The sequence below is a fragment of the Malaclemys terrapin genome, chromosome 4 (genome assembly GCF_027887155.1).
Source record: "Malaclemys terrapin pileata isolate rMalTer1 chromosome 4, rMalTer1.hap1, whole genome shotgun sequence".
NCBI classification, from domain to species: Eukaryota; Metazoa; Chordata; order Testudines; family Emydidae; genus Malaclemys; species Malaclemys terrapin.
In genome coordinates, this window is record NC_071508.1 from 21,577,744 (window position 1) to 21,646,797 (window position 69,054).

The 69,054-nt window shown below is 55.3% G+C and overlaps 3 protein-coding genes across 3 annotated transcripts; 1 reads left to right on the forward strand and 2 right to left on the reverse strand.

Moving 5' to 3' along the window:
• The first annotated feature begins 1,099 nt into the window (after positions 1–1,099).
• LOC128835702 (maestro heat-like repeat-containing protein family member 7) lies at positions 1,100–16,631 on the forward strand. Its single transcript, XM_054025288.1, has 10 exons — positions 1,100–1,433; positions 1,541–1,678; positions 3,097–3,211; positions 5,183–5,323; positions 7,534–7,710; positions 13,429–13,584; positions 14,466–14,567; positions 14,836–14,938; positions 15,384–15,443; positions 16,447–16,631. Exons 1-10 carry the CDS (start codon positions 1,375–1,377, stop codon positions 16,629–16,631), a joined length of 1,236 nt encoding a protein of 411 aa, XP_053881263.1. The 5' UTR covers positions 1,100–1,374.
• Positions 16,632–26,579: 9,948 nt separating this feature from the next.
• Positions 26,580–32,203, reverse strand: LOC128836924 (kinesin-like protein KIF21B). The gene is made up of 4 exons (XM_054027658.1): positions 32,106–32,203; positions 30,870–31,040; positions 29,156–29,355; positions 26,580–27,758 (listed from the first exon to the last, which is right to left on the reverse strand). The coding sequence occupies exons 1-4, from the start codon at positions 32,178–32,180 to the stop codon at positions 27,704–27,706; spliced, it is 501 nt and encodes a 166-aa protein (XP_053883633.1). The 5' UTR covers positions 32,181–32,203; the 3' UTR covers positions 26,580–27,703.
• Positions 32,204–39,151: 6,948 nt separating this feature from the next.
• Positions 39,152–56,095, reverse strand: LOC128835704 (voltage-dependent L-type calcium channel subunit alpha-1S-like). The gene is made up of 10 exons (XM_054025291.1): positions 56,040–56,095; positions 55,166–55,253; positions 54,612–54,719; positions 53,695–53,747; positions 51,323–51,436; positions 50,815–51,016; positions 45,934–46,092; positions 45,236–45,346; positions 43,313–43,396; positions 39,152–39,721 (listed from the first exon to the last, which is right to left on the reverse strand). Exons 1-10 carry the CDS (start codon positions 56,093–56,095, stop codon positions 39,668–39,670), a joined length of 1,029 nt encoding a protein of 342 aa, XP_053881266.1. The 3' UTR covers positions 39,152–39,667.
• Positions 56,096–69,054: the final 12,959 nt, after the last annotated feature.

Genomic DNA, 69,054 nt, shown 5'->3' on the forward strand with positions numbered 1-69,054 from the left:
TTTTTCACACTTGCTGTCTGGTCACCCTGTCACTATAAGACATGGTTTCTAATCCTTTAATCATTCTCACGACTCTTCTCTGAACCCTCTGCAATTTATCAACAATCTTCTTGCATTGTGGGCACTGGAACAGGACCCAGGATCCCAGCAGTGGGTCACACCAGTGCCAGATACTCCCACTCGAGATTCTTCTGTTTATTTATCCCAGGATCACATGAGCTCTTTTGGCCACAGCGCCACACTGGGAGCTCCTGTTCAGCTGATTATCCACCAGGACTCCCAGGTCCTTTTCAGAGTCTCTGCTTCCCAGGAGAGAATTCCCCGTCCTGTTCCTAGATGTATTCATTTACAATGAGCCATAGTAAAACACATACTGTTTGATTGCCCCCCAGTTTACCAAGCGATTCAGATCGCTCTGTATCAGTGACTTGTCCTCTTCATTATTTACCACTCACCCAATTCTTGTGTCATCTGCAAATTTTATCAGTGATGATTTTATGTTTTCTTCCAGGTCATTGATAAAAATGTTAAATCGTGTAGGGCCAAGACCCGATCCCTGCGGGGACCACACTGGAAACACACCAGTGCAATGCTGATTCCCAGTTTACAATTACATTTTGAGACCTGTCAGCCAGTTTATAACCAATTCATGTGTGCCACGTTACTTTTGTATCCTTCTAGGATTCCGATCAAACTGGAGTGTGGCGCCAACTCAAGCGCCTTACAGAAGTCTACATACATTATGCCAATGCTATTTCCTTTCTCTACCAAACTTGTAATCTCATCAAAAAACAGATCGCAATTCTCTTGGCCGGAAATATTTTCCATACACCCATGTTGATTTGCATTAATTAAATTATCTTCTTTAATTCTTTATTAATTTAATCTTGTACCAGCCGCTCCATTATCTTGCCTGGGATCGATGTCAGGCTGACAGGCCTGAAATTACCCAGGCCATCCCGTTTACCCTCTTTAACAATTGGCCCAACTGACTCTCCCTCTGGAGCGTATATGGAGCCTGGGCACTTAACTCAGGGCTGTGAGTCCACTGGGCAGCAGGGCACATGAAGCTAGGCATGGCAACGCTGAGCCGAAGTCCCTTCTGTGGTTCTAGCCAAGATCACACAGGCTAGGAATTGAATCCAGCATCCCAGGCCTTAGCCCCCAGCCCACCCCTCCTCTCTAGGTGCCTCGGGGGAGCGTGGAAAGGGCGAAGGCCCTGCAGTGACATCTGTCTCCTGTTCTTGGCTGCAGGCCACCAGAGCCCTGTACGAGATCTTCAAGGAGCAGGCCTGCAGACAGCAGGTGAAGGAGCTCTTCCCTCAGCTCTCCATCGCCCTGCTATTCCAGATCACATATACGGTGGAGCTGTCCATGCATAACGAGAGGGTGAATAACCAGGGGGACACGCCTGCATCCTTCAGCCCTGTCAGGTACCACCAGCCCGACATCCCGCCTTGGTTCTGAACTGTCGCCCGCAGGCACACGGCAGAGCCTGGCCTGGGCTCGCTCAGTAACAAGAGGCTCGCTCTGCATGCAGGTATGCGGTGGATGCCATGCAAGCCTTGCTCCAATGTGCTGGCTACAGGGACCAGACCACGTTCATCCACAAGCAGGGTGGCTGGGGCATGCTCGTGAACGCCGACATGCACCACGAAGGCGTCTTGGTGCTTGCCCGGTGAGTGTCTTGTCCCTGGGGCTGCTGCCCAGAACTGACCGCAGTAGCATCTCCCGTCCCTGGGCCCAGGACACGGCCACATCGCCTTCCCCGCTGGGTGAGACGCGGCTCCCAATCGCCTGCGTGGAAGAGGCCACAGCCTCTGTGCCGTTGGCCGAGGGGTCAGTCGGCTACTTCTCCACCCTGCGCTGCCTGGCGTAAACCGCTTCCTGCGTGGCTCTGGCAGGCGTGGCTGGGCAAAGACAGCCTCCGTCATGTCTGTCTGCAGCGTTGGTGTAGCCCTGTCAGGCCCAGCACATGAGAGAGACAAGGCGGGGGAGGGAATGTCTTTGGCTGGCCCAGCATCTGTGTGTGAGAGAGAGACGCTAACACAGAAAGCTCTAACACTTGTCTTAGACCAATCTAAGATATTCCCTAACCCACCTTCTGTCTCTCATCACCCAATATCTGGGCACATGAGAAAGGCCACCGAGCCCACCGACGCCCTTCTTTATCTGCAGTTCTCTTGCAGCCTATCACGGAGTCCCCGGGCAATGCTCTGGAACTGCTCCCCACAAAGCCAGTCAGGACTTTGGGGAGCCTCCTCTCCCTCGGAGCAGACTGTCTTCAGGGCAAGAAGCTCACACGGCTTCACCTTCCTGGGTCTCTCCTTGGAGCATTCAGCATATGCCCCTCCGTGCGCTTCCCACAGCGAGTCCCCCCAGGTGGGGTCCTGAGGAAGCCAGAGGATCCTGCACGCACCCCCACTTCGCAGTCAGACGTGACTCTTAGCCAGCCAGTAAAACAGAGGTTTATTCGATGACAGGAACACAGTCTAAAACAGAGCTTGTAGGTACAGCAAACGGGACCCCTCAGCCGGGTCCATTCTGGGGCCCAGCGAGGCAGACAACTCCGTCCGCACTCACTTCCCGTCCCCAGCCAGCTCCCAACTGAAACCCCCCTCCAGCCCCTCCTTTCTGGCCTTTGTCTCTTTCCTGGGCCAGGAGGTCACCTGATCTTTGTTCACCTTTAGCTATCCCCTTGCAAGGGGGGAAGGGCCCTGGCCATTTGTTGCTAGGAGACAGATTGTCAGCCATTTATGCACACTGGAGACTTAAGAAATGCATAGGGGAAACTGAGGCAACCACACAGTATTCAGAGGAGACATTAAGAACGTCCCTCCCACTTGGTCACACAGCCCAGCGCTGCGTGCTCGGAGCTGGCCTCGTGGAAGGGCTCCCTGTAGAGTGATTAAGGGTCTGGGTCTCTAGCAGTTAGGCTGCTGGGCATTTTAAGCCAGCAGGAACTAGTCCATGCCAGCTGCACGTGACTAGTCACCCGGGATCCCCTGTCCTGTGGCACTGGTCTGGTTAGATTTGTAAATGGAGAACCAGTCCTTGCCCACCTCAATGATGTGGTGTTTGTGTTTCCCATGCCAGGGCCATGGTTTCGGTCAGTTTCCAGGAGCGTTGCTGGATTTTCCAGGAGCTGATGGCCATCCTCAACTGCAGGGATGATAGGCGGTACATCCCGGCCATGGCGTTCTTCATTCAGGTGAGCCTCACTGGCGGGTGAGGGTCGTGAGAACAGCCCTAGCCCAGCGGTGACTGTGGCATGGGACTGACCTATGGCCAGGGGCGGCAGGTTTGTAGAAATTTTGGTGGTGACCAGCAGAGCCCGCCCCTCCAAACTGCCTCCCACCTGTCTAAGTCTCTGGGAGGGAGTTTGGGCGGGGGGAGGAGGTCTGGGGTACAGGCACTGGGCTGGGGTAGGGGATTGGGGTGCAGGAGGGGTGAGAGGTTGGGCCCTGGGAGGGAGTTTGGGTGGGGGAAGGGGCCTGCGGTGCAGGCTCTGGGATGGAGTTTGGGTGCTGGGTGCAGGCTCCAGGCTGGGGCAGAAGGTGGGGGTGCAGGAAGGGGTGAGGGGTGCAGGCTCTGGGAGGAGTTTGGGGGCAGGAGGGGGTGTGGAGGGAGGGGGTACAGGCTCTGGGAGGGAGTTTGGGGGCCGGAGTGGGGTGTGGGAAAGGGGTGGGGGTGCAGGCTCTGGGAGGAGTTTGGGGGCAGGAGGGGGTGTGGAGGGAGGGAGTACAGGTTCTGGGAGGAGTTTGGGGGCCGGAGTGGGGTGTGGGAAAGGGGTGGGGGTGCAGGCTCTGGGAGGAGTTGGGAGGGTGCGGCGCTTACCTGGGGCTCCTAGGCAGGGCGGGCCTGGGGGCCTCCGTGTGCTGCTACCCCCAGGCACTGCCCGCGCAGCTTCCTACTGGCTGCAGGGGCGCTTGGGGTGGGTGTGACGCAGTAGGGAGCGGGGTGGATTGACCTGGGTATGTCGGTTAGTTTTACTGGACTGTCTGCATGGGGGATGGGAGAGCAGGGGATGACTTTAGGTGAGGGACAGTACCTGAGCCTGTTAACCTGAGCCAGGAAGGGGGGTGGGGCAAGTTGACACCTTTGCCCTGGAAACTGGACAAAGGGAGAGGGGGAGAGAAGGAGGAGGAGAGAGCCTGCAGGAGGGGTTTTGGTTTCAGTTTTGGGCTGGGTGGGAAGAGGCAGGGAACCCCAAGTCTGGGGTCTAAGATCCTTGCCCCCCAGAGGGACCTGGCTAAAGGGGTCCTGGTTGTACTTACAAGCCCTGCTTGGGACTGTGTTCCTGTCATCTAATAAACCTTCTGTTTTACTGGCTGGTGAGAGTCACGGTGAATCACAGGAAGTGGGGGGTGCGGGGCCCTGACTCCCCCACACTCCGTGACAGTGGGACACAGACCCACCCCACTCAGGGGCCGCAGGGAGGGGCCGGCAGCCATGTGGAGCAAGCAGGCAGGAAGCCGCTCAGCTCCGCTGCACTGCGGGTGGTGAGTGGGGGCCCCGGGCTCTTTTAAATGGCCCGGGAGACGTGGGGGCAGAAGGCGGGGCCGAGGCCCATGGTGCCCAGGCACCGAGGGCCCATAGAACTCGCCGCCCATGCCTATGGCCAGGAGAGGAGTAGGTGGCTCTGGGGGTGGGTGGGTGACCAGGGGCAGGGAAAGCTCCTAAAGCCCTATGGGTGGAGTCACTGACTCTGGACATTGTTACCGGCCCCAGCTGGTGTTGCGGGGCTGGAGCAAAGCCCAGGGTCGGGTGTCTCTTGTTCCCCAAGGCTCAGCTCCATAGAATGGTCCCTTGTGTGACCTCGGCCCTGAAGCCCCCTCTGACGTCCGTATGCCATGCGCAGGCCGGGCCCATCCACGGCCAATTCACCTGCCCCCCGTAGACCGGGCGGCCCTTTGGAACACAAGGCTGCAGCCCCCTCCCTCCCTGCTCCGCATGCAGCTGAGCCTTAGTGAGGGAGCAGGGTAGGCCTTGATCTCGGCTGGAGCCTCGAGGGCCCGTTGCGCTAGCAGCGTTTCAGTGGGGCACACACAGTGACCAATCGCGGTGCCCGGTGTACAGCGCATGCTGTGCCCGTGGCAGGTGGAGCTAAGGGCCCCTTGGCAGAGATGAGTCGTGAGGGTCCAGCCCCGTTCTCTAGCTTGTTTCGCTGTTGATGTGTTAGCTCCTCCAGTGCCCTGACCTTGGCAATAAGCAGGAAGACGCCATCCTGGACCACTTGAGTGGGCAGCTGAGAGACCCCAACACTGTGGTGCGCTGGCTGGCGCTCAAAGGCCTCCTGAACCTGTCCCTGTGCCCAGAGAAGGTGAGAGGGGAGGAGGGCTGGGGGATAAACCCAGAACCGCAGGGAGCTGCTGCAGGGCTGGGGTCATTGAAACCTTCCATGGGGACATGGCCCTGGCCTCGAGTCAGGAGCCCTGGCTTCTATTCCTGGCTCTGTCACTGACCTGCTTGGTGACCTTGGGCAAGTCTCCAAGCCTGGCTCCTGCGGGGTGTGTCTCTGGGTGTGTGCAGTACCTGGCACTGCCGGGCCTGATTGTGTCTGGGGTCTCTGTGATCCAAAGAACCCTAGCACTAGATTAGCAGCAGAGCTGTGGACTCTAGACCCCAGGGAATGCTGGTGACACCAGTGATCAGGGATGCCCAGACAGAGCCATTTCGCTTCAATTAGGAACCATTTTTTCCTACAAATCCCCTTTTAAAGCCTCATAGGTTTTAACTGTTGATGTCACAGCTCTGTCCCGCAGCACTTGCTCCTCTGAAGAGCTCTACAGGGGCCTTTTGCTGCTAAGATCTCATAACAAGTTTGATACACACAGTATAGTGAAGGCAGAGAAAACCCTTGGGGCTTTAATACACAGATCTGGCAGCCTGGTAAAGAGGAGACAATCTGAAGGCAACTCTCACTAATGATAATTTACTTACCTTGAGAATAGCGGGTCAGTCCGGTTTATTAAACCCGGACTACGATTCTATCAGACATGGAGAGGGCGTGACTATAATTCTTTGTCATACACCATTCCCATCGTTCCATGCGCCTCAGCCTGGTTTTCACTTGCTTGTGGTTCATTTTTTCTTCCGGAACCGGTTAGCCTGTATTTGACACATTTTTTTCCCTGATGCCGGTTGAGATTTTCATAGATTCATAGATTCTAGGACTGGAAGAGACCTCGAGAGGTCATCGAGTCCAGTTCCCTGCCCTCATGGCAGGACCAAATATTGCCTAGACCATCCTTGATAGACAGTTATCTAACCTACTCTTAAATACCTCCAGAGATGGAGATTCCACAACCTCCCTAGGCAATTTATTCCAGTGTTTAACCACCCTAACAGTTAGGAATTTTTTCCTAATGTCCAACCTAAACCTCCCTTGCTGCAGTTTAAGCCCATTGCTTCTTGTTCTATCCTTAGAGACTAAGGTGAACAAGTTTTCTCCCTCCTCCTTATGACACCCTTTTAGATACCTGAAAACTGCTATCATGTCCCCTCTCAGTCTTCTCTTTTTCAAACTAAACAAACACAATTCTTTCAGCCTTCCTTCATAGGTCATGTTCTCAAGCTCTTCTCTGGACCCTCTCCAAAAATGTTTTGTGGGGCTGTCTTTGAAAGGTTCAAAAACCAAATACAGAAATGATTGAATCTGGCTTTTAGTAACAGACCAACCCTAGAACTCGTGTGCAAAATTGGCTCCCTCCTCTAGGCTGGGCTGTAAGGACAGGGACTCGGGAGAACCCAGGTTCGGTTCCTGGCTCTTCCAGACTCCCTGGGTGACCATGGGCGAGTCACGTAGCCTCTCTGTGCCTGAGTTCCATGTCTGTACAATGGGGATAGAAATCCTTCCTTTGTGTGCCTAGCCTGTAAGCTCTAGGGCAGGGGACGTCTCTTACTGTGCCTGGAAATCCCCCAGCACAAGCCCTGATTGCAGATAGGCCCTCGAGGTGCTATTTGAACCCCTATAACAATAATAGACTTGATTTATTTGGGGTCAATGTGTTGTGCAGAGAACTTTCCACAGATGATACCCGCTAATAAATACCATCCCCTGAGATCTGGGGTACAAGGAAGCAGATGCTTATGTTTCAGGTAGCCGGCCCTGCTGCCCGTGATCCTAGCTGGCTGTGCAAAGGCTTTGAGGTTCTAACATGTCACCTGGAGGCAGGGGCGCTGGAAGACTTTTTATAGTGGAGGTGCTGCACCCCACCTTACCCCTGCCCACACCCCCTGCCACCCCTAGAGCTGGGCTCAGGAGCAGGGCCATGGCTCCAGGAGCCGGGGGCGGGGGAGGTGGATGGAGCAAGGGAACCGAGGCTGGGGCCACAGATGGGGGTTGGCGCAGGGCTGACAGCTGGGACCCTGTGAGCGGGGCCAGGAGCAGAGCCCCGTGTAAAACCTGGGAGTGCTGCAGCACCCCCTTAGTTCCCATGCCTCTGTCTGCAGGGGAGGTGGATGTTGTTTTGGAAATGGCTTGTGGGTCACTGGAGGGTGTTTTGTAAAGCAGCTCCTCATTTCACGCAGGTGGGGAAACTCCAGCGTCTGCTGCCAGAGGTCCTGGAGCAACTACAGGAGGTAGACAGGGACATCATCGCCGAGGCCATCACCGTGCTGAAAAACATCCTTGCCGGCATGGACAGGCAGAGCGCCAGCCGCGCGGCTGTGCAAGTGGCTGAGAAACTCCTGCCTTTCATTGATGATGTAAGGCCTGGTGGCCCATGGGAGACCGTTCAAACTGCGGACCTGTGAATGGGGACTGGCGGGTGGGCTAGCAGGGCCTGTGTATGGTCCTAGCCAGAAAAAGGATTGTTGTAAATGACGTGAGCCCATTCCCACCTTCCTCTGCTACCTCACTCTCCATCAGAGCGTATGGCAGAAAGGATGGGAACCCTTGTGTCCTGCAGGCCTGCTGACAAGGATCAGGGCAGCCTGGGGACAAGGCTCCCCTTGTGGAAGGACATGCATTCCTGAGTCTGCATGCAGTGAGGGGGCCTCTGCAGCACAGGGTGCTGCAATGCTCTTGCTGGCTTCCAGGGTGACAAGTGATGGTACCCTGGTGAAAATCCTGCCCCTCCTCTCCCTGGCCAGGAATCCCACAGCTGGCCTGGGAGCTCCATAAGGAAACGGCTCCGTTTGTAGGTTCTGCAGCTACCACCCTTTCCTCTCCCCTTTGTTCTCATGGCAGCGCAGCGTCAAAGGAGGGCCTAGTTCTCCCCAGGTCTTTCATAACCACAAACTAGCCCCCGCCGGCACGTTCACCAGACTGATGTCCAGTCCCCCACTGGATGATGAGATCCAGCAAGTGGGCAGGAGAAAGGGGCCCATCCATTACTGCCTTCTAGGGGTAACCCCCAGTGGGGGCTCCTGGAGCGTCCACCCACCTCCCCAGCTTTCACAACACTAAATACTACCCTCAGCCCTGCCGAACTCTGCTGGGACCCTGCCGCTCTTTATTTAGTAGTGGCACAGGCCCGGCTCAAGCTGTTCCCAGGGTCTCCTGGACCCCAGCTGCAGGATCTCGCCCTGGGGCGAGCCCTTTAAACCAAACCTCTCTCGGGCCCGAGGGGAACAGAACAGGTTCTTTATGGGGGGGGTGTTAAATCCAAATAGCGTTAATGAACACAACGCCCATCACCAGGGAAAGGCAAATAGGCCTCAACAACTGGAGGGAAGACCAGCGAGGTGCCAATTCAACATCTGCCTATGCCCATTGCAGTGCAGCTCTGATGCCCCCAGACCGCTCCCATAAGTTTTGTGCAGAGCCTGCCCGGCTGCTCTGAGCTGACACCGGGGGCAGGAGCAGCTGGCTAGTAAGATTAACATGGGATGGAGTCTAGCAAACAAGCCAGGCTACCTGTGTAATGGCATGTTACCCTGTATGATACTGTTCGACTACTAGGTGATGCTCTGTAAAATACCTTATTTAAATGAACCTCAGCTGTATCCAGCAGAGCATTAACGGTTCTTATGATGAACCCATCTGCAGTGCTCAACTTGTGCCAGGGCTTGCCAGGGCTTAGCCCTGGCATCTCTGGGCTTGCTGCATCAGTTATGATTGTAAAAAAATTGCTTGAGCCCCAGCACCTCTTTCATTACAAATTAAGCACTGTCCATCTGGTGTGTGTAAACAAGCTCTGTAGGCAGTACATATCTGGTACAGAACATGATATGGTGTCAGGAGTAAACTAAGAACAGAAACCAAAGGAAAACAGCAACACAGGTTGCAGACGGAAGGAACAGCAACGAAGTTTGCAGGACCTCATCAACATGTCCCACTCTGATTCCCCAGAGAACGTCACCTTTCATAACCCTTCACAATGGACAGACTGGAAACAATGTTTGGCACGATTTTGCATTGCAAACAAGCTGCACAAAGGAACTGGGGATATACAGGTATTGACTTTAATTTAGGCTATGGAGAAGCACGCAGAGCATATCTTTACCTCCTTTGACTTTACTGAAGACCATCACAAAGACAACTATGCAAGGGTTGTGGTTAGGATTGATGCACACTTTATAACCAAGGGAAATGTGGTTTATTAAAGAGCATGTTTTCAGCAAAGAATTCAAGAACCAGGGGAAAATGTTGAAAGTTTTAGAAGACCTCTGCATCCCCTGGGTGAAAACTGTGATTTGGGGAATGTAAAACATGAAAATTTCAGAAACAGGCTGGTTATTGGGTTAAAAGATAAAAACCTTTCATAGAGACAAGCCAGGTGAGGTCTAAATGATATTCCCTCACCTACCTCTAATATCCTGGGACTGTCACAGCTATAACAACACTGCTAAAAACCTTTCACAGTAGCTACCGCCGAAGAGAGATTTAACTCTACCCACAGCTATACAGCTAGCAAGAGTCAGAATTAGTCAAACAACAGGCAAAAGCAAATTGAAAAACCTGCAACTAGCTTAAAAGCTACAAACAGACACTTAAGTGTTAAAAGTCTTTCTCATAAAATCCCTGAGGTAAGGAGAGAGAATTCGCAGGCTAAGAGGGACAAATGCCAGTCTACATGCACAAGGTGTGGAAAAGTCATATCCCAAGGGATGATACATGTCCAGACAGAGGCGCATGCTGTAATAAATGCCTGAAATATGGACATTTTGCAGCTGTTCGTTGCACTGAAGCAGTCAGGGAGTTGACTCATATTGCAGACAATCAAGACCCATTGATTCTGGGATCTATCACTTGTGATGACATGGCGCCCGCCTGGAGAGTGACATTGAATATTCAAAGCAAGACTATTGACTTTAAAGTTGACTCGAGAGCTGATGTCACACAGCTCTGACCCTCCCTGAAGGGATTTTGAACTGCATGGGCACCGAACCAATTTACAAAGACAAAAGCTTTGCGTTCCGTGTGTATGAGATCAAAGACCAACAACCTTCTCAGCTGCAGTGTAGCAGCCATGATGGGCCTAGTGAGAAAGATGGAAGAACTTGAGGATCTGATGCTATTGGGCTTTTGAAAGGTGATCTAGTCCAAATCAACTTAAGAGGCAATGCTGAACCAGTGAACAACCACTTCTACAAGAGAGAGAACTGGGAAAGACTAGCTGCAGATTTTTGTGAATTCAGAGGACATCATTGCCAGGTCATTGTGGACTACTTTTCCAGCTATATAGAAATAATGTACTTGAAAGACATAACATGTTGCAGTGTTATTGAGAAACTGAAGTGTACGTTTGCTCATTTCTGTATCCAGAACAACTAGTGATGGACAATGTCCCACAATTCACTGCAGCAGAATTTAAGTCAGTCTGAATGAAATATGATTTTGCTCATATCACTGGCAGCCCAAATTACTCACAAGCGAATGGAGAGGCTGAGAGAGCTGCGCAGACAGCCAAAAACATCTGACAGCAGGAAGATCCATTCCTTGCTCCTCTGAATTACAGATCAACACCAACAGCAGCTCCTGCATCTAGTCTAGCACAACTCCTGATGGAAAGACAACTCAGAACTACTGTTCCAAGAACCTACTACGAAGTGGCCAGACAGGAAGAGCGCAGCCAAATCAGATAAACAGGCTAAAAGAATCATAGAATCATAGAATATCAGGGTTGGAAGGGACCTCAGGAGGTCATCTAGTCCAACCCTCTGCTCAAAGCAGGACCAATTCCCAACTAAATCATCCCAGCCAGGGCTTTGTCAACCCGGGCCTTAAAAACCTCCAAGGAAGGAGATTCCACCACATCCCTAGGTAAAGCATTCCAGTGCTTCACCACCCTCCTAGTGAAATAGTGTTTCCTAATATCCAACCTAGACCTCCCCCACTGCAACTTGAGACCATTGCTCCTTGTTCTGTCAACTGCCACCACTGAGAACAGCCGAGCTCCATCCTCTTTGGAACCCCCCTTCAGGTAGTTGAAAGCAGCTATCAAATCCCCCCCCCCTCATTCTTCTCTTCTGGAGAATAAACAATCCCAGTTCCCTCAGCCTCTCCTCATAAGTCATGTGCTCCAGACCCCTAATCATTTTTGTTGCCCTCCGCTGGACTCTTTCCAATATTTCCACATCCTTCTTGTAGTGTGGGGCCCAAAACTGGACACAGTACTCCAGATGAGGCCTCACCAATGTCGCATAAAGGGGAACGATCACATCCCTTGATCTGCTGGCAATGCCCCTACTTATACAACCCAAAATGCCATTAGCCTTCTTGGCAACAAGAGCACACTGTTGACTCATATCCAGCTTCTCGTCCACTGTGACCCCTAGGTCCTTTTCTGCAGAACTGCTACCTAGCCATTCGGTCCCTAGTCTGTAGCAGTGCATAGGATTCTTCCATCCTAAGTGCAGGACTCTGCACTTGTCCTTGTTGAACCTCATCAGGTTTCTTTTGGCCCAATCCTCAAATCTGTCTAGGTCCCTCTGTATCTGATCCCTACCCTCCAGCGTATCTACCACGCCTCCCAGTTTAGTGTCATCTGCAAACTTGCTGAGAGTGCAGTCCACACCATCCTCCAGATCATTAATAAAGATATTAAACAAAACTGGCCCCAGGACCGACCCTTAGGGCACTCCGCTTGAAACCGGCTGCCAACTAGACATGGAACCATTGATCACTATCCCTTGAGCCCGACGATCTAGCCAGCTTTCTATCCACCTTACAGTCCGTTCATCCAGCCCATACTTCTTTAACTTGGCGGCAAGAATACTGTGGGAGACTGTATCAAAAGCTTTGCTAAAGTCAAGGAATAACACATCCACTGCTTTCCCCTCATCCACAGAGCCAGTTATCTCCTCATAGAAGGCAATTAGGTTAGTCAGGCACGACTTCCCCTTGGTGAATCCATGCTGACTGTTCCTGATCACTTTCCTCTCCTCTAAGTGTTTCATAATTGATTCCTTGAGGACCTGCTCCATGATTTTTCCAGGGACTGAGGTGAGGTGAACTTATGAACACTTTTACAACAGATGTCACGCAGAGAACTGCCTTGTCTAGAACCTGGTGCCCGGAGGTGACATGTAACTGCTGATTGGGGTCACCGTTTAAAGGTTCAGCCACTCCCAGAACAGCTCAAGTCACCCCGTCCCCAGGCTGCCCCCTCAGCCTCACCTCCCAGAAAGCAGTGGCCCCTCCCTACAGCATCCAGCTATTGCTCCTGGTTCTCCCTGCTTGGCACAGCTCGCCCAGCCTCCCTGGTCACTGGACTGGTTCAGCTCTGCCAGCAGCCATGCAGGGCGGGGGCCCAGCAGCACCATGTGACCAAGCGGGGCTGGCTCTGAGTTAACAAGAAACCCATGCACAGGAGTGGGGCAACCCTCAGCCCACTCCGAGCCCCTGGAGGCTGGGTGGCTTCCAGTCATGGCTTCCAAGGCCCCCTATCTGGGAACTCCTGCACATTTACCACTCCTTGGCCCTGGGTTAAATCCACCCCAGGTCCCTGTGCGTGGCTTGAACAAACACCAGTGTAGGAATTTGCCCCCCACGCTTGGCCCCCTTGGCCTGGCTAGAGGGCCGCTGTGGGTCAAGAGCAGTGTGAGCTGGGCCCGCAAAGCGGGAGGACAAACTACACCCCCTCCTTCGCTCTTTGAATCTTTCCTCATCACTCCCTCTCTGCCGCCCCTGTCCTGGCGCTGCTCTGCCCTGAGCATTCCCCCTTGGCTGACACAGGTGTGTGCTGATGTCAGTGTGCCCAGAGCTGGCTGTGAGAGCCCAGGGGCAGTCTCACCCCACCTTACTGCTCTCCCTGGCCAAGAAGTTACCAGGCCAGCCCCTCAACTGGTGGAAATCTGCATCTCGATTGCCTTCAATGGCGCTATGCCCATGAGACTCTGGCCCCAGCTGTGGCTGTATGGCTGGGGGGTGAGTTACCAATACCCCCTGCAGGGCAGACATCTCTGGCACAGTGAGCGCTCGCCCCGCTGGGTGAGAATGACTGTCACAGCGTCTCCTCCCCACGTCGTCTCTTGCAGGTGACCAGCAGGCTCCGGGTGCTCTCCATCACCCTCTTTAAACACCTGCTGGAGCTTGTAAGGGGGCTCGACAGGAGGCGGATGAAGGCGCATGTGCTCCAGAGCCTGGTCCCGCTGCTCCTCCTTGTGCATGATGAGCGTCCCAACGTGTCCCAGGTGAGGCCACGAGCTGGAGCCTGCAGCGGATACCGTTACAGAGTGACCAGTAATTTGTTTTGAGGGGGCAGCATGTGACACCCCCTCTTTAAAGGGTCTCGCTGACAGAGGGCAGGTGCTCAGTGCTGTGACAGTCAGGCGCTCAAAATCACTTGAACGTTGAGTGCAGTAGCGCCATGACCATGGCACCCCACCCAACTGCTGAGTCTTCCCTGCATCCTCTGAGCCCAACACTCCCCCCCTGCAGCCAGGCTGAGAGATTGGGTGGGGGGAGGGGTCGCCTCACCACTCCTACAGCCACTGGCCTCCGCACATTCCCTGGCTGTGCTGGTGGGAAGAGCACAACCCTGGCCATGGCCCCTACCAGGAGCAGAGCTACCCAGTCTCCAGATGGTGCGCAGGACCCAGTGTGCCCTTGGCCAAGCGGCCCGGACAGCCCGTACTAGACATGAGATGCCCAAGCCGCCCCCCCACTCCCCGCCCCAGGTGTCTCTGCACATGCTAGCGCTCATGGCCACCATCACTTGGGAGCCAAATGCCACCAGCACTAATGAATTCTCCCTCCTACCCACCATGAGGAGGGGAACTGAGGCACAGCATGAGGCCTAGCGCCTCAAAAGTATTGATCACCCATAGGCATTAGGCACCTAAATCCCTTTGCAGCCCTGGGCCTAAGCAACTTGCCTGAGTTCCTGCAGGGAGAGCTGGGAATTGAGTCAGGTCTCCAGCTATTGCCTTAGCCACACCACCGCCCTTCCGCAAGCAACCTGGGGCCGGGAAGCGTTCAGCATGCACGGTCTCCCCGCCTCCGGGTAACGAGGCTAGTGGCTTCCAGCTCCCGTAACCGTGGCCGGCTCGCCCTGGCCCCACTTGTTTTGCAGGTGTGTTGGGACACCCTCAGCAGTGCGGCAGAATTCCTGAAGTGGCACCAGCTTGGTGGCTTCATCCAGCGCAAGGATATCTGGCAAAGCTGTGACTGCCTGGTGAGGGAGCCCTCAGGTCATTCACTGCGCAGCCCTCGTGGTAGGAGCGGGGGAATCGGTGGATAGGGCACCCCCCATTGCCCGGCTCTGTGCCCACACTGAGCCCCAGCCCTGGGACCACTCCTGGCCCTGGGTGTAGTCCCTCTGCGTGATCCCCCCGGCACAGGAAAGAGGGGTGAAAACAGGACGTGCGCTCCACACACCTGGAACCCGGCCTGCGGGACGGAAAGGCCTTTAATAACCTTGTGCTCCCTTGTTCTGGTCCTAGCTGACGCGCTACAAGGGGAGAGCCAACAACTTTCTGTGCCAGACCATGGCCTTTCTGGAGAACCCACAGACTCCACTTAGACAAGCGGCCATCAGGTTCATAGGTAACCACAGAGCAGGGGTCCCTTTAACAGGGGGGCTGGATCCGGTCCCAGGCTCTCCTCAGTCCCTGCCAGCAGCGAGAAGTAACCCTTGGGCTCCTGATTGTCCAATGCAGGATCAAGGGTGTCAGAAGTCCGCAGGAGCAAGCTCACCCCAAACTGCCCTGATCGGCTGATGGGCCCCCTCTAACCCCACTGCTCCCCATGCAGTCCCCATTCCCCCCCCCCATACCCCACCATGGGCTCTTGGTAGTGAACCCTCAAGGTGCTGTGCTCTCCTTTGGCAACCAGCCCTGTAACCATCCCTGGGGACTCACCCTTTCCCCTGGGGACTCGGGAGCACCGTCCTGGCCAGCGAGGGGCGGGGGAAGCGAGGGGTTGCTTGGAGGGTGACATTTGACACCCTCGCTGGGGCTGCGGGGATGTGACGAGCTGTTTGTATGTGTAGGGCTCGCTGCCCGGCAGCTGGACCAGAGGAGCCAGGACAAGCTGGATGCCATCTGCAACGGTGGGTGGTACCTGCTTTGAGCACTGAGCGCTAGGGGGATGAACGGCCCAGGGCCATGGGCTGGGTTCAATCTCCGACGCCAGCAGGATCTCGGGCGAGAGCCACAAAGGGATGCAAAATGTAGATCCCCAAACCCCTGATCAGCTGCCTCCTCACCCTGTCGTGTCTGCTGGTTGGCATGTGCCAGGCACTTAGCCCTGACCTCAGAGCTGCGGCCTGGCAGATCCCCAAACTGGGCCTGAGCTGGCTGGCCTTCAGAGACGATTGCCCCCCCCCCCAAACACAGCCGAGGTGGGGTGCTGCCTCCCCCCTTGCACTCACTAGCCCAGTGTTTAGAGCAGTCACCTCCACGTGGGGTGCCTGGGGTGAAGCCACTGCTCCAAATGAGGCAGAGGTGACGTCCGGTCACCTACCTCCTTGCTGCGTGCCCGGACCCCTGGGCAGCGCAGGGCAGAGCAGCATCTCCACATTGTTGGCGAATGGTGGAGGGGGGGAGTGATATAGCTCAGGCTTCTCACTCCCAGAGCAGGTTCACAGCTGGGCCTCCCAACCAGAGCTAGAGAATGGCTGAGCTCCCTCCTCGGCATTTCCTGGATGGCAGCAGGGCACCTAAAGTTAGGCATAGCCTAACAATGTCCAAGCCCCCTTTATGACTCTCCCCCTCTCTGGACCTAAGTGCCCATCTGTGCATTGGGGGGAAGGCGGAGGGTAAATACAGGCAGGGATGAGGTGCTCAGATACTGCAGGGATGGGGCAGTCCTAGAAATAGTGAGTAAATGGGGTTCATTGGGACTTCTTGCCTGTGTCTGGAGGCTCCCTCATTTGTGGAGGGCAGCAGGGATGTTTAGTGAAGGTTGCTGGTTGTTCCTGCTAGTCCCCTGCCTCCCGCCTCCCAGCCTGCTGCCTCCTTGTCACAGGCCGAGAGGTACAGCACTGGCTTGGTTTGCTGGGGCTCTCCAGAGCTCTGTGGCTCTGACCTCCATTTCCTTCCTTTCAATCTTAGACCTCAAAGGCTTGCAGCAGGACAGCAACTCCTCGGTCCAAAGCCTGGCTTCTCAGACCATCTTCATCCTGGAGGCGTTCAAGAACCACCCGCCAGCCCACAGCAGCCTATGGACATGCTTTCATAGGATAAGAACAATGTGCACTAAGGAGAGCCCGGTCATTGAAGCTGCCCAGCTGCCCTAGCTCTGGGAAAAGCCAGCCTCCCTTCCCTGGGAGCTTTGTGCCAGACCATGGCTTCTTCCCCATTGGCCGCCTGCTCTGCGCAGCCATGTGAGTAGTTAACTGCTCGATAGCTTTCATCACCATGTACTTTTTGATAGGTTTCCATGCACTGTGTAGCATTTACGTCCCGCCCTCCCTCCCCATTTCCAGTCGTGTATGTTTTTGGTGCCGTCTGCCATTTTGAAAATTTATTTTGTATTATTTTTCTGTGTTTGGCCGGGGGAAGGTTGTGTGCCTGTGTTTTGACATATTTAGAGAAAAAGTATGAATGAGTAGAAAGAGAGACTGTAAGGGATTCACGGCTCCCTCCCCGTCCGTCTGGGCGGGAGACCACGCCCTTTGCTATGATACTTCCGGGTACCTTGGTTCAGGGGAAAAGTAGCTCAGTGTTAATGGTTCTAGCCTGCAGTCAGGCCAAGTAATGGTAGAGAGTCTGTTTGCCCAGGGCCCTCAATCAGGGCAGGGCAGCAATCGAGAAGGGGCTGTGGCCTACAGGCAGGCAGGCAGAGCAACAGAAGGTCCATTTGCCTGGCCACTGATCAGGGTGGGGCAGCAAGCAAGTAGGGGGGCTCTGGCCTACAGTCCGGCAGAGCTGTGGCAGTCTAGGGGAGGTTACCTCTCTGGTGGGAGAGTCAGCACAACCGTCTGGCATCCGGATTCAGGTGGGAGCCAGACCAATGCAGGCCTCCTGACAACCATGTGGGGAGGCTACCACTTCTGACGTTGGGTTGCCGGGGGTAGGGGAACCCAGGCCCTCCCACTCACTTACGTCCCATCCCAGGGCCCTAATAGAAGCGGAGTGGCCTGCCACTGGGTCAGCGGGGAAAATCCAACTGCAACACACTGGCCGGCTTGTAGTCAATGACACAGCTGAATCTGATTTGGCTTCCCTGGGCTCCTTCCTACACGACCATTCTCTGTGTACATGGGTTCCAGGGTTGTTGTTTGCTTTGGACCACGAAAAAGTTCAAGGAGCTGAGATTACAGAAAAGTCCCATAAAATGTAAAAGGGCTTAAAGCCAATGGAGTTCTCTCTCTCCCTTTTTCTCTCTCCACATACACCACATCTATCTATCTACCCCCATACACCCCCACATCTATCTATCCCCATACACCCCCTCTATCTATTTATCTATCCCCATACACATATCTAGCGACATCATCCCCCTCTATCTATCTAGCTACATACTCCCCCTCTATCTATCCCCATACACCCCATCTATCTATCTATCTACATACTCCCCCTCTATCTATCTATGTATCTATCTATCCGCATACACCCCATCTATCTATCTACATACTCCCCCTCTAGATAGATAGATAGATAGATAGATAGAGGGAGTATGTAGATAGATAAATAGATAGATGTGGTGTATGGGGATAGATAGATAGATAGATGGGGTGTATGCGGATAGATACATAGATAGAGGGGGAGTGTGTAGATAGATAGATGTGGTGTATGGGGATAGATAGATAGATAGATGGGGTGTATGCGGATAGATACATAGATAGATAGAGGAGGAGTATGTAGATAGATAGATAGATGGGGTGTATGGGGATAGATAGATAGATAGAGGGGGAGTATGTAGATAGATAGATAAATGTGGTATATGGGGATAGATAGATAGATGGGGTGTATGGGGATAGATAGAGGGGGGAAGGAAGAAGTCGGACCGCTGAAGACTTTCGCCGGAGAGGAGATTAAAGATAATCTAGGCATGGCACAATATCTCAATGAATATTTTGCATCGGTGTTTAATGAGGCCAATGAAGGTATTAGGGATACTAGCACCGTGACAGAGGGGCAAACAGAATGGGGGATTACCGTATCCGAGGTAGAAACAAAACTCGAATGCCTTAATGGTGCTAAATCGGGAGGACCGGATGATCTTCATCCGAGAATATTGAAGGAATTGGCGCGGGAAATAGCAGGCCCATTAGCGATAATATTTAATGAATCTGTAAACTCAGGAGTGGTTCCGTTAGACTGGAGAATAGCTAATGTGGTTCCTATTTTCAAGAAAGGGAAAAAAAGTGATCCGGGTAACTACAGGCCTGTTAGTTTAACATCTGTAGTGTGCAAGGTGCTGGAGAAAATTCTGAAAGGGAAAGTAGTTGAGGACCTTGAGGTTAATGGCAAGTGCGATAAATTACAACATGGTTTTACGAAGGGCAGATCGTGCCAAACGAATCTGATCCCCTTCTTCGAGAAAGTAACGGACTTATTAGATAAGGGAAATGCGGTGGACCTAATATACCTGGATTTCAGTAAAGCGTTTGATACTGTACCCCATGAGGAATTATTGATTAAACTGGAAAAGATGGGGATCGATATGAAAATCCAGAGGTGGATAAGGAATTGGTTAATGGGGAGAATGCAGCGGGTGGTATTGAAGGGTGAACTGTCAGGTTGGAGGGAGGTTACCAGTGGAGTTCCTCAGGGTTCGGTTTTGGGACCCATTTTATTATAACTGACCTCGGAACCGATTGCAGGAGTGGACCGATAAAGTTTGCGGACGATACGAAGGTGGGAGGCGTTGCCAATTCGGAGGAGGATAGGGATATGCTGCAGGGAGACTTGAATGAGCTTGTGAATTGGAGTATCAGAAATAGGATGAAATTTAATAGTGAAAAGTGTAAGGTGATGCATTTAGGGATGACTAACAACAATTTTAGTTACAAGCTGGGGACGCATTGGTTAGAAGTAACGGAAGAGGAGAAGGACCTAGGGGTTCTTGTAGACCGGAGGATGACTATGAGTCGACAATGTGATGTGGCGGTGAAAAAAGCCAATGCGGTCTTGGGATGCATTAGGCGAGGCATATCTAGTAGGGATAAGGAGGTGCTGCTTCCGTTGTATAAGGCGCTGGTGAGACCTCATTTGGAGTACTGTGTGCAGTTCTGGTCTCCCATGTTTAAAAAAGATGAACTCAAATTGGAACGGGTGCAGAGAAGGGCCACTAGGATGATCAGAGGAATGGAAAACCTGTCGTATGAAAGGAGACTGGAGGAGCTCGGGTTGTTTAGTCTGACAAAACGAAGGCTGAGGGGGGATATGATTGCTCTCTTTAAATATATCAGAGGGATAAATACAAGGGAGGGAGAGGAATTATTCCAGCTTAGTACTAATGTGGACACGAGAACGAATGGATATAAACTGGCCGTGGGGAAGTTTAGGCTTGAAATTAGACGAAGATTTCTGACCGTCAGAGGGGTGAAATATTGGAACGGCCTTCCGAGGGAAACGGTGGGGGCGAGGGACCTGTCTGGTTTTAAGATTAAGTTAGATAAGTTTATGGAGGGAATGGTTTAATGATAAAACATATTATCTGAGGAATACCGAGCAATGGTAGGTAAATAGTATAATGGCTAACAAGGGTCAGGCCGGAGACTCTTGCCTACATGCTCGGGGTATTACTGATGGCCATATTTGGGGTTGGGAAGGAATTTTCCTCCAGGGTAGATTGGCTGAGGCCCTGGAGGTTTTTCGCCTTCCTCCGCAGCATGGGGCAGGGATCGCTAGCAGGAGGGTTCTCTGCCAATTGAAGTCACTAAAACACAGGATTTGGGGACTTCATCAGCAGAGTCAAGGGAAGGGTAGGGACGGTTTTGTGGCCTGCAGCATGCAGGGGGTCAGACCAGATGATCATAATGGTCCCTTCTGACCTTAAAGTCTATGAGTCTATGAGTCTATGGAGTATGTAGCTAGATAGATAGAGGGGGTGTATGGGGATAGATAGATAGATAGATGTGGTGTATGTGGAGAGAGAAAGAGGGAGAGAGAGAACCCCATTGGCTTTAAGCCCTTTTACATTTTATGGGACTTTTCTGTAATCTCAGCTCCTTGAACTTTTTCGTGGTCCAAGGCAAACAACAACCCTGGAACCCATGTACACACAGAATGGTCGTGCAGGAAGGAGCCCAGGGAAGCCAAATCAGATTCAGCTGTGTCATTGACTACAAGCCAGCCAGTGTGTTGCAGTTGGATTTTCCCCGCTGACCCAGTGGCAGGCCACTCCGCTTCTATTAGGGCCCTGGGATGGGATGTAGGTGAGTGGGAGGGCCTGGGTTCCCCTACCCCTGGCAACCCAACGTCAGGAGTGGTAGCATCCCCACCTGGTTGTCAGGAGGCCTGCATTGGTCTGGCTCCCACCTGAATCCGGATGCCAGACGGTTGTGCTGACTCTCCCACCAGAGAGGTAACCTCCCCTAGACTGCCACAGCTCTGCCGGACTGTAGGCCAGAGCCCCCCTACTTGCTTGCTGCCCCACCCTGATCAGTGGCCAGGCAAATGGACCTTCTGTTGCTCTGCCTGCCTGCCTGCCTGTAGGCCACAGCCCCTTCTCGATTGCCGCCCCGCCCTGATTGAGGGCGCTGGGCAAAACCCCAGGCTGCAGGCCTAGATAAAGGCCTACTGTAGCAGGGTGGCTACCCCGCTCCTGCCTGAGGGGTTTAAAAGAGTCCTGGAAGAGGGCTGGGGCAAAGGGAAAAGCTACTGGGCTGATTGGGGAAGTAGCCACAGCTGGGCCATGCCCCAATCAGGCCCCAGCTGGCCTGTATAAGAAGGCTGGGAGCCAGGAGCTCAAGAGTCTCTCTCTGAGTGCAGAGAGAGAAGGGCTTGGCTGCAGGGAGCTAGACAGGATACCTGAGTGGAGCAGGACTGGGGAAAGGCTGAGGAGCTGGGGAGCTCCAGCCTGGATAGCCCCAGGCTGTGGCCTGGTAATAGGCCAAGAGGTACTGGGGGTTGCAGAGGGCAGCCCAGGGCTAGGCCAAGGCAGCAGGTCCGAACCCAACCTTGCCGATGATGAGTGGCCTATACTGCAGTCTGCCCCAGAGAGTGGGGGCTAGCTGGTGACTGGCAGTGGCCTTATCCTGAGGTGAGGTGGGGTTAGTGGGTGGGGGTTCCCCTGGGAGGGGAGACCTAGCGTGTGTGGGTACTGCCAGGGGGCAGCACCCAGAGCAAGGGGCACCGGGGTCCGGGGAGGGACACTGGAGCCTGAATGCAGAGGACAGGCGCATCACTGGCCTGCAGAGGGCGCTCCAGAGGCTGGAGAGCTAATTCCCTGGACGACCAGCAGGAGGCGCCGCAGGGGTGAGTCCGGATACTCTTACATATGGTGGAGAATGCGGGTATAGCGGTCCACCCGTGACACAAGGGGCCAAGGCAAGGACTGTGGACTATTGCCCAATGCAGAGACTTGAGAACCAAAGGTGGAGAAAACCATGAAGGACTATTATTGGAGAGCCCGTGTGGCCCGTCTCGCCGAGCAGCAAGCCAGGCTGCTCCAGCTGCTGCGGGGGAGGGCACAAGGACCTCATTGGGGGCCAGGCACCTTGGGCAGGAGGCCGGTGCCAAGGTCAAAGAACTGTTGGGCCTGTGGGGAACCAGGACACTTGAAGAGGGTGTGCCCTCACAGGGCCCAGGCGAGCCCTGAAGGAAGGGCTGTGCCAGAGACAGACCGTGGACTGACTCGAGTGCCCCCTGTGAAGCCAACAGGGGGGCTCAAATTGTGTTGGGCCTGTGGGGAGCCAGGGCACAAGAAGGGGGAGTGCCCTCACGGAACTCGCAGGGCCCAGGCTAGCCCTGAGGTGGGCAGGGGTGAGCACTGGCTGTGCCTCCTCTGCCACAAGGGGCGCCGGGAAAAGCGGCCTAGCCCCCAGAGACGGAGGGGGAGGCCAGAGGATCAGGCTGGGTCTGAGACTGCCCCGAAGGAGGGGGTGGTGACGACCAGGGCCCCACAGAGGGGATTGTCAGGGGCAGGGAGGCCCCAGACAAACCTGGGATCCCATGGGGGAGCTGAAAAGGCAACCATGGGAACCCAAACTATGGAGGAAGTGAGCAGCTGCTCCTTGCACTGGACAGCCTGCGAGCAGAGAGGGATTTCCTGCGGGCCCAGCTGAGAGGAATGCTGGGGCGTTAGGGATAGACAGACACCCTACCCCCCCGGTGGAGGGGATCTTGAGGTGGGGGGTGTGTAGCAGGGTGGCTACTGCACTCCTGCCTGAGGGGTTTAAAACAGCCCTGGCAGAGGGCTGGGGCAAAGGGAAAAGCTACTGGGCTGATTGGGGAAGTAGCCACAGCTGGGCCATGCCCCAATCAGCCCCAGCTGGCCTGTATAAGAAGGCTGGGAGCCAGGCGCTCAAGAGTCTCTCTCTGAGTGCAGAGAGAGAAGGGCCTGGCTGCAGGGAGCTAGACAGGATACCTGAGTGGAGCAGGGCTGGGGAAAGGCTGAGGAGCTGTGGAGCTCCAGCCTGGATAGCCCCAGGCTGTGGCCTGGTAATAGGCCAAGGGGTACTGGGGGTTGCAGAGGGCAGCCCAAGCCAAGGCAGCAGGTCCGAACCCAACCTTGCCGATGAGTGGCTTATACTGCAGTCTGCCCCAGAGAGTGGGGGCTACCTGGTAACTGGCAGTGGCCTTATCCTGAGGTGAGGTGGGGTTAGTGGGTAGGGGTTCACCTGGGAGGGGAGACCTAGCATGTGTGGGTACTGCCAGGGGGCAGCACCCAGAACAAGGGGCACCGGGGTCCTGGGAAGGACACGGGAGCCTGCGTGCAGAGGCCAGGCGGATCACTGGCCTGCAGAGGGCGCTCCAGAGGCTGGAGAGCTAATTCCCTGGACGACCAGCAGGAGGCGCCGCAGGGGTGAGTCCGGATACTCTTACACCTAAAAAAGGTACTCGGGCTGCAGAGGGGCACCCGAGAGATAGGCAGAGGCAGCTGGTCCAACCCCCCTTGCCGATGATGCGTGGTTTATATACTGCAGTCCGCCCCAGTGAGCGGGGGCTAGACAGTGACTGGCAGTAGCCACTGAGGCAAGGTGTGGTTAGAGGGTTGGGGGTTCCCCTGGACACCCAGATAGTGGGTTACTGCCGGGGGCAGGACCCTGACGTAGAGGGGCACCGGGGTCTGGGAGGTACACCGGGACCAGCGGCAGGCGAGACACCAGCCTGTAGAGGGCACTTAGAGGCCGGAAGAGATCATCCCTCACCGTTGCCCTGTGACACAGACTCTCTATCTTTGCTCGGTCTGACTGCAGGCCTGAACCATTAACACTGAGCTAATTTTCCCCTGAACCAAGGTATCCCAGAAGTATCATAGCGAGGAGTGTTGTCTAGGGTGACCAGATGACAGGAAGAAAATATCGGGACACAAGGGGGGGGGTATCTGGTGGAGCAAAAAAACCCAAAAAACTGAGTGCTGCCGGTATAAGGACACAAACAGCTCCCTCTCCCAATTCTCTACTGTGGCCCAGTGCTGCCGGCAGTCGGGGGCAGGAGCTGAGAACAGCCGAGTGCTGTGGGCAGTCAGAGGAGATTATTCACCCTTCCTTAGGTATGCATACCTTCAGCCTCTGGTTTTTAGGAGGGGGGGGGGGAACCAACGGAGAACAGCTGAGTGCTGCCGGCAGTCAGAGGAGAAGAAAAAAAAAAAAAAGCCGAGAACAGCTGAGTGCTGCCGGCGGAGAAAAAAAAAAAAAAAGCGGAGTGCAGCGTCCCGACCGAAGATCAATCGGGATGCGGGACAAATACCTAAATATCGGGACGGTCCCGATTTTATCGGGACGTCTGGTCACCCTAGTGTTGTCTCCTGCGCAGACGGACGGGGAGGGAGCTGCAAACCCCTTACAGTCTCTCTTTCTAGTCTTTCATACTTTTTTCTCTAAATATGTCAAAACACAAGTACGCAACCTTCCCCCGGCAAAACACAGAAAAATGGGGACGGCGCCGGCAATGGGGATGGGGTGTGGTAACCTGTCAAAAACTACATGGTGAAGAAAGCTATCGAGCGGTTATCTACTCACATGGGGTTGTCAGGGAGGGGTAGTACCTCTGATGGGGGAGCAGTCGTACTCCTAGGAGTAGCTCATCCACTTTGGTCCCCACTTGACAATACCCAGCTCTCACCTGTGACTCCAAGGAGCTGTCAGCATGTGACAGCGGCCACACCCCGGAGACCGTCTCGACCGGTGGGCTAAACCAGGTGAGGGTAGCCGATGAGTATGAGACTCTCTGTGAGTTAGGGCCTGTCTACCCATTGCATGCGAAGGCTGGATCTGGCTGACTGAGGCAACCTGGTTCAATGGTCACGAAGGTGATGACAGCAAGCGTTGTGGAACGCTTAAGAGCACAACAAGACACGTAGGCGTCCTGGTCATCCACTGCGCCCTGCCCTATCTCCAGCCGTCTCGACTTCTGTTCTTGCCACTGGATACAGATAGGAACTGGGAAGAGAGAGTGAGGCTGACATCGCGCAACTCTCCCTCACTTTAATCCAATTCATGCGCAAGTCTCGACATATCGTATCCTATTACATCATATCAAGTCCTGTGGCGATGGGCGAGCGACGAAGCAGCAGGTGTGGATACACTGGGAGCTGTAGCTGCGGACCTGCACATAGGCGGCTCAGGCATAATGGTCGTTCCTCACTGACCGAAGCAGCAGTGGAGCTCGGCATCTTGTTGAGCGACTGAGCAGCCCTATTCAGGATTGCACTGCTCACCTCCGTAGAATGAGGAGGCTAGAAAAGGTGCCTTAAACATTGCCTGCTTCACCTTACCCTGGCCAGCATACCGCGGCTGGCGGGGATCCCACAAAAGCGGTCGTATAAAAACAAAACTTAGAGTGACACCGATCACTATTGGCACATGGAATGTGCACACGTTACTGGACAACATCACGGCAGATAGACCGGAGAGAAGAACAGCACTTGTCGCTAGAGAGCTCGCACGCTACAACATTGACATTGCAGCCCTTAGCGAAACTCGCCTTGCTAATGAAGGACAGCTGTCCCAGTCAGGCTGTGGCTATACATTCATTCACACAGGCAGTAATACCTCTGAGGCGAGGCGAATTGCTGAGGCTGAAAAAAAGCGTGAGCTGCGCAAGTCTAGAGCTGCTTGTACATCATCGACAGTGCCATTACTTGTCTGCCCGACGTGTGACAGGACGTTCCACGCCCGAATAGGACTGATCAGTCATCTTCAGACGTACAGAGCCCGGTCATCGAAAGAATGAGTGGTTGAGGTCTTCATCGATAACGATGGACGAACATCACTCACATGCAATCTCCCACCCTGTACATAGCAATCCTCTGTTTCATTTTGATGTTTTTTGATGTACTTAATGCTTTTATTCATTTTATTGATTAAATAATTGTAATTACAGTAATACATCAGGGTATAAAAGATCTACACATCTTCTCCTGAACACAGACTGCTCCAATGGATCCCACAACCCATACAGCGAGAAAGCCGTAGCAAGCGTTAACATCTCCAAAATCCTATCCGGGCAGGAAAATGCACCTGCTGTTTGCAACACTTCTATAGTATAGACACAGGGTGAGGGCTAGACAAAGTGACCATGGTTAGTCCTGCTCCATCTCTACTGTCTGGGTTTCCATCTACAGCTGTTCACACTGGAAATGCAGGACGGGGTAAGGTTAGCCCATCACCAAAAGAACCTTAATGTAAAGCAGTGCTCCTGCCAGTGCCTGGTGGGGATCACGCAGACAGACTACACCCCAGGCTGGGCATTGTCCCAGGGTAAAGCAGGGCTGTAGTGGAAGGTGGAGGAGCCCCTGGACGAACAGGGTGAGGCATGGGACAATTCAGCTAAGAGTTGCAGGGCTGGGCACCAGAAGAATCGCGGGGTGGAACTTTGGGGTATGGCAGGGAGGGGTGGAACGAGCCCCGCTCTGGGTCAGTCCCAGTGCCAATGGCCCACTGCCTTTGAAGAGGCCACCGATGAAGGCCATTTGTCCTACTCCCCTGGGTCCCACAACCCAGCTCTGGCCAGAGAGAAACTTTGCCTTGGAATCTTAAAGCAAGTGACTTTGTTTCTAGGGCTGAAGGGGATGGTGGGATGGGAGACGCTGTCAGCTCAGAGAAAAAACTGACCCTTGTACTCTTTGGGGGATCGTACCTGAAATGGGGGTCAGCGGGAGGTGGAAGGGCTGAGTGTAAAGGACCAGGAAGGAAACAGGGTCCTGGGAGAGAGTCAGTGCTGGGACACCCCGTTGCTCATGAGACTCCACCTTCCGAGTAGTGCGGCCCCAGGTCTGTAACCCTTATGCTGGGGAGCGCTGCCAAGCAGTCTCCTGCTGCAGGCCCACGGCCCTGCCCAACATAAGGGCTGCAGAACAGGGCCCTCAGAAGGGGGGTTACTACTGTGTCCTGAGGAGCATAAGGGATGGGACCTGTCGGAACCACAGGCTTCCCCCAAGGCTTTGGGGGCTAAAGGAGTCAGCTTCTGAAGTGGACACTGTGCCCTGTCACCAGTGATTAGTGGGAACCGGGCTAGCACTCTGGCTCTACGGTGCTAACCGCTAATTGGGGGCCTGAAAGGGGTGAGCCGTAGGGTGCTAGACCTTAGTCAGCCCTGCCCCTGCAGCACACATGGTAGCAGATGGGACAGAGTGAGTCCCAGCTCCAGGATGGTACCGCAGCCAGTGCTGCGAACGGGGCTCCATGCACCCTGCTGGTGCTAGGCTGGGGTCGGCAGCACACAAGCCCTCTCCGTATTTCGGTACCGGCCGGCAGATCCCAGCTCTGCTGAACGACGAAGCGTGGAGAGGGGCCTGCACCCGCTTGCAGAAGGAATGAGACCCCAGGCACCCAGGAGGAGCAGAGGCCAGCAGCAGGATGCAGCTGGCAGGATCCCTCTCGCACATCCAGGATCTGGGGCTGCTGAACGGGCTGCGGGACAGATTGGAATGATCCCGTTGAGTCTCTCAGCTTGGGGGCCTCCCCGTGGCTGGCAAGGCCATGTCCCGAAGCACTGCCTGGCCACGCCCTGGTCAGCAGAAAGCCCTCTGCATCATGGAAACCCAGCGTGGGGCTGGACGGGAACGACGCCCCCTAGCCGTGGAAGCGGGCAGTTCACAAAGCCCCAGCTGAGACGCCGTCACCCCAGAGTCCTGGAAACTGGAGCACACACAGGCCAGGCCGCTCCCAGCTCTTCACAGCCAGGGAGAGGGGCTGGGGCCTGGGCCCGCCAGGGAGCCTGACAGTCCCCCTGGCTCCGGCCTTTCCAGTGCCTAGGTCGGGCCGTTCAGCAATCTTCTCCAGCTCCAGAGCTTCACTGTCAGGTCGCTGGGGAAGGAAGAGAGAGAGGAAGTGAGGCCGGGGGCTGCCCCTGCCCCAGCTGGGAGAGGCAGCACAGCGAGTACAATCAGCTATAGGCCACGCCCTGCCCCCAACTCCCCCGCCCCCAAATGCATCACGCTGCAGCCCAGGAGAGCAAGGCCGCTGTGCCCCAAGCGGGCGGGCACCGGCGCAAGGAGGGAGCAGATGCGCCCAGCTGCCCGCCAGCGGGATAATCCCCCAGAGCGCCAGTAACGGGGCACTCTACCAGAGCGCAGGCTCAGCCAGTGGCACCTCACTGGCAGTGGCCAGTGACGCAGTGGGGGATGGGGATGGGGCGGGGATCCCCCCAGCAGTGGCCCAGGAGGAGCAGTAGTCAGATGGGCAAACCCCATGCAGCCCCGAGCTGGCCGCTGGATCCAATCACCTGGGGGACTGGGAGGGGGGGGGCAAGAGGACAGTCTCCTCTTGCAAAGAGCTCTACATGGGGGGAAAATCCAAAAGAATCTCATACTGTTAAGAAGCAGCTGAGACCAGAGCGGAGAGAGAAGAGACAGAGAAAGAAAAGGAGAGAGAGCCAGAGGGGGTGAGAGCCAGAGAGAGGAGGAGGAGGAGGGTCAAGGCAGGCTAGTGGCACGCCCCTTTATGGCAAGGACGCGGTGAGGAAGTGAGGAAGGCAGGGGGTGAGCCCAGGCACGTAAGTCCATAGCTTTACCTGGCAGTCACTGCGGCACAGAGAGAAACAGAGGGTGGAGGGGGAGGGGGGGGCGGAAGAGAAAGGAAAGGAGAAAAGGGACATGGTCGGAAAAGAGGAGATCAGAGACGGTGCCAGAGACATTGTGAACCCGGGGACCCACTCTGGGGGCCAGGGCTGTGCACAGGGGCCGGGGAGCGGAAGGAGGGGGCGGTGGTGCTCTCATTGGAGATGCACAAGGCGCCGTCGAGGAGGAGCTGGTGCCCGGTTGGCAGGAAGTCCGTTCTCTGCGCTGAGGGTGGCAGGGCCAGCAGCACCAGGTCTGGCTAGTCCCGGCACATCAAAGGAGCTGGCAAGAGCATCCCAAAAGCATGGCGGGGCAGGGCAGGACCAGCGCTTGGCATAACTGGATGGGGCAGAAGAGCCTCACTGTGGGGCGACCTAACAATGGCTGAGAGATGGAGGAGAGGAGAGGCTAGATGGAGAGGGGTTGGGGGCCCTGCAGCCGACTGCTGCCCCACACCAAACCGCCTGCAGCCTGGCTCCGGCGCTGTTCCCATCCCTCGCTCCCAGTGCCATTCCAGGCCCTGCCACATGGGGGGAGCAACAGTGGGTTTGGAGAGCTCCTGCAGCTCTGCTGCACTGGGGGGAGTTGGGGGTCAGACCTCCCTCTCCCATGCCGCAGGGGCCTAGCCCTACCCACTGCCCTCACCTGGAAGCAGTGAATATGTGCTTGGAATTGGTGCAGATGGCATTGATGGGGCTGTCGTGGCCCTTGATCTCCCCAACGGGCGAGAAGTTCTCCATGTTCCAGACCTTCACCACGACCCCGCGGCAGGCGCTCAGCAGCATGGGGCGGCCGGGGACGAAGGCCAGGGCACAGACCCAGTCCTTGTGCGCGTTGGGGATTTGCTGGCAGGCACAGAGACAGGGCAGAGCCAGTGAGCGCCCACGATCCACGCTGCCAGCCGGGGCCATCAAGACCCAAACTGCCCCCTGAGCTCCAGGGCAGGGTCAGGCCAGCAGCCAGAGCCAGATGCTGGGTTTGCAGCTGGCTGCTGGCTCTGTAATGGGCTGAGACAAACCCCCCACATCTGTACCGTGGCTGAGAGCTGGAATTTTTAAGCTCCGCTCGATTTCTCATCAAGCAGCAGCCGAGGATTTGAATTCAAGACAAGGGGACTCTGGTGAGCTACAGAAGCAGCTCAGCAGGAGAGAAGAGGGCTCCGCCCCAGGAGACAATTGCTCATTGGGATTGACCAGGGGATCTCCAAGCTCTAATCAATCCAAGCCGAGCTGGCAACCAGGATACGAGACACACAAGATGGGGGAGAGAATCTCTTTGATTGGGCCAATTTCGGGCGGGGGGGGGGGAAGGGACAAGTCTGCAAACTCAGCTCTTCTTCCAGGGTGGGGCTTGAAAGCTTGTCCCTTCCACCCACAGGAGCTGGTCCAATAAAAGAGATTCCCCCTCACCCCCCATCTCTCTAATTATTTGTCTGCCATCAATCCTCAGCGCTCCAGTGGGAAGAAAAATGAGCATTAGCCTAATTTCATAGGGGAGAGACTGTGGGGGAGGGTCACACAGCCACAAATGGTGACTAGCTCTGGGCAGCTCCATTTTGGGGGACACCCCGACCACCCCATTTTCAGAGGGGCAGAGCCCCCACTGCTCCCCTTGACTCCCACAGTGCCCAGCTCCTCTGAACAACCCAGCCCCGGGCGGGCACATGGTAGGTTCTCCAAAACAGAGCCCCCCACCACTAAAAAAAAAAAAAAAAAAAATCAATGGAGGCCTCTGAAATGTTAGCCAAGTCTCATGGCAGAGCCAGACCTCCTGCCTCCCAGCACCGGCCTGCACGCCCCCTTCGGCTGCTGCTCTATCCCAGACCCACCGGAGGCCATCCCCGCACTGCAGCGCGTCACCACTGACCTGGAGAGCCAGGCACCGCGGCCTGTGGCGCCCGGAGACCAGACAGCCACACTCACCGGGGTCAGAAATAGGGACACCGCCGAGCGCTATCTACCCCCAGACCAACCTGTCCCCATTCCCCATAGGCCACTGAGCCCTTTAACCGCAGCAGGTGGGGCCCAGCCCTATAGAACTGGCTACCGTGCATTGCCCACGGCTGTAAACTGCCTTCGGGACCCACCCTGCCAGCCACTGTCGTTTGCAACCCCCGGGGCTCTTCCATTGCCTGGAGGCCCCATGTGCAACGTAGGGATGGGGTCCTTGTGTCTGCTGTCTGATCCTCTGCCCCCAGGATGGCGGGAGCACGCTCCAGACTGGACAGCGACTCTCCAGCAGGTTCTAAGTCCTCGCTCCAGACCCTGGCACTGGCCCTCGAAACAGCACGCTGCGGGTCTAGCCCATCTCTCTGCCCCCCGCCCAGCAGCAGGGCCTTCCTGCTCGTCCCCCTCCGTACCTGGAGGAGCTCCTGCTGCTGCAGGTCCCACTTCTTGATCCCGTTGTCCCCAGAGCCGCTGAAGAGCACGTCACCCTGGATGGCCAGACACTCGATGCCGTCGTAGTGCGGGGGCTCGAAGTTATGGGTGGGGCCGACGTTCCCCACCACGCTGTCCGCAATCTCAAACATCTGCAAGGCAACAGCCCGGAGGGCAGCTGCTGTGAACCCCGGTGGCAAAGGAGACCAGTCGCTCTCAGGTCATTAGGCCAGCAACAGCCCTTTCAGCAAGGCAGGGGGATGGCGAGAGCGTCCGACCACACAGCTATCACTGGGATGCTGAGCCACGGCCCAGTGAAATGAGACAGGGATGGATTGGCAGCGGCAGGGTTCTGCCTGCTTATGCCATGCTGGGATCCTTGGGCAGAGGCCATGTGGGGACACGATGGCTCAGCACTAGGGCTGAGATACAGGTCGCAGGTTCGAACCTCGCCCGGCTCAGCTGGGACTGGAAATCTCCACCTCCTCCAATGGTTTGGTGGCCAACGTGCGGACGCAGCTCAGCGTCCGGCTGGCAGGGGCCACGTTGCAAAGACAAAATAGCCTCCTTGGCAGCAGGTTCAGCAGAGGCCACAGAGGGCAGGAGGAGGTGGGTTCCACTTTCCACGCGTGAGGCATCAGGAGGAAGCGGGGGGTGCGGAGGGGAGGCCTGGGCCGGGCACCTGGAATTCTGGTCTCCACGGCTGCCGAGCTGCCCAGCACTTTGAGACATGGCAGCTCCTCCATCATTTCCCAGATCTGGGTTCCAGGATGCTCTTAGGGGCAGTGCACAGACCCTGCTCCCCGTGACCCACAGACACACCTGGCAGGTGTGGGGACAGGAACGCTGGCCAGCTGCAAAGCCACCAGGTCCTTCAGGCCACGAGCGCTGGGGGGCTCATGGCATTTCTCAGACCCTGGTGGCATTTGCAAATGTGCTCAGTACTGGCCTCCCTCTGCGCCCGCTGAGATCAACAGAACGGCTCCTTCCTGCCCCCCATGGGAGCGGAGTTAGGCCGACGCTGGGCGCTCTGGACAAAACCACCCAGCATGTCCCCTCCTCGCCAGGCCTTTGGTGGGCAGCGAGCCCCTGTAGCTGGCACCTCCGGGAGAGCGGCTATGCATGGGGGTGGGGAGGGCTGGCACAAGCAGCGGTTCCTGGGCTCAAAGGCCCCTTATGCTGCCTGTGAGCGGGAGGGAGGGAGGGTCCCAGGGTACCTTGACGTAGTGATCCTTGGAGCCGGTGACGACCAGGTCATGGTTGCTCGCAGTCTGGTTCACAGTGAGACACATCACAGGCCTGATGTGGCCGGTCAGCTTCCCGATCTGCTTGTAGGTTGCAGCCTGAGCCCGGGGCGTCAGGGTCTGGGGTGCGCTCAGCAGGAGGCGCTCGTTCCTGCAGGCCCTTCGCTGGCCCAGTCTCCAAGGCTCCCAGCAGGGACCCTCCCAGCCCCAGGCCCCTCTCCACCATCCCAAGCAGAAGTGGGGACCTCGGGCTCCGGGGTGCAGAGCACGGAGCAATCTCGGGGATACCACATCCTTCAGCACCATGGGCCGTGACTGTGGCCTTGGGCTAGGGGCAGGGAGCTGGGCTCAGATGCGGTGTCAGGGGGTGACCGGCTTGTCCACCGATCTCCTAAGGCAGGGGCGGGGAAAGCTACGGCCCGCAGGCTGGATCCAGCCCCTTAGTTAATTTCATCTGGCCCGTGGCGCCCTCTCCCACCACCCGCTGCAGGGGAAGCACCAAGCCTCCACGCCCTCCTGGCAGGTAAGTGGCCCGTGATTGATTTTTCCTGTGGGTCAATGGCCAGTGACAGAGAAAAGGTTCCCCACCCCTGCCCTAAGGGCTGCAGCTGGGAGAGGAGCACTGGGTCCTACTTTCAGCCACCCTTGGGCGTGATCAGCAGCTGCTGGGGCTGATTCATAGATTCTAGGACTGGAAGGGACCTCGAGAGGTCATCGAGTCCAGTCCCCTGCCCGCATGGCAGGACCAAATACTGTCTAGACCATCCCTGATAGACATTTATCTAACCTACTCTTAAATATCTCCAGAGATGGAGATTCCACAACCTCCCTAGGCAATTTATTCCAGTGTTTAACCACCCTGACAGTTAGGAACTTTTTCCTAATGTCCAACCTAGACCTCCCTTGCTGCAGTTTAAACCCATTGTTTCTAGTTCTATCCTTAGAGGCTAAGGTGAACAAGTTCTCTCCCTCCTCCTTATGACACCCTTTTAAATACCTGAAAACCGCTATCATGTCCCCTCTCAGTCTTCTCTTTTCCAAACTAAACAATCCCAATTCTTTCAGCCTTCCTTCATAGGTCATTTTCTCAAGACCTTTAATCATTCTTGTTGCTCTTCTCTGGACCCTTTCCAATTTCTCCACATCTTTTTAAAAATGCGGCGCCCAGAACTGGACACAATACTCCAGCTGAGGCCTAACCAGAGCAGAGTAGAGCGGAAGAATGACTTCTCGTGTCTTGCTCACAACACACCTGTTAATACATCCCAGAATCATGTTTGCTTTTTTTGCAACAGCATCACACTGTTGACTCATATTTAGTTTGTGGTCCACTATAACCCCTAGATCCCTTTCTGCCGTACTCCTTCCTAGACAGTCTTTTCCCATTCTGTATGTGTGAAACTGATTTTTCCTTCCTAAGTGGAGCACTTTGCATTTGTCTTTGTTAAACTTCATCCTGTTTACCTCAGCCCATTTCTCCAATTTGTCCAGATCATTTTGAATTATGACCCTGTCCTCCAAAGCAGTTGCAATCCCTCCCAGTTTGGTATCATCCGCAAACTTAATAAGCGTACTTTCTATGCCAATATCTAAGTCGTTGATGAAGATATTGAACAGAGCCGGTCCCAAAACAGACCCCTGCGGTACCCCACTCGTTACGCCTTTCCAGCAGGATTGGGAACCATTAATAACAACTCTCTGAGTATGGTTATCCAGCCAGTTATGCACCCACCTTATAGTAGCCCCATCTAAATTGTATTTGCCTAGTTTATCGATAAGAATATCATGCGAGACCGTATCAAATGCCTTACTAAAGTCTAGGTATACCACATCCACCGCTTCACCCTTATCCACAAGGCTCGTTATCCTATCAAAGAAAGCTATCAGATTGGTTTGACATGATTTGTTCTTCACAAATCCATGCTGGCTGTTCCCTATCACCTTACCACCTTCCAAGTGTTTGCAGATGATTTCCTTAATTACTTGCTCCATTATCTTCCCTGGCACAGAAGTTAAACTAACTGGTCTGTAGTTTCCTGGGTTGTTTTTATTTCCCTTTTTATAGATGGGCACTATATTTGCCCTTTTCCAGTCTTCTGGAATCTCTCCCGTCTCCCATGACTTTCCAAAGATAATAGCTAGAGGCTCAGATACCTCCTCTATTAGCTCCTTGAGTATTCTAGGATGCATTTCATCAGGCCCGGGTGACTTGCAGGCATCTAACTTTTCTAAGTGATTTTTAACTTGTTCTTTTTTTATTTTATCCGCTAAACCTACCCCCTTCCCATTAGTATTCACTATGTTAGGCATTCCTTCAGACTTCTCGGTGAACACCGAAACAAAGAAGTCATTAAGCATCTCTGCCATTTCCAAGTTTCCTGTTACTGTTTCTCCCTCTTCACTAAGCAGTGGGCCTACCCTGTCTTTGGTCTTCCTCTTGCTTCTAATGTATTGATAAAAAGTCTTCTTGTTTCCTTTTATTCCCATAGCTAGTTTGAGCTCATTTTGTGCCTTTGCCTTTCTAATCTTGCCCCTGCATTCCTGTGTTGTTTGCCTATATTCATCCTTTGTAATCTGTCCTAGTTTCCATTTTTTATATGACTCCTTTTTATTTTTTAGATCGTGCAAGATCTCGTGGTTAAGCCAAGGTGGTCTTTTGCCACATTTTCTATCTTTCCTAACCAGCGGAATAGCTTGCTTTTGGGCCCTTAATAGTGTCCCTTTGAAAAACTGCCAACTCTCCTCAGTTGTTTTTCCCCTCAGTCTTGATTCCCATGGGACCTTACCTATCAGCTCTCTGAGCTTCCCAAAATCTGCCTTCCTGAAATCCATTGTCTCTACCCTTCCTTAGAATTGCAAACTCTATGATTTCATGATCACTTTCACCCAGGCTGCCTTCTACTTTCACATTCTCAACGAGTTCCTCCCTATTTGTTAAAATCAAGTCTAGAACAGCTTCCCCCCTAGTAGCTTTTTCAACCTTCTGAAATAAAAAGTTGTCTCCAATGCAGTCCAAGAATTTGTTGGATAGTCTGTGCCCCGCTGAGTTATTTTCCCAACATATATCCGGATAGTTGAAGTCCCCCATCACCACCATCTATGAATCTATGAAAATCTAACACACAGAACAAGGCAGATCTGAATCCGGGTCCAACCCCTAGGGCAGTTTGAAGGAAATACCAAGGTGTCTGAGCCACTTTTGAAAATGAGACTTCAGCTCCTAAGTCACTTCGGGTTCATCTTCACTATCAAGTTAATGCAGGCTCTTTCTCGGGTGTTGCCCCGACCCCGGCTTGCGTCCACACACAAAACCCTCTCACCCAAGTGTGCTGAATTCGTTACTTCCTAGAGAGTAGCTATTCCTAGAGCCCTGAGCGGATACAAAATTTCTATCCAAATTCGATCTGCAAAAATAGTCCGCGGATAGAAAGCAATTCTCCCCTATGCCCGGAATACAGCTACAAGCACCACTTACAGCGTCACACCAGGCCTAAGTGGTGTCTAGCCCTCGTGCTGGCCCTGTGTGCAGGAGTGAATTTCACTTGTAAGGCCTCACCCACCGTGCAGTGATGTCAACGAGTGTATTGACTCAGTGGGCTTTGGATCACGGTCACAGGGCATGATCCAGCAACGGTGCTTAACTTTAAGTCCCATTGGGACCGCTTGCATGTGCTTAAATGTTTTGCTGGATCGGGACCTGAGTGACTCAGGAAAGGGCTTCAAATAGCAAGGCATTCTCCTCCCCATCTTGCACGAGTCAGTGAACAGCCATACACAGAAACACAAGAGAGAAAGGAAGCAGAGAGCAGGCAAGAGAGGATAGACATAGCAAACCAGCGTTAACATTTTTCTGGGAGAAAACAACTGCCAGGGACGGCTTTGTTACTGGTGACCCCGTCCCAGTGGCGCCGCTGGGACCCAGTTGGCAGAGTTTCGTGAGGGTGCTGTCTCCCTAAACCACAGTGCTCCCGGGGTCTGTGCGCTTGGGCAGGAAGCAGCATTCCAGAGCCAGAGGCAGTGCTAGCCCATTGGGCTAAGCAGGAACATTTTGAGGGGCCCCCACACAGCACATACTGAAAAAGCCAGTAGGGAGCCTCCATCAGCTGCTCGGGGCCCTAAGCAATCGCTCAGTCTCCAGAGCAGACAAGGCTACAGACTCCAGGTGAGACAGGTGCAAACACATAGCCTGATGGGCAATGACCACTTGCAATGACCCAGAAACCCCAGCTGCCAACGGTGGGCAGAGAGGAGTACTTACCGGGTGGGGTTGATGCTCTCCAGCTACATGCCCAGCTTCACTAAGCATAGTTCCCCCTAACCAAAACCTCCAGCACGGTCCCTAGAACTCTGGGTCCCTTAGCTCCTGGTGGCCAGACAGGATCTCCCCTTACCCCTGGAGCTTTGACAGTGGCCATGAGGGAGGCTGTCAAGGTGCGGTGTGCCTGGGAGCGATGTCAAGGGGGAAATGAGGGGTGGGGGGATCGTGGGATGGCCGAGTGAACCCTCTGGAACGAGACCAAAAAACCAGCCCCGAGGTCTCTTGTTGGAGGAGGGGATGTGGGGTGATTTGGGCAGCGTGCCCAACCCATTAGTGTTTCTCGATACCCACTGAATGGCAAGCTCTTTCCAGAGGGAAGCCAGAGCTCCAGTGGATCCCTTCCCAAGCAACAAAGGGATCTGGAGCCCAGGTGCCCTCGTGTCTGAGGCCTTGTCTACACTACGAGAGTAGTTCGATTTTACTTGCATCTAATTTTTGGAATTGATATTGCAAAGTCGAACGTGTGTGTCCACACTAAGGACAGTAATTCGACTTTGTGCGTCCACACTAACGGTGAAAGCGTCGACATTCGAAGCGGTGCACTGTGGTCAGCTATCCCACATTTCCACAGTCCCCTCTGCCCATTGGAATTCTGGGTGTAGCCGGCAATGCCTTCTGGGTAACAAAATGTGTCGAGGGTGCTTTTGGGTAACTGTCGTCATCCGTCCATCACTCCCGCCCTCCCTCCCTGAAAGCGCCGGCGGGAAATCAGTTCGCGCACTTTTCCAGTCATTGACAGCGCGGACGCCACAGCACTGCGAGCATGGAGCACGCTGCGACCATCGCTGCAGTTGTGGCCGCTCTCAACGCCTCGCAGCTTATCATACAGGTTTCCCTGAGGCAGATGCAGAAAAGTCAGGCGAGGAGGCTACGGCACCGCGGTGATGGCCTGAAGTCTGAGAGTAGCACAGACCTCTCAGAAAGCACGGGACCCAGCGCCGAGGACATCACGGTGGCAATGGGTCATGTTGATGCCATGGAACGGCGATTCTGGGCACGGGAAACAAGCACTGAGTGGTGGGACCGCATAGTGCTGCAGGTCTGGGATGAATCCCAGTGGCTGCGAAACTTTCGCATGCGGAAGGGAACTTTCCTGGAACTTTGTGAGTTGCTGTCCCCTGCCCTGAAGCGCAGTGACACCCGGTTGCGAGCTGCACTGAGTGTACAGAAGCGAGTGGCCATAGCCCTCTGGAAGCTTGCAACGCCAGACAGCTACCGGTCAGTCGCGAACCAGTTTGGGGTGGGCAAATCTACCGTGGGGGTTGTTGTGATGCAAGTAGCGAAGGCAATCGTTGATGTACTGCTGCCAAAGGTAGTGACCCTGGGAAACGTGGAGGCGATCATAGATGGCTTCGCAGCGATGGGATTCCCAAACTGCGGTGGGGCCATAGATGGAACTCACATCCCTATCCTGGCACCGGACCACCAGGCCACCCAGTACATTAACCGAAAGGGCTACTTTTCCATGGTGCTGCAAGCACTGGTGGACCACAGGGGACGTTTTACCAACATCTACGTGGGATGGCCGGGCAAGGTTCATGACGCTCGTGTTTTCAGGAACTCTGGTCTGTTTAGACGGCTGCAACAAGATATTTACTTCCCGGACCACAAAATAACTGTTGGGGATGTGGAGATGCCTATAGTCATCCACGGGGACCCAGCCTACCCACTAATGCCCTGGCTCATGAAGCCCTATACTGGCGCCCTGGACAGTGAAAAAGAACTCTTCAACTACCGGCTGAGCAAGTGCAGAATGGTGGTGGAGTGTGCTTTTGGCCGTCTCAAGGGGAGATGGAGAAGCTTACTGACTCGCTGTGATCTCAGCGAAACCAATATCCCCATTGTTATAGCAGCTTGCTGTGTGCTCCACAATCTCTGTGAGAGCAAGGGGGAGACCTTTCTGGCCGGGTTGGAGGTTGAGGAAAATAGCCTGGCTGCTGATTACGCACAGCCAGACAGCCGGGCGATTAGAAGAGACCAGCGGGAAGCGCTGTGCATCCGGGAGGCTTTGAAAGCAAAGTTCCTGAGTGAGCAGGGTAACCTGTGACTTTAAAGTTTGTGTACAGAGAAGCTGAACCTGCCCCCGTTTCTTTACCCAGTTAATGTTGACTGTCCTATCCAGTTACATACCCCCTTCACCCCCTTCCAACACACGTTTCGAAATAAAAATAGTTCTACTTTGTTAATGCACACCGTTTTCTTTAATACTGTTTTCGCGGGAATTTTTTAAAACTGGGACGCAGACTGTGGTGCGGAGCGGGTGTAGTGTAGTGACGCGAATGCAGCTTCTAAACTCAAGGATTGACAGGCTCCGCTGCGGTGGGATGGTTGTTTCAACGGAGCCTGTCACCCCTCCTGATCGGGACTGTGTGTATGGGGGATCTATGTGACTTTGTGGCAGGGGGAGGACGGTTACAGATCCCCTGCTGTGTGGCTCTGTGATCCTGCATAAGGACCGCCGCTTAAGATCTGTAACTGCCCTCCCCTGCCACAAAGTCACAGAGCAACCCACCCCCCACCACATAACATGAAAACAACCTCCCAGACTAACCAGGGTAACTAGTCACTGCATCACTGCACTGTGTATGTGCCCTGGTGCTGTGCCTGCCCCCGCCTATGTACCCTGCCAAAGGTGACTGTCCTGTCCAATTACCAACCCCCTTTCCCCTCCTCCTCCAAAAGAACATGATTGAAACAGTAGTTAACAGAAACGTATTTTTTATTATCAACTACACATGGAACTGGGAGGTGAAACTTGGACGGGGGCTTGTGTCAGGCGGGAAGGAAAGAACTTTTCAAATTTTGGGGAATGAGAGCCTTCTGTTACTAGAGCTCTCTGCAGGGGTGGAGTGAGAGTTAGCACGGACTCTGCCGCCTCTCCTTCTTTGCACTTTGGGTGAGGTGGGTATGGGACTTGGTGGCGGGGGAGGGCGGTTAGAGATGGACTGCAGCGGGGCTCTGTCCTCCTGCCTCCGTTCCTGCAGAACATCCACAAGGCGCCGGAGCGTGTCTGTTTGCTCGCTCAGTAGTCCAAGCAGCGTTTGAGTCGCCTGCTGGTCTTCCTGCCGCCACCTCTCCTCCGGATCCATGTTTGCTTGGTGCATTCGGGTCAAGTTCTCCCGCCACTGGGTCTGCTGTGCTGCCTGGGCTTGGGAACAGGCCATAAGCTCAGAGAACATGTCCTCCCGTGTCCTCTTCTTCCTACGCCTAATCCGCGCTAGCCTCTGGGAGTGTGATGCCAGGCTAGGTTGTGAGACAGTCGCAGATGGGGCTGTGGAAATGGGAAAAAGGGAGTGAATTCCTCAGAAAGATAAATGTAGTTGTGAACAAAGAACATAGTCTTTCTCTGTGAACAAGACCATGCACAGCACCTATCACATGCGCACTCAGCACAAGGTCGAATTCTCGGCCTTCGCATTCAGTGCCTGGGGTCTTGCACAGCACATTTGAGAAGCAGGGCAGCACAATGGAATTTCTGTTGCAGGCAGACATGGTAAGCAGTAGACTTGTGGCAGTTTAAAACTTTTATATTACCACTGGCCTCATTTCACATTTAAAGCAATGTCAGTCCCTGCTGCCAGCAATCCGGCAAGCGGGAACTCTGCCCCTGTCCCACCCCCTCGCGGCTGTCCCCGGGAACGATCCCTTTCGGCTGCCCCTCTCCCGCCTCCACCGCGTGGCTGCAAACCAGTGGTTACAGTTCTGTAAAGGAATGGGCAAGCAGTCCCAACACTAACATTCCCCTACCTAATTCAAAGCAGGTCACCATGGGCGACATCACCCTGATGAGGATCTCTGAGAGCGAGAGAGAGAGAATGCTCCGGGAAAGCCTCCAAAGACCAGGGCCGTATGCCGCCCTGCTGTGCAGAGCAATGATTCCCGAGTACTTGATAGTCTCGTGGCGCGGCAACATGTCGTACTTTGGAAGACCCAATAAGGCCGCTCTCCCCAGGAACCTCATGCAACGGCTTTCCAATTACCTCCAGGAGAGCTTCATCGAGATGTCCCAGGAGGATTACTGCTCTATCCCCGGACATATAGACCGCATTTTACTGTAGCTGCAGTAGCAGGGACTAAACAGTAGAGCGGCTTGGGCAGGACAATCACGGAAAACCGGACATTGCTAGATTTTTTTTCAAAACTTGCACTGCCCATGACTAAACCGTTAAGCGCCTAGGGCACAGTAATCATGAACAACCCATTCTTTTAATTGTTAATATTCCTGTTCTGTTAAAAATAAATGTTTAGATGTTTACAACACTTACTGGCTGATCCTTCCCCAGATTCTGTGTCTGGGGTAACGGCTGGGGACGCTTCGTAGGGGATCTCTGTAAGGGTGATGAAGAGATCCTGGCTGTCGGGGAAATCAGCGTTGTGAGCGCTGCCGACTGCCTCGCCCTCCTCATCTCCTTCCTCATCTTCCCCGTCCCCTAACATGTCCGAGGAACCGGCCGTGGACACTATCCCATCCTCAGAGTCCACGGTCACTGGTGGGGTAGTGGTGGCGGCCGCACCGAGGATGGAATGCAGTGCCTCGTAGAAACGGGATGTCTGGGGATGGGATCCGGTGCGTCCGTTTGCCTCTTTGGTCTTCTGGTAGCCTTGTCTCAGCTCCTTGATTTTCACGTGGCACTGCGTTGCATCCTGGCTGTATCCTCTCTCTGACATGTCTTTAGAGATCTTCTCTTAGATCTTTGCATTCCGTCTTTTGGATCGCAGCTCGGAAAGCACGGACTCATCGCCCCACACAGCGATGAGGTCCAAGACTTCCCGATTAGTCCATGCTGGGGCCCTCTTTCCATTCACAGACTGCACGGCCATCACTGCTGGAGAGCTCTGCATCGTTGCCAGTGCTGCTGTGATCGTCACGATGTCCAGACAGGAAATGAGATTCAAACTGGCCAGACAGGAAAAGGAATTCAAATTCAAATTTTCCCGGGGCTTTTCCTGTGTGGCTGGTCAGAGCATCCGAGCTCGTACTGCTGTCCAGAGCGTCAACAGAGTGGTGCACTGTGGGATAGCTCCCGGAGCTATTAGTGTCGATTTCCATCCACACCTAGCCTAATTCGACATCGCCATGTCGAATTTAGCGCTACTCCCCTCGTCGGGGAGGAGTACAGAAGTCGAATTAAAGAGACCTCTATGTCGAACTAAATAGCATCGCAGTGTGGACGGGTGCAGGGTTAATTCGATGTAACGGCGCTAACTTCGACATAAACGCCTAGTGTAGACCAGGCCTGAGAACTGCTGGGAAGGACACAGCAGCCCAGAATGTGTTTCAAGGCCCCCCGGGCAGACAGAGAGCACTCCGTGGTCACAGAGCCGCTCTATGCCAGCTCGGTGCTTGGGGAAAGGGGCTGGTAGCTGCTGCTCTGCCTGGAACTCCTGACAGCAGCTGGCAACTGCCCAAATGAGCAGGCAATTTGTGGACCTCTGCAAGCTCCCTAAGGGGTTTGTCCTTCGTGCTGGCTGGGAATGGTGAAAAAGTGGAGGGGCTGACACAGTGCCGGTCACTAAAGCCGGGGTGGCAGTCCTGCTTAGGAGGGCTTTTGGTTGCTGTTAGCTGGTGGTGACATGGGAATGGTGCCAATGATCCAATACCTGGTGGGGGGCGGCTCTGAGGAGTCCTGCTCTCTGGAGTTCGGCAGCTCGCTCAACCAGTGCAGTCGCCTCAGGAGAACGGAGTCAGCCAGAGGGCTCCTCTGGGCTGTAGGGAGGGCAATCCACCATGCAGGACTGGTGTGCATTGGGGCTGGGAAGCTGTGCCCGAGAACAGGAGAGGATGACATTTCATCTCCTCCGGGCCAGATCTCCTTGCTGATGGTTCGCTCTCAGATGCTACCCAGCTACTCTGGGACAGCACAGACAGCAGGGACACTCTGCAGTGACAACTGGATGGGCTTTTTTATTAGCGAGGACGTGCTAACCCCACTGGAGTGCTCACTTCAGAAGCTACTTCTCTGACTACAGCTGGGTCGATTGTACGCACCGCACACCCGATGTGTGTATGGAGCCGGTTTCCGTGCCACATGCTAGCAACGAGGTACACAGCTCCCAGCAATGCGCTGTGCACACCTCTCTGACAATGCTCCTGTGTGCAGGCTGCTCGGTACATACCCACTGCAGCGTACACATGTGGTACCATGTAGACGGTATGTACCGAATATACTCCGGTGTCTATTGGATATACAGGCACACATATACAGAGTAGGCACCGGGTATATGTGGCAATCGTCATACACACTGACACACTCCAAGCACACGCAGCAGATTGAAACGGTGCCTGACCCTCACGGAGCGCAGGGCAGAAACTTCTTATAGGGACCATGAGGCAAGGGGAACCCTTTCAGCCATCTCTATGGTGATCTCAGGCCAATGAGCTGATTACTAGCCATCTGGGCATGTGTTTAAAGAACGCGGGCAGGGCATGGCATGGGTGCAGCCTCTGGGGAGTACTGGCATATGTCACTGCGGAGTCAGCTTGAGGTTCTGGTTCTGTCCCAGGACAAGGGCAGTTTCCACAGGGTACCTCTCCAGGCAGATTCAGGAGGAGGGGTGGGTTGAGGGTCACTGAGGCTGGGGGGGTCCACCATGGCTGTGTAATGGCTGAGGAGAGATCCCGTCAGCCCTCTTAAACAGCGAGGAGAAGGTTAACCCGTGTGCCCACGCCCCTGCCCCATTCTCCTTCTGCCTGGCCCAGGTTGCTCTGCCAGCCGGACCAGTGTCCCGCACAGTCCTGCAGGAACCCGGGTCTCCCATGTGACAGTGGGACGCTGGCAGCCTGCCAAGGCTGTCACTGCCATGACATTACTGTCCTGCCCGTGCTCTTGGACACGTTCCCTCCGCCCACCGCGGCACTTACATCGATCTCGCTCAGGATGACGTCGATGATGCTACCGATGACGATGAGGAAATCAAAGACGTTCCAGGGGTTGCTGAAATAGCCCTGAGATTGGAGAGAGTAATGAGGTGGGAATGACTGGGGGTCTGAACAGGGGGAAAGGAAAGGAAGAAGCTGAGGGTCAGACAGGGGAGTTATAAACTCCCTGTGGAGGAGACCTGCCGTTCCTGAGCGCAGCGCGCTTTCTCCCTTGCAAACCGCTGCCCTGCTCACCGCGCCAGAGGGATGGTCTCCGTTCGCCCACGCAGAACAATGCCAGCACGGCCAGGCTGCCCCCCATGCCCCGAGATGGAGAGAGCACTGCAGAGCTTGGATTTAGATTTCCTTCCATGTCTACTCTTATCCGCTGGCACCCAGCACCCACTGAGGTCTTGGGGTCAGACCTTCCCAGCTGATTGGTGCCGATGCTTATTCTGGGCGAGTCCTCGGCACGCCAGGGAACGAATGCTCCTAGCCCCCAACAGGCCCAGCAACAATGTGATTGTCCATCAAGGGAGCTCGAGTCAGGGCTGAGATGGTGGGGAAGACACAGCTCACGAGTACAGGGGAGGTGTGTGGCCAAGGAGCTGCACTGGGAAACATTCCCTGCAGTGCACCTGCCCCGGCCCACATCACTGTGGATGGGTCGCAAGCAGCGGCTCTTGCGGCATGCCCCACGCTGGCTGCCTGGGTCTACAGGCGTATAGGGAAGGCAGGAGGAGGCTGATTTTGTACTAGGTAAGTGCCCGATGGGCATGGATCTGTTTGAACCAAGTGGCAGCAAGACAACCTGTGATTATCCCTTACGCTCAGAGGGATGACCTGGAGGGGGCTTGGTTCCCAGAGGACCATCCACATTTGGGGTTCTCTACCCCCGAGGGCTGGCATTGGTGGGGTTCAGGGAAAAAGCGACCATTGGATGCCAAGGCAGCCCATGGAGCAGGGGCTCACGTGGCTGAATCGCTCGTGAGGTCGGGCAGGGGAGGGATTCCCCTCCGGGTACATCGACAGGGACCACGGAGGTGATGGCCATCTCTCAATGGGCATCGGGGACATGCCTGCAGGGTGGGGCGGGGGGCTCTGCCTCGCCTCTCACGTGGCTCAGTGGCTGTGGTGGGGGGAGGTTCAGGGGCTCTCCCAGGGCCTCTCACACGCAAGCTTGGTTTGATGGGGGGTCCGGAGAGCTCCCGGGAGGACCACTAGCCTCCCACCCCCATTGGAGAGACACCCAGGACAGTGAGAGCAGCGGAGTGGGGGTGGGGGTGTTGGGCGAACAGGTAGCTGGAGGAAGGGTTCCCCCTTGTGGCCTGGATTGGCCAGGCTCTTCCCCTCAGGAGCTGCCAGGTCAGCCTGCAGCCCTTGCCCAGGTGTCTTCAGTGGCACTGTCCACATGAGTGACTGGGCGTGAGCAGGTCTCTTCGGGGCCCCAGGCTCTGAGGCGATTGTGTTCCCGGGATGCCGCATAGGGAGAAAATGCCATGCCCACCGCTTAGGGTGAGCCCCTGCCCTCCTCCAGATTCACACCCCCTGGGCTCCCCTCTGGACTCGCACCCGCCAGTCAGGAATCAGGGTCTGCAGTGGAGCCAGTCTCCAGGCAACCCAACGAGCACAGCTGGCCTGCAGCAGGATGCCTATGGATACCGCGCTTGAGGGGTGGGGAGAGCCAGTGGACAGGCTCTTAAGCCCAGCAGCGGCAGTAGCAGCAGTCCAGTGGCTACTCAAAGCATTTGTCCATGGCTGGGACAGCTCTGCCTTGTCTCAGCTCAGGTAACTCGGTTCTGACCCTGGGCTCTGACTCCTGCTCCAACCACTGGGCATGGCTGCCCACATCCTGGTCACGTTATGTACCCCCCCCCCTGCACCCCTCTCCAGACTCATGCCCCCAGACTTTCACCCCACACTCACCTTGGCTTTGAAGGCCATGAGCTTGAGGAACATCTCCAGGGTGAAGAGGATGGTGAAGGCCACATTCAAGTTGTCTGAGAGGTGGTTCATCTCAGCTGACTGGTTGTAGTGCTGGGGAGCCAGGAAGAGGCACAGGTTAGCCCACTGGGCTATGGGGAGCAGGTATGGGGCTGGCTGGGGTCTCAGATTCTGGGCCAGATGTGAGAGCCTGAGAGCAACATACAAACCTAGAGCTCTGGCGGGGTTGGAATGTGAGCAGAAGTTGTGATGCTTTCCCCCATTCCACACACAGCCCTGCCAATAGTCCTGCCCCCTAGCCCCCTCCCTGTTCCAGCCCTGGGTCCTGCCCCACAGCTCTGTAGATGTTCCTGACTCCTGATCCACAGCCCGGGCCGTCTCCGCACTCACACACAGTGTGCCACCGTCCCTCCCTCCTCACCTACAGCACCTGCGGCTTTTCCATAGGAGGGGCCTCCCTGGAGCAGTGATGCTGAATTGCCTGAAGTATCCCAAGCCAAGATCCAAACCCAGATATCCAGGGGCACCCGACCAGTGGCCCAGCCTGAGTCTCACTTTGATGGCTTGCTAGTCTGCTACCAAGAGCAGGGTGGTCTCGGACACCCCACCCCCAGGCCCCATGGACAGCGATCAAAGGTTGCCAGCCAACAGCGAGGTCATTAGCTTTGCTCCCTCCTCACCTGCATGCCCAGGCAGATGGTGTTCAGCATGATCAGGAAGAACATGAGGTACTCGAAGTAGTAGGAGGTCACCACATACCAAATCTGGTACTGATAGGGGTTCTTGGGGATGTAGCGTCTCAGAGGGCGGGCTTTCAGTGCGTACTGGACACACTGGCGCTGGGGTGACAGGAGGAAAAAAGTCAAGCATTGACGCCCGTGGAGCAGAGGTGGCACCGTGGACAATTATGAAACACTCCCAGCTGTAAAACCTCCAGCTCCATTCCCTGCCCCTCTCCCCTGCAGAGCCAGGCCAGGCCCGATTTCTCAATGCGCAGGAAATCCTGTGATTTTGAACATTTTTTTCCCTGTTCTGAAAACATAAAAATTAGAAAGTTCCCATGAAACAAAAGTTGTGTTTGGAGCCGATCTAAATGTTTTGCTCTGAGAAAACGGGAATGTTTCCCGCCGCCTTCGACCTTCGTCAGCTTAAATCTGTGGTTTGTTTCGAATGAAAAATCAAACCAAAACCCCCCCAGACAATCCATTCAGAAAATGGCTGAATGGCTGACGCTAGCAAAACGCTTCATTGCGGGAGGGGGTTCCAAATGATATTTCATCAGAAGGGACACGTTTTCAACAGCATCAGCATTTTCCATAGGAGAATTGTGATGAAACATTTCTGCCCCTCTCTGACACCACGCTGCCCTGGTGCACGGTTACCAGCAATCACTTGGGCGTTCTGCTCTCAGCCCCTTCTGGCCCAGGTATCCTGGATTAACTCCCTCTGTTCTTGCACATTGGGCATGAGACTCATAACAACCCCAGGTGCTCAGGATCTGGGATCCACCCATCCATCTGTGAAGCTGGACCACAAGTCCTTAGGGCCATTTGTGATCACAGAAAAACTTGACCCGGTAACCTTTTGATTGCAGCTGCCAGAATCCCTCAAAGTCCACCCCTTGTTCCACATCTCCTTCTTGAAACCTTTCACCGAGAATCCCTTCCCACCCCATGCTACTCCTCCCCCTCTGCCAATAACTGGGCTGGGCCAAGAGGAACGCATGGGCCAGCGGATTCGGGACTCCCGCCGAGTCCGGGGATGACTCCAATAGCTGAGTGATGGGGAGGGATGCGGCCCAGAAGAGCATTTGTGGGAATCCCTGGAAAAGTCCATGCCCGGGACCTCCTGCAGGCTCCCCAAGAAACCCAGCCCAAGGGCTCCAGGGAGGCAACCCTAAAAGAAGCGGGGTGCTGTCAGGTATCAGACCAGCTAGGACCAGCCGCTGGCCTAGTCCCTGACTAACTTCGCTGCAAAGCAATCAGTGAGCCTATCTGCACTACCTTGGAACTGACAGAGAGGTCACAGCCCCTGACAGTTCTAAGCCCGGCCCCCACCGCAGATCAGCGGCTTCTTACCGGGTACCTTGCCTGCAGCATCACTTGCCCTTGTTCCAGTCCCTGCTCCCTTCCAGCTTCAAATTTCTGGCTTCGATCCCCAGCTCTGCCCGTGGCTTACCACGCCTTCGGCTCTGGCATTTGGCTTCTGACCCTCGGCTCATTCCTGGACTTTGCCTTCCCTGGATCCAGTTCTAACCAGTTATTAGTCTGGGTGGGAAGCCAGAGCCCCTTGCACTCCCAGGCAGGAATGTGCCATATAGGGCCATATTCTAGCTTTCCTTGGGCAGTTGAGAGGGCACCGGGGGCAGCATGAATCCTGCATGACAGTCGTGGCGGGGACTAGCACCACTGGGAATGCCGGATGTCCCTCATGGGTGTGGCTGAGACCCAGCTGCGAGGCCAGTGTGCAACAGTGGGAGCATTTTCTGCACCTTCTTAAAGGGAGCAGCAGGTCCCACTCCCGAGGGGGCTCCCCAGCCCACCGCCACCCCTTGTTGGCAGGCCACCGCCAGTCACTGACCTGTAGGGTGACCAGATCTCAAGAGTAAAATATCAGGACACATGGGGGGGCACACCAGAGGCATGGGGTGGGGAGTGCACAACCTTAGGAAGTTGCAAGGGGGGTGCATGGCCCCGGCTCCGGCCCCCTCTGCAAGCCACGGGTCGGGGACACACGGCGCCGGTTCCAGCCCCCTCTGCAAGCCGCAAGTCGGGGACGCACGGCCTTGCTCTGGCCCCCGCCGCAAGAGGGGGTCACAGGGCTGGTGCAGTGGGTTGGGGCTCAGGAAGGGGGTTCAGGGTGCTGACTCCGGGAGAGAATTTGGGTGTGGAAGGGGGCTCAGGGCTGGGGCAGAGGTGCGGGCTCTGGGCGGCGCTTACATCAGGCAGCTCCCCAGAAGTGGCAACATCTCCCTCTGGCTTCTAGGCAGAGGGGCGGTTGGGTGGCTCTGTGCATTGCCACGCCCACAGGTGCCGCCACAGCATCTCCCATTGGCCGCAGTCCCCAGCCAATGGGAGCTGCGGAGCCGGTGCTCATGGCGGGGCAGTGCGCAGAGCCCCCCAGCCGTCCCTGCACTTAGGACCCAGAGGGAGATTTTACCACTAGCCATCTGGGTAGGGAGTCTACCAGCTCTGCACCAACCGGAGGCCTGGCAGCCCTACAATATTGGGACAAATGGGGTGGGGAGCCCCCTTGGGAGTGGGACCTGCTGCTCCCTTTAAAAAGGTGCAGAAAACGCTCCCACCATTGCACACTGGCCTCGCAGCTGGGCCCGAGCCACACCGCATGAGGGACCTCTAGCATTCCCAGTGGTGCTAGTTCCCACCACGACTGTCATGCAGGATTCATGTCCATCATACATCGGTCAGGACACAGGACAGAGAGTTAAATATCGGGAAAGTCCCGATTTTATCGGAACGTCTGGTCACCCTCCTGACTTGGGGCAGGCCCCCACTGCAGCTCAAAGGGTCGATACTGTGCTGCTCCCACATAGCCAATACGCTAGTGTGGTGGGGCGGCTGCCCCACACAGGGAGGAAGGGTTAAAGCAGGCCAGAGGGAGCCTGCGCAGAACCCTCCCATTAGAGAGGCGAGCCAATCAGGAGGTGGCTTGTTGCAGTGGCCAATCAGGGCCAGCAGAAGCCATATATAAAGGGCTGCTCAACAGAGCAAAAGGCAGTCTCTCCCTGGTCTGCTAGGGAGAAGGGCTGGGTGCCTAGGAGCACCGTGGCTAGAGCAGTGCTGGGCAGGGTAGCAGAGCAGAAGGAGCTTCTGGCTGACCACTGCCAGACTGAGGCCCCGGAGGAAGGGCAGACAACATGTTAGGGCTGCCCCCGACTTGCCCTGAGGGAAGTGGCTCACACAGACTGCAGTTTGCCCCTGGAGCAAGGGACTAGACTGGTGACTGCAGCAGGCCACTGAGGCGAGTGGCTGGACTATAGACTGCCAGTCCCCCCGAAAGGGGTGGGAGACAGCGGAGAGAAGAGGACGCCGGGGAGCAACGCGGGTCACAGAGTTGTGGAGACAGCAAAGCGGGAGTAACGGCGAGCGAGACACCACCGGAGGAGGCCGCCCTGTGGAAGGATTTGAGCTAATTCCAGAATGGCCAGCAGGAGGCGCCATGGTGGTGAGTCTCGCTCCGTCACAACTAGTTAGTGTAGGGTTACCATACTTCTAGGTTTCCCCGGACATGTCCGGCTTTTCGCTCTTTAAATAGCCGTCCGGGGGGAATTTTAATAATCTAAAAATGTCCAGGATTTCCCCCAGTCGGCTATTTAAAGAGCGAAAAGCAGCTGACAGGGTGGCCGAGCACCGCTCGCATTGGGGCCTCGGCAGTCAAAGCCCCTTCCCAGCTCCCCCGATCCCCTGCAGCCTTACCACGCCGCCCGGCAACGCTGGGGGCAGGGCTGTGCACCTGTGAGGGAACGCGGCGGTGGGGCTGGCAGCGGTGTCCAGAGCCCCTCCCCGCTTCACCCCTCCTCCACAGTCTCAGCACGCCGCTTGGGCGGGGCGGAGCCAGACATCTGCTCTAAGCCGAGCGGCACGGTAAGGGGGCCGGGGAGTTGGAGAAGGGGGGCAGTCAGGGGACAGGGAGCGGGGGGCGGGGGTTGGATGGGTCAGGGGTTCTGGGGGGGCTGTCAGGGGGCAGGGGTGTAGAGAGGGATTGAGGCAGGCAGGGAGCAGAGGGGGTTGGATGGGTCGGGAGTTCTGGGGGTCCTGTCAGGGGGCGGGGAGCAGTTAGATAGGGCATGGGAGTCCCGGGGGTCTGTCTGGGGGCAGGGGTGTGACTATGGGGTGGGGATGTGGATAAGGGTCGGGGCAGTCAGGGGACAGGTAGGGTCCTATGGGGGCAGTTAGGGTGGGGGGTTCTCAGGAGGAGGCAGTCAGGGGACAAGGAGCGGGGGGGGTTGGGGGTACTGAGGGGAGTAGTCAGGGGGTGGGAAGTGGGTTGGAGTGGATGGGGGCAGGGCGGGTCTAGAGCGGAACTTACCACCACCACCCCCCCCCCCGTCCTCTTTTTTGATTGTGGAAATGTGGTAACCCTAAGTTAGTGGTCTGTGCAGCCTGGCTTATTGGAACCATCCTGGGCTCCCAGTGTGGTGGCCAAGCCTGGATGTGTCGGTGAAGGTGTCAGAGAGCAGACAGAGAGAGGCACAGAAGAACAGGGGTCTCATCTTTCAACTCTGCAGCTTGGACACACCCTCGTGCCTGGGCTCCCAGCCTCTCCTGCCTGGGGTCCCCTGCACCTTGGTCTTGCCTAGTTCACACCCAGCTAGCGCACCCCGGCTCTCGTCCAGCTGGCACTCATTCCGCATGCTTAGCCATGTCCAGACCCTAGCACCTAGCTCTGGTACAACTGGCTCCTCGCACCCAGAGCCTGGGCATCCCTGGAACCGGGAGTTACCCAGGTCATGGGGGCTGGGGTGGGAGAAGACTGGGGGGTTGGAGGGAGGTCTCGGCAGGGTGGGGGAGGTTCCATGGGGGGGATTCCACGGGGAGTACCTGGTTCTTGTCCAGCTCGCAGTTCTTGTATTCGTTCTCGCCCTGCTCCTGGAAGGTGACGATGACAAAGCCGACGAAGAGGTTCATCATGAAGAAGGCGATGAGGATGATGTAGATGATGAAGAAGATGGCGATCTCCACCCGGTAGTTGTAGATGGGGCCCATGTCCTCGGTGTGGGTGTCAATGGCCTTGTACAGCAGCCTGGGGGGTAGCGAGTAGAGAGCATGCAGTTTACCAGGCTGCATGGGGGGGCGGCTCAGTCCAGCTGAGCTAAGGCAGAGAGGTCAGGACATCCCAGACAGCTGCTTCCCCTTTGACTGCACTGGCACCTCTCTGCCCCTGATCGGGGGTGGGGGGGTCTAACCCCTCTCTCCATCTTCGGGAGAAGTCCCCTCACATGGCATTCCCCAGCCAGGCAGCAGCACCAGTGGGGTGCTGGGATCTCCCCCCGTGCAGCCTGACCCAGTGCCCGGCCCCCATGCTGCGTGCTCCCCTCGACGGACTCACTGGGGCCAGCCCTCGAAGGTGGAGACGGTGAAGTGTGACATCATGGCTGAGATGACTTTGTCAAAGTGGAAGTCGTTGTGCGCATTTACAGACGAGGGGTGAGCGAGTGGGGGACTGGGCCCAGAAACTCTCCGGTCCCCTTGCCCATGACACACACGTGCCCGCCTGCTGAAGACTCCATGCTGCTCAGAGCACGTTACTGTCTCACCAAATCAACCTGGGGAACTCACAGCAGCAGGAAGCCAGAGGCCAGTGCTGGTCGCGACAAGCACCATGGCCGAGTATGCGAGTTCTGACAATAACAGGAATCGGCAGTCATGCAATCAGGGTGTGCTGAGGAATGATCACATGTGGATGCCAGGGCTACAACCCGTCTACAACCTGCCCAGCAGCCTCACCAAGATCCACCCTTGGTGCCTCTCCCCAGAGTACCTGGGATCAGGTGGCAGCCTGGATCTACAGGCTGGAGCAGCTTGGCAAATCCCATCACATGCCTGGCAAATCCTGCCGTCCGGGATGAGCTCTGCCCTTCCACAGCCAGGGAGACTCATGCCCCAGGGGAGCCCCCTATACACCCAGACACATACTTCACCCACTAGCGTGTCTGAAAGGGGACCTGCAAAGGTGACATAACACCTGGGGATATGGGCGGCACGTGACTCCTCCATTTGGGGAGGCTGCGTGTGCCCAGATTATGGCCCCGCCCCTGCTCCAGCTCCTGCCCCACTCATCCCCGCCTGCGCCTCTTCAGCCCCTCCCCTGGGGTTCCCCTGCCTGTTCGCCGGCTTCCGGCCGCTCACCCCTCGTGCATGCGTGTGTCTCTTCACCCCCTCCTGCAAGGCTCCCCTGCAAGCAGACTGGGGACAGGAAGAGGACGAGTGGGAGCGGGAACTCAAGTGGAGTGCGGGCAGGACCACAGCCAGGGTGCCCACCCTTTTGGCAGCGGTGCGCTCCAAAGGCGGCAGGCCGTCTGTTTGGGGAGGCTTAGCCCCCTCTGGCTCTTATACCCACCACCCATGCCTGGGGGCTGCCATCTTCTGCTCCTGCTTTTGATGATGAGTGAAGAAGGCCTGAAAGAGCTTTCCCAGGTCGTTCCATAAAACACAAGACAGTCCCAGGCTTAGGGTTGCCAACTTTCTACTCACACAAAACTGAACAGCCCTGCCTGCCTCCCAGGCCCCGCTCCCTGCTCACTCCCTCTGTCACTCGCTCTCCCCACTCTCACTCACTCCCTCATTTCCACCAGGCTGGGGCAGGGGGTTGGGATGCGTGAGGGGGTGAGGGCTCCGGCTGGGAATGCGGGTTCTGGGGTGGGGCCAAAAATGAGGGGTTTGAGGTGTAGGAGGGGCTCCGGGCTGGGGGATGGAGCTGAGGGGTTCGTAGTATGGGAGGGGGTTCCGGGCTGAGGCAGGGGGCTGGGGGGTGAGAGGGGGTACGGGCTCTGGGCTGGGGTGTGTGTTCTGGAGTGGGGCCAGAAATGAGGGGTTCAGGGTGCACGAGGGGGCTCCAGGCTGGGGCAGGGGGTTTGGAGGTGGAGGTGCAGACTCTGGGGTGGGGCTGGGGATGAGGGGTTTGGGGTGCAGGAGTGTGCTCTGAGCCAAAGGCGTGAGGGGGATCAGGGCTGGGGCAGGGGGTTGGGGCGTGGGAGGGGGTCAGGGGTGAAGGTTCTGGGCGGCGGTTACCTCAAGCAGCTCCCGGAAGCAGTGGCTTGTCCTCCCTCTGGCTCCTACATGGAGGTGCGGCCAGGTGGCTCTGCGTGCTGCCCTGTCCGCAGGCACCCCCCCCCCCCCCCGCAGCTCCCATTGGCTGTAGTTTCTGGCCAATGGGAGCTGCAGAGCTGGCACTTGGGGCGGGAACAGCGTACGGAGCCCCCTGGCTGCCCCTACACATAGGAGCCACAGGGGGGACATGCTCCTGCTTCCAGAAGCCGCGGCTGACTTATCCCTGCTGTGCCGCTGACCGGACTTTTAATGGCCTGGTCAGTGGTGCTGACCGGAGCCACCAGGGTCCCTTTTCGACCAGGTGTTCCGGTCAAAACCCGGACACCTGGCAACCCTGCTAGTGCCTTAACCATTGGCCTGGCCTTCCTCTGGCTTATAGCCCAACTCCTCCTTGGTCCTGGCCATTCAACACTCCCCTCGGCTCCCTGCCCCCTAGAGCAAACTGCCCTGTGCTGCAGGCTTTGCTCTGCATAGAGACCCATGCCTGGGCTCCTCTGCTCAGCAGGGTCCCGGGAACAGGCTGTGAGCACAAGAGACAACAAACCAGGACTGGTTCCTCGCCTTCCCCACCAGTCCCCCCTCAGGCAATGACACCCCCGGTCCCTGCGCTCTGGCTGCGAGGTACATGCAGTGATGACAGGGGGCTCCTACCTGCATTCCTCTTCTGTCATCTTGGCCGGATCCGTACAGCTGCTAAACTTCCCCTAGGTTTAAGCAGAGAGCAGAAGAATCAGGGATTGTACTGTGAACCGCAGGGAGCCTGACTGATAGACCTGGGGAGTAAGGACAAGGGCAGCTGCTGGCAACTGCAGTACATCCTGACATGACCCCACGGCTTGGCCCCGACCCAGGGGGCAGCGTCTCCACGGCCCATTCCAGCCTGAAAGGGGCTGGTTAGTGCCAGCCGTGAGCGTCTGGGCCCTACCCCAGCTGGGCCTTTCCTTAGAGGTGCTTAGAGCCCAGCCAGATGTGCCAGCCCTCAACTCTCCCTGCGCACTCAGCAGCACTGACAACCCCTAGGAGCCCTGCAAGGCCCGAAGGCCAGACCACTGCTGCAGCAACCCGTAGCACTTCTAGCCAAAGAGTCACGTCAACCTCATCCATTCGCACAACAGCGCAAGCGCAGACCGGCCTGCAGTGCCACGGGTGGTCAGGAGGAAACACCTGTGATCCTGCAACACGGTGGGGAGCTGGAACGGGCGGGGGAAACCGAGTCACAGGTGGGGAAGGGACTGGCCCAAGGCTACCTGGCTGGTCAGCACCAAAGCTGGCAAGAGACCCCCAAATTGGCTGACTCCCACTGGGCCATGGGGCTGCCTTGCGTGGGCACAGATTATGCATACACTGCCCTGTTCTGCCTGCAGCATGCTGGTACCCCCAAGGGGATGGCCGGGGATGGTCCTCGGCCTCCCTCTGAATTTCTGACATGGGGGAATCCCCTCTCTTAAAAGAAACGAAGAGGAGCCACTTCCTGGCGCTTCCCTGAGCTCAGCTCCACCCCAGCTCTCCCCAGGACAGGGTGGGTTGGGTGAGACCAGCACTGGGTTCTGGCCGGGAGGGGCTCTCACCTTGAAGAGCTGCACCCCGATGCAGGCCAACATGAACTGCAGCAGGGTGGTGACAATCACAATGTTGCCGATGGTCTTGATGGCCACGAACACGCACTGGACTACGTGCTAGAGAGAGAGAGAGGCCAATGCAGAGATGGGCCAGGCCTGCAGCACCACGACCTGCTGTGGGTATCGACCATGCCCCTGTGTAGGGGAAGGGGCCATCCCAGACACAGACGGGGGACACAGCACCACACCGGTGTGCAGGGGACACGGCCGTCCCAGACACGGATGGGGGACCCGGCACCACACTGGTGTGCAAGGGAAGCGGCTGTTCCAGATGCAGCCAGGGGACCTAATACAAAACCAATGGGTTACCTCCCAGCTGCCCACAGACACCTAACAAAACACCTGGGTAAGAGTGAAATCAGGTGGCCTGAGCCCTGGGACGTGCAGTCCTGGCATCCTGCTCAGATGGCCCATGATCTGGCAGGTCCTGGATTCCAGTGGCAGATCTGAGGGGGGCCGTGTCCACCCCCTATGGAGGGCCCTTGTCCCCACCTTGCTCTCACCTTCAGCCCCTTCGCTCTGTTAATGGCCCGCAGCGGCCGCAGGACTCTCAGCACCCTCAGGATTTTCACCACGGAGATGGCGCTGGACCTGGGGAGGGCGGGGGGAGACGGGTTGACTCAGCCAGCTTGGGGTCTGGCCAGACAAATCAGCTCCTCACACGCCGTCAGGAGCCAAACCGGCCTGCAGCGATGCATCGGGGGAGAGCCAACACCTGTGCCCCTCCAACATGGGCAGGGGAGCTGTACCTGCCAGGGACAGGAGGGGGCAGACTGGGGGGACAGGCAGGCGAGGAGGGGGCATGCTGGAGGGGGCAGGCTGGGGGACATGCTTGGAGGGCAGGCCGGGGGGTGCAGAGCAGCAGGGGCGGAGGGGGCAGTCTGGAGGGAATGCTTGGGGGGGCAGGCTGGGAGGTGCGGAGCGGGAAGGGGCGTGCTGGGGGGGGCCGGCTGGCGGTGTGCTCCAGGGGGCAGGCTGGGGGGTGCGGAGCGGGAGGGGGCGCGCTGGGGGGCAGGCTGGCAGTGTGCTGCAGGGACAGGCCGGGGGGTGCGGAGCGACAGGGACAGGAGGGGGCAGTCTGGGGGGCATGCTTGGGGGGCAGGCTGGGGGGTGCAGAGCGGGAGGGGGCGCGCTGGGAGGGCCTGCTGGTGGTGTGCTGCAGGGGGCAGGCTGGGGGGTGCAGAGCGGGAGGGGGCGTGCTGGGGGGCAGGCTGGCGGTGTGCTGCAGGGGGCAGGCCAGGGGGTGCGGAGCGGCAGGGCCAGAAGGACAGGCCGGGAGCATGCTCTGGCGGGGCCAGGCTGTCATGTGTTCTAGGAGGGGATTGCAATCCAGTTTGACAGAGCTCCCCAAAGGCAGCACTTCCAGGCGCTTCCCACCGTGGGAGCCAGCGAGCCTCAGCCCCACCCCACAGGAGTCTCTCCAGGGAGTTCATTCTCCACAGCCCATTCTTGGCCCAGCTGCCAATTGTGATGGTGCTTTTCTCACGCAGACACCTGTGGTCTAGGAACTGGGCTGACAGCCACTAAACAAATGCTTCCCTGGGCGCCCAACCGGCCACAGTAGAGCACGGCCCGCAGGGCCTTCTCTGACTGGTCCGTCTAGGGTGGGACTCAGGAGCAGAGCTGGTCAAAACTCGGCATTTCTGTTTCGGGGGAAATTTCGACACATCGTCATTTGGTTTTGGTCCTGATTGGAACAAAAAAAATATTTTCAAAATATCCCATGAAATGGAAGTTTTGAAAAATGTTGGTTCTGGAACACTTTGAAATTTTGTTTTATTTTATTTTATTTTATTTTATTTCTTTTTGTTTGTTTGTTTAATATTTTTATTTTTCTATTATTTAATGACATGTCTGTGGCATACACTACTACTACTGGTGTCGTAAAATGACAATCATTTAATGATTCTATTGATTTTATTTTAAATATTTAATAACGGGTGCTTCAGTCTAGCAGAGAAAGGCATAATATAGTCCCATGGCTGGAAGCTGAAACTAGACAAATTCAGACTGGAAAGAAGGTGTAAATTGTTTACAGTGAGGGTAATTAATCATAGGAGCAATTTACCCAGGGACGTGGTGGAGACTCCAGCACTGACAATTTTTAAATCAAGAGGGGATGTTTTTCTAAAGGCATTCTCTACGTTCTATGGTCTGTGTCACATAGTAGGTCAAACCAGGTGATCGTAGTGGTGCCTTCTAGCCTTGGAATGGATTAATCTGTGCATTTTAAAAACAGTTAAGGGCAGCTGCTACTTAGCACTGATTGAAACATCTTCTCTTCTAGGTCAAAACGTCTGCTGTTTGCATTGTAACTCCAGTGTCAAACTATTTCATTACAACACAAACAGGAGACATTTTGATCTAAAAGAAAAGCGAAGCTGTTTCAATCCATGCTAAGTGGCAGCTGCCCTTAAAGAGTTTTAAAATAAACTATATTAAAATAATATTTCTGCTAGGGCTGTCAAGCGATTAAAAAAATTAATATTGATTAATCTTGCTGTTAAACAATAATAGAATACCATTTCTTTAAATATTTTTGGGTGTTTTCTACATTTTCAAATATATTGATTTCAATTACAACACAGAATACAAAGTGCACACTGCTCACTTTATATTTATTTTTGATTACAAATACTTGCACTGTAAAAAACAAATGAAATAGTATTTTTCAATTCACCCAATACAAGTACTGTAGTGCAATCTCTTTATCATGAAAGTTGAACTTAAAAATGTAGAATTATGTACAAAAAATAACTGCATTCAAAAATAAAACAATGTAAAACTTTAGAGCCTACAAGTCCACTCAGTCCTATTTCTTGTTCAGCCAATCACTCAGACAAACAAGTTTGTTTACATTTGCAGGAGCTAATGCTGCCCGCTTCTTATTTACAATCTCACCTGAAAGTGAGAACAGGTGTTCTCATGGCACTGTTGTAGCCGGCATCACTAGTTATTTACATGCCAGATGCGCTAAAGATTCGTATGTCCCTTCATGCTTCATCCACCATTCCAGAGGACATGCGTCCATGCTGACGATGGGTTCTGACTGATAACAATCCAAAGCAGAGTGGACCGCCGCATGTTCATTTTCATAATCTGAGTCAGATGCCACTAGCAGAAGGTTGATTTTCTTTTTTGGTGGTTCGGGTTCTGTAGTTTTTGCATCAGAATATTGCACTTTTAAGACTTCCGAAAGCATGTTCCACACCTTGTCCCTCTCAGATTTTGGAAAGCACTTCAGATTCTTAAACCTCGAGTTGAGTGCTGTAGCTATCTTTCGAAATCTCATATGGTACCTTCTTTGCGTTTTGTCAAATCTGCAGCAAAAGTGTTCTTAAAATGAACAACATGTGCTGGGTCATCATCTGAGACTGCTATAACATGATATATGGCAGAATGCGGGTAAAACAGAGCCAGAGACATACAGTTCTCCCCCAAGGAGTTCAGTCACAAATTTTATTAATGCATTATTTTTTTAACAAGCGTCATCAGCATGGAAGCCTGTCCTCTGGAATGGTGGCCGAAGCATGAAGGGGCATACGAATATTTAGCATAGCTGGCATGTAAATACTTTGTAATGCCAGCTACAAAAGTGCCATGTGAACGCCGGTTCTCACTTTCTGGTGACATTGTAAATAAGAAGCAGGCAGCAGTATCTCCTGTCAATGTAAACAAACTTTAGAGACTGGGAACGGTTGGGTCATTACACTAATTGAATTTTTTTCCCCATGTTAAGTTCTCCTCACACCTTCTATGGGTCATCTCAATTATCACTTCAAAGGGTTTTTTTCTTCTGCTGCTGATAGCTCATCTCAATCGATTGGCCTCTTACAGTTGGTATGCGTTCTTCCACCTTTTCACCTTCTCTGTATGTATAAATATCTTCTGTCTGTGTGTTCCATTCTATGCATCCGAAGAAGCTTATGCTGAAATAAATTTGTTAGTCTCTAAGGTGCCACAAGTACTCCTGTTCTTTTTGCAGATACAGACTAACACGGCTGCTACTTTGAAACCTTTTTTGCCTGAGTGATTGGCTGAACAAGAAGTAGGATTGAGTGGACTTGTAGGCTCTAAAGCAGGGGTTCTCAAACTGGGGTTTGGGACCTCTCAGGGGGTCACAAGGTTATTACATGGGGGGTTGAGAGCTGTCAACCTCTCCCAAACCCCGCTTTGCCTCCAGCATTTAGAATGGTGTTAAATATATAAAAAAGTGTTCTTAATTTATAATGGGGGTCGCACTCAGGAGCTTCCTATGCGAAAGGGGTCACCAGTAAAAAAGGTTTGAGAGCCACTGCTCTAAAGCAAGGGTGGCCAACCTGAGCCTGAGAAGGAGCCAGAATTTACCAATGTACATTGCCAAAGAGCCACAGTAATATGTCAGCAGCCCCCCATCAGCTCCCCGCCATCCCCTGCCCACCAGCAGCCCCGCCGATCAGCACCTCCCCCTCCCTCCCCACACCTCCCAGTCAGCTGTTTTGTGGTGTGCAGGAGGCTCTGGGGTGGGGGAGGAATGAGGACACGGCAGGCTCAGAGAAGGAGTGGAGTGGGGGCAGGGCCTGTGGCAGAGCCAGGGGTTGAGCAGTGAGCACATCCCCCCCGGCACATTGGAAAGTTGGCGCCTGTAGCTCCAGCCCCAGAGTCGGTGCCTATACAAGGAGCCGCATGTTAACTTCTGAAGAGCTGCATGTGGCTCCGGAGCCACAGGCTGGCCACCCCTGCTCTAAAGTTTTGCATTGTTTTGTTTTTGAATGCAATTATGGAACCAAAAAAATCTACATTTGTAAGTTGCATTTTCACAGTAAAGAGATTGCACTCCAGTACTTGTATGAGGTGAACTGAAAAATACTATTTCTTTTATTTATCATTTTTACAGTGCAAATATCTGTAATCAAAAATAATATAAAGTGAGCACTGTACACTTTGTATTCTGTGTTGTCATTGAAATCAATATATTTGAAAATGTAGAAAAACATCCACAAATATTTAACAAATTTCAAGTGGCATTCTATCGATTAACAGTGCGATTAAAACTGCGACTAATCGTGATTTTTTATTTAATCGCATGAGTTAACTGCGATTAATTGACAGCCCTAATTTCTATTATATTATGACATGTCACAGTAATAGGGCATATTATGGGTGTACATTAATGGCAGTTGGTAGTTCGTATTGATGGAAACCTAGTGCAGTGTTACTCCTGCCATGGTATGAAATAATGTAAACATGAAAAAAGAAAGGACATCAAATTCTAAACAACATTTTGAACATTTCCAAACGTGTTTTTTTTTTTGGCAGGAATTTTTGTCAGAATCAACACAATTTCATGACAAATTTCAGTTTTGGAGAAACTAACGAAAAACGTTTGAGGCAAATGTTCTGACTCGCTGTACGGAGGAGGCCGCCCTAGTGGTGACAGTAAGTGGCACAGGCTGGCCAGCGAACCCCCAGTGCTGTCTGTGTGCAGCAGCAGCCTCAATCAAAGATTCCCCATTCACTGCAGCCACTGCTGACGCCTGCCTCTGCTCTGCCCCGATCAGCGGCTCCCCTCACCGTTGGCATCACCCCATTATGCACTGGCTCCAGAAAGATGGGGTGTGACTCACCTTCAGGACTATTTCAACTGTGAACACGGAGGTGAAGCCGATGTCAAAATATCCCAGAACCTGAAGATAAAAATCAGGGAGAGGTTTTGGTAACTCGGGAGACCAGATGTTATTTGAACGGCCTACAACCAGGAGCTTTGGCAGACAGACGGCACACTGCCCCGCTGAATGGAAACTGCACACCTGGTGCTAATAATAAATACCACAATAATACATACATGCTTTGCACTGTGACTGCTTCTTTCGCGCCAGCATCTTTACGACACTAATGAATTAAGCCTCCCAGTCCCCAAAGCAGTCAGAAAAGGATTATCCTTAGCAGAGCACAGCAGTCCAAGGGTTAGAGCCCAGGAGCCAGGATTCCTAGCTACTGTTCCCATCTTTGGGAGGGGAGAGTGTTCATAGAATCATAGAAGATTAGGGTTGGAAGGGACCTCAGGAGGTCATCAAATCCAACCCCCTGCTCAGAGCAGGAACAACCCCAACTAAATCATCCCAGACAGGGCTTTGTCAAGCCGGAACTTAAAACCACTAAGGATGGAGATTCCACCACCTCCCTAGGTAACCCATTCCAGTGCTTCACCACCCTCCTAGTGAAATCGTTTTTCCTAATATCCAACCTAGACCTCCCTCACTGCAACTTGAGACCATTACTCCTTGTTCTGTCATCTGCCATCACTGAGAACAGCCGAGCTTCATCCTCTTTGGAACCCCTGTTTAGGTAGTTGAAGGCTGCTATCAAATCCCCTCTCACTCTTCTCTTCTGCAGACTAAATAATCCCAGTTCCCTCAGCCTCTCCTTGTAAGTCATGTGCCCCAACCCCCTGATCATTTTCATTGCCCTCCGCTGGACTCTCTCCAATTTGTCCACATCCCTTTTGTAGTGGGAGGCCCAAAACTGGACACAGTACTCCAGATGTGGCCTCGCCAGTCAGTGTTCTAGTGGTTAATGCTGGCGATTTAGGGTCAGGACTCCTGGGTTCAATTCCTGGTTCTGGGAAACGACCATGGCCTAAGGTGTCAGGATCCCTGGGTTCTTTTCCCAGCTCTGTAAGCATCTAGCTGGGTGACCTTGGGCAAGTAATTTCCCCTCTCTGGGCCTCAGTTTCCCTGTGTGTAAAACGAGGTTAGTGACAGTGCTTTGGGGTCCTCAGATGAAAGGCTCTGTACATTCACAGTATTACAATCCAAGACAATTTAAAGGTGGGGAATCTGAGGCACAGAGTGATGTTAACAACAAGGAGTCTGGTGGCACCTTAAAGACTAACAGATTTATTTGGGCATCAGCTTTCGTGAGTTAAAACCTCACTTCTTCGGATGCACCAGACTCCTTGTTGTTTTTGTAGATACAGACTAACACGGCTACCCCCTGATACTTGACAGAGTGATGTTAAGTGACTTGCCAGTGATCACACAGGCAGTTAGTGGCAGTGCTAGGGGCAGAAGCCAGGAGTCCTGATTCCAGTTTTTTAGAGCAGTCCCATTTTACCTCAGCTGTGTGCCCCACGCTGCTGAGCTTTCCACGGAAACCTAAGCCAGCAGTCCAGTGATTGAGGGGCCCACCAATGGCTCAGGCCCCTGCAATGGCAGGGATTTGTTTTATTGAGACATACCCAGCGGGTCCTTGCAAGTGATCTGTGCCCCAGAGGAAGGCAAAACCAGCCAGCCCCAAGATGCCAGCTGGTGTGACCTGGGGGGAAACTCCTTCCTGACCCCAAATATGGTGATCGGTTGGACCCTGAGCACGTGAGCAAGAACCAGCCAGCCGAGCGCCTGACAGCACGAATGCTTGGTGCCACCTCTGCACCCTGCCCAATGGCCCACCTCCAGCCGTGGAGTTCTGATGAATAACTCCATCCACACTTGTGGGGTCTCCGAGTGCTTCACAGGGCAATGGACTTCTCTGTGGGTATCTCTACCGCTCCCTGCACCACAGGGGCCGAGCAGATCCCAGCAGGGAACGAATGTAACCTCACAGGGCAGCTTTATTATCCCTCTGCTACAGACTGGGATGGTGAGGCACAGAGAGGAAGTGACTTGCCCAGGGCCACAAAGTAAAGTTAGTGCCAGCCAGGAATGAGAACCCAGAATCCCCTGCTGCAGCTCTGGAACAGGTTTTCCTTCCCGAGCCAGGAAACGAACCAAGGACTCCTGATTCCTCATCCCCTGCACTAAACTCTCCTTGGGCACAAGGCGATAGCCTGGCAAGCAGCTCCCCTGAAGCTGCACATTTCTGGTGGCTCAAACTGCTTTCCCCAACAGCCCATCCTGGGAACCTTGTTCCTGAAGGACACAGGCCGGATGGGATCCTCGGCTGCCAGGGAGACGCTGCTGAGCAGGATGAAGAGCAGGATGAAGTTGGTGAACCAGGTGGCGTTGACGATTCGGTGGCACAGCACTCGGATCCCGGGGAAGGGAGAGAGGGGAGGCAGGCAGTCAAAGCATTGTCAGCTCCAAGGGGCTGAGTGACAGCCCAGGTTAGAGCTTGGGGAGTGGTGCAGCTGGGGAGATCCCTGCGTGAGTCTCGGGGGTGGCACCCCTCATTCTGTGTGCCCGGCATGCTTCGACCCTGGGACAGCGTGTGGGCCCAGCTGGCTCCAGAGGCTGTAACAGCCCATTACAGTTAAAGGTGTTACTTTGTAGCTCAGTCGGGAGGTTCCAGGTTCTATTCTCGCTGATCACTGCTGGGTTTCTGACAGATGGGAGGAGAAGCAGCACCTATTTGTTGGTTGGGCTGAAGATAGGGTTACCATATCTAATAAATAAAAAAAGAGGACCCTCCACGGGCCCTGATCCCGCCCATTTCCCACCCCTAGCCCCACCCAACTCCGCCCCTTCCCCGCCCTAACTCCGCCCCCTCCTCCCTCCCACTCCCAGCCATGGGGAAAGGGCTGCCCCAGCGCTACCAGCTTCAGGGTTTGCCGGGCAGCCCCCAGACCCTGCGCCCCTGGCCGGCGCTTCCCCAGCACAGCTGGAGCCCGGGAGGGGAAGCGCCCAGCCGGGGGCGCAGGGTCTGGAGGCTGCCCGGCAAACCGTGAAGCCTGTAGCGCTCGGGCTTTGGGCAGCCCCTATGCCTCCGGACCCTGCGCCCCCAGCCGGGCACTTCCCCTCCCGGGCTCCAGGGGCGCAGGGTCCGGAGGCACGGGGGCTGCCCGAAGCCGGTAGCGCTCGGGCAGCCCGGCTCTTAAACAGAGCAAAACAAAAACAAAAAAAAACCCTTACACCCCCTCACTGCACAGCCCCCCGCCTACTACACCCCATCTCACTGCACAGCCCCTCTCACCTGCTACACTCCCTCACTGCACAGCCCCCTCTGCCACTGCACAGCATCTCCTGCCTGCTACATCCCCTCACTGCACAGCCCCCCTCTGCCCACTGCACAGCTCCTCCCACCTGCTACACCGCAGCTCACGGCAGATCCCACCACCTACTGCACCCCTCACTGCACAGCCCCCTGCCCGTTACACCCCATCTCACTGCACAGCCCCTCCCGCCTGCTACACCCCCTCACTGCACAGCCCCTCCCGCCTGCTACACCCCATCTCACTGCACAGCCCCCTCTACCGTTCCGCAGCCCCCTTGTCTGCTACACCCCATCTCACTGCACAGCCCCCCTCTGCCCACTGCACACCCCATCCCGCTGAATTGCCCCTTGCCACTGCACACCCCACCCCTGCACAGCGGATCTCCCAGCTATTGGCTAGGCAGCAGCAGCAGATTCCTGGGTGGAGCTTTTGTCTGCACATCATTCCCGGGAACCCCGACCCCTCCCTTCCCCCCTTCTCTGTCCCCCCCCAGCACTCTGCTTGCCTCACCTCCCCCCTCTGCCCTTCCACCCCTCCCTTCATTCGCTCCCTTTCTCTCCCCTTCCTTGTCCCCGCTCCCCTCCCCGCCAGCCCCTAGCACTGTCTGGGTCTCACCAGCCTGTGCTGGGCGTGGGAGCTGGCTGAGGGCTTTCATCCTCCCAGGAAATTGAGCTGCTGGCAGAGCAGCAAAGCAACCAGCTTTTCTCTCTCCCAGCTGCCAACATGTCTCTGCAGGGTTAGCCCTAACGGGAGCTGTGCCGCGGGGGAGCCGGGCACCCTGCCGCGCTGCTGGGGAGAACTTGGCTCCTCAGGCCTCAGCCCGTCCTCTGGATGCCCCTCTGCTGGTCTAGGCCCTTCAGCAGCAGAACGCCACAGGAGGAGGTGCAGAGAAAGAGCCAGGTGATGGAGGAGCTGAGTGAGGAAGAGAATTGTTAGGCGCTAACTACACTGTGTAGGCTTGGCCGAAGGGCTGGGGGGAGGATGGCGACAAGCGGGTGACTGGCCCGGAGCAGAGGGCGGATGGAGGGCAGCCTGAGGGGAGAGCCAGGAGGCCTGGGGTGGAGCTCAGGAGAGGCGAACGGCTGCTGAATTCCAGGGCAGTTGCTGAATCTGGAATGTAGGGGAGCCCCAGCGGCGGGTACATTGAGTCATGGAGGCTGGGGCCAGCCCACAGGGCCCACTGGGGTGGGCTAGGAACAAGGTTGGACAGTAGGGCATGGGCAGGGCCAGCCCTATCCCAGCCTGCTGAGGGATGGGGCCCAGCTCGGCAGCCTGTTGTCTACAGCACTCGGCCTTCCTGCCTGCTGCCCTGGCTCAGCATCACAGGGCAGGGCTGGAGCCTTGGACTGGGCAGGGAGCTGAATCTCACAGGTGGCCTCCCAGCGCCGGCCTGGGCGGTGCTGTGACGTTGTGCAGTCTGTATGGTTTTATAAACATTGAATAAGTGAATATAATGTAACTGAGATATGCTTCGTGCAAAAGGTCTCTTGTAAGGTATCATTACAAAGCTTATTGTCTACCGAGTGTGATCATCCGATTTGTATAAATGTACCACTCTTGTATCTGAAACTAGAAATATGAAATATAGCTCTGAGGGCCTATTGTAATTATGCAAAGTGTGGACCATTAATGGTGATTTGGCATCTTGATGACTCCCATTAACTAGAAGAACAGGAGTACTTGTGGCACCTTAGAGACTAACAAATTTATTAGAGCATAAGCTTTCGTGGACTACCGCCCACTTCTTTGGTATGTATCCGAAGAAGTGGGCTGTAGTCCACGAAAGCTTATGCTCTAATAAATTTGTTAGTCTCTAAGGTGCCACAAGTACTCCTGTTCTTTTTGTGGATACAGACTAACACGGCTGCTACTCTGAAACCTCCCATTAACTAGGACCATTGTCTGCAAATGGCTGTGTTTTACCTGTAAGTCTTCCTTTATACCTGTGTACTGGCAAGTGGGTAATGAAGTCTTGCAGTGACATGTGATCATGTCCCTTGAACTGGAATCCATCTTTAACCTGGTGTCTTTCCCTTGAGAAGGAGGGGGTGGGAACTCAGAGAGGGACAAAAGGATTCCCGCCTTATGCAAAAGTTGTATAAGGGGGTGGAAGAGAGGAGACAGCCATCATGAATAATCCCCTAGCTATCACCTGAGCTGCAACAAGAGCTGTACCAGGGGAAAGAATTGTGCCCAGGCCTGGAAGGTGTCCAGTCTGAGGAAAAAACTTACTGAAGCATCTCTGAGGGTGAGATTATCTGTATTTAGTTTGATTAGACATAGATTTGTGCATTTTATGTTATTTTGCTTGGTGACTTACTTTGTTCTATCTGTTTCTACTTGGAACCACTTAAATCCTACTTTCTGTATTTAATAAAATCACTTTTTACTTATTAATTTACTCAGAGTATGTATTAATACCTGGGGGAGCAAACAACTGTGCATATCTCTCTATCAGTGTTATAGAGGGTGAACAATGTATAAGTTTACCCTGCATTCGCTTTATACAGGGTAAAACGGATTTATTTGGGTTTAGACCCCATGGGGGTTGGGCATCTGAGTGCTAAAGACCAGCACACTTCTGTGAGCTGTTTTCAGGTAAACCTGCAGCATTGGGGCAAGTAATTCAGACCCTGGGTCTGTGTTGGAGCAGACGGGAGTGTCTGGCTCAGCAAGACAGGGTGCTGGGGCCCCAAGCTGGCAGAGAAAACAGGAGCAGAGGTAGCCTTGGCACATCAGGTGGCAGCTCCCGGGGGGTTTCTGTGATCCAACCCATCACAGGTCCCTCCCATGACCCCGGTGGGGAAGGACAGGCTCTAAAGCCCTGGCCAGGCCAAAACTAATCTGGGCTGGGGCATCCCATGGCTGGGCAGTCACACATTGGCTGGCTTGTGACTCGCCTGCCCATTGTGACACGCCCCCTGCTGGCTGCCAAAGCCTCATCCCCTCACTGCCAGGCTTGGCTCTGGCAGAGCGAGAGCTGGCACGTGCCGCTGGGAAAGCTGATCCAGCCGTTTCAGCTCCGCCACCGGCAGCAGAAAGTGGGTGGCCCATATACACGCCAGCTTCTGTCCACTCCTGACTCCAGGTAGGAGAATCTTCTATTGCCCGCCTCTGCTTTTCCATTGCATCACCAGCCACACCGAGCCTTCCCCGAGCTCCTGGCTGGGCGGCGCACGTCTACCAAGTGCCCCGGTGCCGGCTGTCTAGCCTGGTGCCAGTGAGGAAGTGGGCAGCGGCATGCGCACAGGAGGGAGTCTGTGATGGCCAGACAGACGGGGTCACACCAGTCCAGCCCGGAGGGGACGGAGACTAGGGTGACCAGATGACAGAAGTGAAAAATCAGGACGTGGGGGGGGGGGCGGGGCAAAAAACAAGCCCCTCCCCTGTGCGCACCTGAAACCCCCCTCCCCCCCAGCACCAGAGGGTGCGCTCAGGCCACGTCCCCCAGCCCCCTCCCTCCACCCGCTCTCGGCCAACTGCCTCCCCTCCCGCTCCGCTTGGAACGTACCAACGCTGCAGATGGGGCTGGGACCAAACACACGCCTCCCCTCACACCCCGCACTGGGGCTGGACCGGGACGTGTGGGAGAACCCGCCCGACAGGACGCTGGGCTACTGGCCCTTTAAAGGGACGGAAAAACGTCCGGTTCATGGCCGGATCGCGGTGCCCACAAGTGCGGCCCCATGGCCCTGCCCGAGGGCCGGCCCCGAGAGCACTGCCTCCACCCCGGCCTCCCCATGGGTCTCCCGTCCCTGCAGCATCATCACCCCATCCCGCACGGGCTACCCAGAGCAGCATCGGACCCCCCCAGTCCTCCCTCCCAGAGCCTGCCTGGCACAGCCCCCCCCCGCAGTGCTAGCCTCAGGATCCAGCAGGCAGGTCCTGTCCGGGGACCCCAGCACCCCGCACCCACTTACTGCTGCACTCTGGGTCGGTGCAGCGCTTGCACTCGGCGAAGCACCGGTCCGGATGCTTGGCGGCCAAGCAGAGGGGCCACTGTGCGGGCAGGAGCAGGGCAACTAGGGCGAGGAGCAGGAGGGAGAAGCGGGGCCGTGCTGCAGCCATGTTCACAGGGCTGGCAGCAGGGGGAGGAGGGAGCGTCCCTCTGGCTCCTGTCTGCGTAGCTCCGGCACAGGTCAGGTTGAGGGGCGGGGGGGCTCGCTTGCTTGTGCCTACAAGCCCCGCCCCTGCCTTTGTGCGTGCCTGGGGAGTGGGGCTGCAGCACTCTGCAGGCGTCTGCCGGCCGGCCAGCCCAGCAGAAACTCAACTGCACTGCCCCAGGGCCCGGAAGAAGACGTGAGCAGTGCCGGCTTGCCGCGGTCCCCCCGATATCAGGACAAAGTGCGTCCCGACCAATGTAAGGTCGGGACGCGGGACAAGTCCCCTAAAATCGGGACTGTCCCGATAAAATCGGGACGTCTGGTCACCCTAATGGAGACAGGGAGGAGGGTTTGGCGGGGCTGGTGGCAGGGCACGGGAAGGCGACACAGGCTGGTAGATGAGGCATTGGGCTGGGATTCAGGAGAGCGGTGTTCAGTTCCCAGCTCTGCTGTAAGTCTTCTGTGTGAGATCAGGTGAGTCCCTGTCGTTCTGGGCCTCAGCAAACTAGGGAGAACAGGTCCCTGCTCCATGCGGGGGGTTGAGAGGCTAAATACAACAACACCCGCGTGCTCAGCCACTGCCATGATGGGGCCAGGTAAGGGTCCAGACAGGGAGGTAGCTGGTGGCCAACATGGGCCATGTGGGGGTGATTAAAGGCAAATGGGAAGAAGCATGAGAGGTGTGTGTCATGGAGTCCCCAGACAATGCTCTGGAGCTGCTCCCTATGAAGCCAGTCAGGACTCTGGTGAAGTCTCCTCTCTGTGAGCAGACTGTCTTCTGGGCCAGAAGCTCAAAGGGCTTTCACCTTCCTGGGTCTGACCTTGGAGCATTCAGCATCCTCTGCCCCTCCTTGCACTTCCCACAGCGAGTCCGCCCAGGTGGGGTCCTGGGGAAGCCAGAGAGTCCTGCACCCCCACTTCGCCGTCAGACGTGACTCTTAGCCAGCCAGTAAAACAGAGGTTTATTAGATGATAGAAACATGGTCTAAAACAGCTTGTAGGTACAGAGAACAGGACCCCTCAGCTGGGTCCATTTTGGGGGGCAGTGAGCCAGACACCCACATCTGCACTTCACTCCTCGTCCCCAGCCAGCTCCAAACTGAAACTCTCCAGCCCCTTTCTCTGGCCTTTGTGTCTTTCCCGGGCCAGGAGGTCACCTGATCTTTGTTCTCCAACACCTTTAGCTATCCCCTTGCAGGGGGGAAGGGCCCGGCCATTAGTAGCCAGGAGACAGAGTGTTGGCCATTTATGCACACTGGCCTTTATCCCCACACCTAGAGACTTAAGAAATGCATAGGGGAAGCTGAGGCACCCCTACAGTATTCAGAGGAAACATTAAGAACAGTCCCACTTTGTCACAGTGAGGGAGTTGGAGAGT

What these genes read in the sequence shown, in the direction of transcription:
- LOC128836924 (XM_054027658.1), bottom strand. Translation starts at nt 32,180, where the DNA reads ATGTGTCTCACTGTGAACCAGACTGCGAGCAACCATGACCTGGTCGTC. An exon ending in CCAAGGATCACTACGTCAAG is followed by an intron (nt 31,041 to 32,105) that starts GTACCCTGGGAC and finishes GTTGCCTTGCAG; the next exon opens with ATGTTTGAGATTGCGGACAG. An exon ending in CACATATTCACTGCTTCCAG is followed by an intron (nt 27,759 to 29,155) that starts GTGAGGGCAGTG and finishes TTCCTTCCCCAG; the next exon opens with CGACCTGACAGTGAAGCTCT.
- LOC128835702 (XM_054025288.1), top strand. Translation starts at nt 1,375, where the DNA reads ATGCATAACGAGAGGGTGAATAACCAGGGGGACACGCCTGCATCCTTC. An exon ending in GCATCCTTCAGCCCTGTCAG is followed by an intron (nt 1,434 to 1,540) that starts GTACCACCAGCC and finishes CTCTGCATGCAG; the next exon opens with GTATGCGGTGGATGCCATGC. An exon ending in AGCGGCCATCAGGTTCATAG is followed by an intron (nt 14,939 to 15,383) that starts GTAACCACAGAG and finishes TTGTATGTGTAG; the next exon opens with GGCTCGCTGCCCGGCAGCTG.
- LOC128835704 (XM_054025291.1), bottom strand. Translation starts at nt 56,095, where the DNA reads ATGAACTCCCTGGAGAGACTCCTGTGGGGTGGGGCTGAGGCTCGCTGG. An exon ending in ACCTTCGAGGGCTGGCCCCA is followed by an intron (nt 51,017 to 51,322) that starts GTGAGTCCGTCG and finishes GCTACCCCCCAG; the next exon opens with GCTGCTGTACAAGGCCATTG. An exon ending in TCATGGCCTTCAAAGCCAAG is followed by an intron (nt 43,397 to 45,235) that starts GTGAGTGTGGGG and finishes CTCCAATCTCAG; the next exon opens with GGCTATTTCAGCAACCCCTG.